The sequence below is a fragment of the Brachyistius frenatus genome, unplaced genomic scaffold (assembly GCF_029030835.1).
Source record: "Brachyistius frenatus isolate BFR_SWC_R1_liver_20210118 unplaced genomic scaffold, ASM2903083v1 Contig_48, whole genome shotgun sequence".
NCBI lineage: Eukaryota > Metazoa > Chordata > Actinopteri > Embiotocidae > Brachyistius > Brachyistius frenatus.
Window position 1 is genome coordinate 1,248,659 of NW_027210647.1, and position 72,089 is coordinate 1,320,747.

Below are 72,089 nucleotides of genomic sequence, written 5' to 3' on the forward strand. Positions count from 1 at the left end.
TAGTGGAGGACATTCACCGGTACGATGAGGGATCAGATTAAAGAAAAGACAAGGCTTGGAGTAAAGAGAAACACTAGTTAACAATAGGAAGGTCATCTAACCTCAGAGCACACTTAAATGTTCAGGGCCTTCCTTCCATCAAATGTATGAAAAAAGACAGGCTTTTCAGACTTCAAAAATGTATAGGAACAGCAGCTGGAAAATCACCTCGTCGTCATACACTGAGCGCCTCTGCTGTTTCTTTAAGTAGACATATGGACCAACCAAAGCACAGGATTATCACAGGGATCTAGAGAAGGAATTTCCAGTTTCAATCAAACCCGTGTGCCAACCCTATTGTCCAAACCTTAACCAAAATATTTGCCGTTGTCCTTTACTCGTGACTGATCCTTCGTCTTATGCATGATGGAATGGATGCTGTATTGCAAACCCAGTGCAAATTGGAGCCGGACAATAAACAGATCATCAAAGATGATCCCGCTGCCCCAGACAGTCGGCTTTGCCCTGCGATGCCGAGTTCAAAGGACGACGATCGGTGGGCAAATGAGTGCTGTTGCTCGGCGCACAGTCAACCGAAACAACAACAAAGATAAGGCTGATGGAAAATAAATAAATAAGGAGAGAGGAGAGGGGGAAAAAAAATATGGCAGGAGGAGGGTGGGGAGGCGGGGGTGGGGGGTAGACACAGCACAGAGATGAAATGGAGACCTGCCACTGCGCTCAAGGACACCGCATGCCACCATGTAATTAGAAATGTACACAGATGATTTGGATGCAGCGATATGATTAGGCAAAGCAGTCCCCAGTCTTAGGCCTAATCAGCTCACTTCTGAGAGATACTCCACGACTGCTGGTGTGTGTGTGTGTGTGTGTGTGTGTGTGTGTGTGTGTGTGTGTGTGTGTGTGTGTGTGTGTGTGTGTGTGTGTGTGTGTGTGTGTGTGTGTGTGTGTGTGTGTGTTTTGTGTGTGTGTTGTGTGTGTGTGTATGTAGCAAGTAGAGGGGGTGTTACCCACTACTGCTATCCCCTCTCTTGGAGGCTACACGAGAGAAACTTGCAAACAGGCATTCAAAGTTAGCAGAGATGGGGCAAATGTAGAAGGAAAGACATTTAATGTGAATATGCAAAGATAGAAGGGGGCTGTAACTGGACACAGTGTACCTCATGCTGCTGAGCCAGAGTCAAAGACTTGCGATAATAGAGACGTAGCAAATGATAGGACCAGTATATAATTGTATAGCAGAAGAAACAGACCTTTATAATGAAGGATATGGAAGAATGAAAGGAAATATAGTCAGAATTAGGAGGTGAGTAGGAGCCCATTATTTCTGAGACAAGTATAGTTATAATAATAATACAAATAATATACTTGAGTGAAAGTAGGATTCAAAACTTTGATCAAAGAAAAGGTTTCTGACTTCTACACAGAGACCAACTTTAAACTAGTCAATTGTGAACAACATATTTTGAGGTCAGCATAAGGACTATTGAACAAAACCACCTTGCACCCCGACACATATGTGACCCGGAGCTGAAGGCAGGGATACGCACAAAAGAGGCAATGGTGTAAAAAGAGCCGAGTAATGAGCAAAGGCCAATTAAAAAGAGCTGCCCCCTCCACCTCCCTTTCTCCTCCTTGCTCTGTCTGTCATTCTGTCTCTCCTCCTTCAGTGGCTTGTTATTGATCACCTTTAACCTCGTTCCTCAGTGGTGTCAAAACTACCATTTAGGCTCATCCCCAGGGCTAAGCGTGTGTCGATTGCACCCTGCCCCATAAATCATTATTGGGAGGAGGACTTCGGGAGGTTTGGCCTGCCTCGAAGTGCAGAGGGAAGGCCTGACTTTTCACAGACGCATTTCGGCAGAGCCCAACCCCAATGCCCCCAGGGGTCAAAGGTCATCGATGGTCCCATGGATTAGCACCCAGACACCCCCGGTTCTCTCCAGCCAGGCCACCTCTTTTCCCCCATGGGCCTAGCGATGGCACCCTTTTGATTTTTAAATAAGACAAAAGGTCAGTGATCGTCCTGCCCTGCCGTCGCACTGATCGCCTCCACTGTACGTGACACTTCTTCTTTATTCATGATGGATCCTAATTTCTGTATTATTGCCGCAAACTGAATGACTGATGAGCAAAGTTTTAGGCGTAGGTGAGATGTAAAGGGAAGTTCACAGAATGATATGGTCGAGAGAGTTTGTCAGTGGCGTGAATGACTGGCACTGTGGGCTACGGGGGACTATTGTTGTTAGCGTCTATCTCCTCGGCTATCTCTGTTGGCCTCACGCAAACTCCCCTTTACCTCCTCCTGGGCTGGAGGCGCCTCATCGCCTCAGTACACGGCTGCATATCAGCCAGATGCTGCGTCCACCCGCAGCACTCTTCTTCGTCTCTTCACTCCTTCCTTCTTACCCCCTCACTGCTCCCTCAGCTTCCCCCCACCCCTCACCCCTCACCACCACCACCCTCCACGCCCCCAACCCCCCCATGTAAAGAGGCAAATAAACAATTCTGTCCACTCGTCTCTGTCTTTTTCCTTCTAATCTCCCTCTCTCTGGCTGCCTGTCCACCTGCTGCTCTGCCTGCAGTGGTCACACCAGGCAAAGTTACCTTCCGTGGTCGCAGTCGAGGGGCCCGGGGGTGAGGAGATGATGGGAAGAGGTGACAGGTCCTTTGTTGGGGTATATACTCAGGACCCCGGGGTAGGCAGGCAGAGTGAGGAGTAGGGGAATCTATCACTCACCTCAAATCTAGACTTTTTAAAATCCCACCGGATGGTCATTTTGTCTCCTTTTTCCGTTAATGGCGGATTATAACCGAGTACATTTACTCAAAAATACTTTATTTTTAATTAATTTGATTTGTTTTCCACCAGTTATTTGAACCACTGTAGTGGTAAATTTGCAGAAAACCTATGAACTTACTGTATATGTAAAGTTATGTATTAAACCACCAAACAAATACAAAATACCAAACGCAAATATGAAATTCTATTACCTCCAGATGAGCTAAACTGCTACTTACCTGTTAATGCAGTATTATTATAACCTACTTTCTACATGTAATATAATTAAATGACCAGGACCCTTCTCCATAATGAGCCCTTTTACTTTTTATATTTAAAGTACACCACAGTACTTCTGTATTCCCTTTGTGTAAGTAACATGTTGCATGCAGGGACTTGTATTGGACTATTTTACCTGGTGGTATGGCTGACTTTACTTTTTTAAAGCATCTGAATACTTTTTCTTTATTGCTAGCACAAAGTACTGATCTTTGTTGTAAAGCTTCCATCCTCACGCCATTTAAAATATGATTATATTTATTATGTTTTTGGCAGCCTGAATCACACACACTCACGTCAATCAGTTTGCGTTGTTAGCTTGAACATACAGATAAAAGGGATCCATTGATGTTGAGTGGGGGTGGTGGTGGTGAAGCGGAGCACAGGGTATGGATTTGATACCCATTGTTGGTAGAGGGGTTCCCATGTGCCTCTCCACCCACTCCACCCCACCCACCTCTCCCCTGCGTGATGGCCCTGCCAGGGGGTTGAGGCGTGGGACAGGACACTGCCACCGAGGGGATTAATTGGTGTGGCACCTCTTTGGTGCACATGGTCAAAGCAATTAAATAGTGGCCCTAGGCCTTCAGTTTGCTATTATTAAACCAGTGACAAAGCAGCAAATTGGGCCTTTTTCTCCTTGTGCCCGTGTGAGCGCGTATGTCAATGAGATGAAACAAATTCTGCATGTGTCTGCAGAAGTCATGTTACGAGGTGTGAATAAAAGACTGCAGGTATGGCCGCATCACAGCTAAAAGAAAGGTGAATGAGTCAGTGAAGATTTTGAAACTATTATCTTTAAAAAAAAATTGTGCTCTGTGCAAACATTTGTGTGTATGTGTTATTTGTTTCTGCACTGGACATATGAATACACTATGTGCCGAGTGTAAGCAGGGTCTGGTGGCTTTCTTATGTCTCCCACTGACTCTCCCACTCCCTGCAGCCGTCAATTAGTGAGCCCGGCTGTGCGAAGGCCTTATGCTCTTTCACATGAGCCTTTGTTGCCTCTCTCTCCCTCTCCCTCTCTCTCTCTCTGTCTCCCCCGTGTTTGAAGATTGAGAAAAGACACAAGGCAGGTTACTGTAGCTTCTCTCCAGGGTGTTGCTTGCTGACTGTCCCTCTGTGAGGCTGCCTGGGCCTGAAGACCACAGAGTCCACAGAGACTTCAAACTTAGGTGGGTAACACGTGCCTGGTCATAGAGAGCCAACCTCTGTCAGAAAGGAAAAGGCAGATACACCATCACCTCTACCAATACAGAAAACTCAACCATCCCAAACATGTGCAATATACTATATACTATACTATTGTAAGTCGCTTTGGATAAAAGCATCAGCTAAATGAAATGTAATGTAATGTAATGTAATATACAGCATACATGTGTTTTATGCACACACAATATACAGTACATAGAATGATGAAGAAGGGAAAAAGGTGGAGGAAGAGAAGACATAAAAGAAATCCAGTGACTAAGAAGAAGGTAAGGAGGCAGATTATGAGACGGGTGGGATGAAAAGTCGGCCGAGAAGCATTAAGAGAAAGTAAAAGAACAGATAAAGAATTAGGAATGATTTTAGAATGAAAAACAAATCAGATGGGGTGCAGGTTTGAAGAGAGTAAAAAAAATTTAAAAAAAGCAAAGGAGACAGAAAAAGTGTAGAACAAAGTATCTGAATGAAAAGCATCATCACATTTTTATGTTTTATCTCTTTTATTTTTGCCTTTTACTCAGTTTCATTTATGCTGCTCCAGCTAAACAGGTGTTCTCCCAGTGCTAAGCTCATATCAGACAGTCTGAAAATAACGCTGTAAGCAGTAAGGGATCCTTTTTGTTCCTGCGGTTGTCCCTAAAGCACAGTCTGCAGATTCATCTACGTAAACAATTGATGTTATATATAAAAGCCTTTGAAAGTATATAAAGTATTTGATATCAGCTGTAACAAAATAACCGCCTTTATTCTCAGTTACCAGTTTTGTTTTTCATGAACAGATATATTAAGGATTTAGTATTATAAAACCCAAATAAATCCAGAAAAAAAACCTTCCCGAACAAATTTGAAGTTGTTTTAATCTCTTAGTTGTCAATGTCAAAACTGCTGAAGAGCAATTCTAGGTGCTTTATTGAATAACTGGCAGATCCATTGATAAATTCAAGTGGTTTAGCTAATAGTGGTTGTTCTATTAAATACAAGAACCACTGAATAAGCTTTTTTTTTTTTTGTATAGTGCCAGAAATCGTCGTCTAACAAAGCCAGCCATGTTAACGCCCAACCACCCAGCAGCCGAGGCGCTCAGCCCAGATCACCAGATACTGGGCTGGAGAGAGGCGTGAAGAAGGAGGCCAGACTGCTAACCATCCATCACATCCATCTGACCCGCCCCGCAGTGTTGAAAAGACCACGGTTATCACTCACCCCTGACACCGCCATCGACGTTTGCCTTCAGAAGCGCACGCATGTACACACAAAGACACTGCCGCGGCACACACACAGACAGTCAGCATCTTCGCAGTCAGTCCAAAATGTCCCGTCACCCCTTGTCCTTCCCTCCATTGAACTCTCATCACCATCCATCAACCCTCACCATTCACAAAAATGCCAACGTGCTCAACAGATAGCTCCAACCCAATAAGATCATGACAAATGTCAGGTAACTCCCAGCAGGGGCCAATCACATTAGTCTGCACTCTCAACAAGGAAGCAGTTATTTCCTGTCCTGGAGAACAGTTATACAAAGCCGGTGTCAGCTTCGATATGGACCGGTGGGGGCCGTTGTGCTGAACTGAGTCGGAGCTGGGCGTTACAATAGCTCGTATTGTCCCGCTGCCTCCCAGCTTTATTACATATGTATGTGTTGATTGCTGCAAAACAACAATGCTGGTGCATGGCATTAAGCAGTAACAATAACAGTGATGCTTGGCGCTCCTACTCAGCGTTGGATGTTTATCCAACAAACCTCTGTGTTAACGCCTAGTACCCAATGGTGTGAAATACCAGCAGAAGAGCCAGCTCGGGGATATCATGAATGGGAAGTTTACAGGATGCTTTGACTTAGCCGGATATATTTTAATCGTTTTAACTCTACAACCTAGAAACTATTACAGATCAGGCATGATTGACTGTATTTATTGTTGTTTATCCTGTGAAATGATACACATTATAGACAAAATAACATCGTTTTGAATGTATCCTGACTGCTCTGTATTGAGTCTGAACACTAAGCTTGGTATAAGAACACAGTTAGATCCATATTGTGTAGATGTGTGAAATTGATACAGAGCCCGTGGCACAATGGACACGCATGAGAGAGACCCCTAGGCTCAAAGGTCACCTGGCCCACCCACGTCACCGTGGTGTAACGAGGCTGCGTGGAATGCTGGGGGGGTCGTTCGGGTCGAAAACCTTGGGTTTGTCACCCGCCCAACCCTCTGAGCATCGTGACACACCCGAGCGGGCCAAGCTATGTGCCACCCCCGCCGGCACCCTGTTGTATCAGAGCCCTCCCCACCCTTGGGTCCCATTCACACAAAACCACACATGGGCGTTCGCAGACAACAGCCATCTCTGATGCCCTTCTGATTCTCTCCGCTGGCATTTAGCTGCAGAAGTTCTGTGTGTGTGTGTGTGTGTGTGTGTGTGTGTGTGTGTGTGTGTGTGTGTGTGTGTGTGTGTGTGTGTGTGTGTGTGTGTGTGTGTGTGTGTGTGTGTGTGTGTGCGCGTGTGTATACGTATGTCAGTGTATGCGTGCTCCTGTTTGCTTCATTGGGGCACTGTGCAGCAGGGAAGAGGGGCTGAGGTGACAAGAGTGGTGGTGCAGATGTCCCCACAGCTAGTGGAGCCTCATGAATGGCAACTGTTGTGATGGTGACGGGGAAACGCGTTGGAGGCCTGGCCTACGCACTCCAGTCATCTGAATGGCTGGAATTCAACATGGTCGAAAAGACAAGCTCATGCGTGCAGATTGGAAACAAAGTGGCCTCTTCATTACTTTTTTCTATGTCTCCCCGTCACTGTCACTTCTTCTTTTGACTTTTACTCATTCCTTCTCTGAAAATGTAGTTGTAATTTTCATTGTGTTGATAGTATCATTGTGACACACAAGGACGCACATACACACATAAATATACTACATGTACTGTAGAGTGTGACTAAAGATATAAAAGCAAATTGATGAATTTTTAATAACACATCAAATACAGCCAGTAATTCTTAAAGGATCCGGCACAGTCTGTTGAATCAAAGGAACAAAGATGGATAGGAAGTCACAGTGTAATTGATTTGAAGTGGAAATGTTATGATTGATCTATTGATTAGCTGTCTGGTGCTTTTGGCCCTTTTAAATAGCAGACATACGGCTTTACTCGGGGGACCATGAAGCCGGGGCCTCCGAGGAACACATACACACCACGGGTTCATCTATTTACCATGTGACTATCAGCACTATGAGACAAAGGAGAGACAAGATGAGTCCGCCGCTTCGAGCTCAGTCCTATTAAACATCTGTTCACCCAAGCTAAGAAACTGATGCTTGGTCAAACACATTTTGTAACTGAAAGGCTGTTTACATCTTTGAATTTACTGTCACATATTGGCATTTTTCAGTTCAAATGATGTGACTGATTATCACTTGACAAAAGACAGAAGGTGAATGTGTGAAAGCACATATGCAAAGTAGAGAAAACGTCATAAATGTATCATTAAAAAAAAAAAAGGCTTTCATATTAGTTTATTAGCTTATTAAATGGCCGTTATCAGTTGTCATCGGGACTGTAGATTCCTCCTCCACCTCCTCGTTGGCTCATTAAGTCGTTATCAACAACATACTGTATATGAGAAACTGCGGCAAGAGTACCAGACCTTCGTTGTCATGGTAACAGTAAGAAACACCTGGTTAACAACGGTCAACAAGGCATATGTTACATACAAGTAAAAGTTAAAGCAATTGTGCGGGATTTTACATTTTTGTAAACATCCGTTACATTCAAGCGTTTTCCAAACGAGTTCACACAATGCTGATTGAAGTCTTTCTATAGGTGAAAGTAAATCTCTCTGTATTTCACAGAGTTTTTAAATCTGATGTCCGGTGAGACATTCCTGTGCTGCCTCGATGAATGCACGCTGGGCATATGCGCGCCGGAAACCACCGCCGAGCCAGCTAACTACTCGGTTCAGCCGTACGCTAACTTAAATGAGGATAAAAAAAATAATGAAATCACACGCCTTTGCTTGACTTTCCAAATGTTGTCAGATCGAATGGATCAAATTCTGATTGTTAAAACAATCATTTGGCAGAGGGGGGTCGTGAAGCTCAGAACAATTTCTCCGCCGTTTTACCGCCACAACAGTAGTGAAGGTTTAAGCTGCGTGGAGCCTAAGATATATGTGAACAGTGTTTTTGTAATTACTAAGTCAACTTGTGTACAGAAGTTTGAATAAGTCAGCGTTGACTTTTTGTTTTCACACGGGACACAAACAGCAGTCTCGTTGTTGGAAAACCTGTGTTTGAACCATCCGACCACCTCGACTTCCTTCCACCCTGCGTGGACTTTCTGTCTTTACATTCTGAAAAGACACTTTTGGGAGTGATGACAAGTAACACCGGCTAATTAATGGCCTGATAACAGTCGAATCTAGCGGACAAAAAATATATATATATATGCACATAAACAATTTTTGCTAGTATTTACATGAACATAGATTTTGAGCATTTTCAGTAAGAAATGACCAGTTATGTCTTGTATTATATATTGGATGTTCCAGTCGAGGTACACACAGCTCTCTCATGTTACTTGTAAAGTGGAAAGCTAGACTACAGTGCAGCCCTTTATCTTGACTAACAAACAAGATAAATCACTGACCCTCCTCCCCATACACAGAGGTGAGACAGTCAGTAAAAGTCAGACAAGCGGGACCAAGAAAAGGATTCTTGTTTGAAGCAGGAAAGGGTTATTGTTCGCTAGATGCCGGGGCGTGGGCATCCAGGCAGAGATTAGCTACAGGGAAACATTATCTCTCCGAGCCCATTTACAAGACCCAGTCTGGCCAGGCCTGGCGTAGTTTGGCCAACTAGGTACTTTATGTTCTGAGTGGCTCTTGTCTCCCACAAGAACAAAGTACGGGCTTGTTGGAGAAACTCTGAGGGGTGAGTCCCTGCTCTCCTCCTCCCACCTCCTCTCCTCCCTGCTTCCCCTCCTCTCCTCCCCTCTGGCCCACGGACCAACTGCGAGGCTGCTAGAGTTCAAGCCCGGCCACGTGTTGGCCATTACACTCCCACAATGACCTTGTTGAGCTCAACATTTAGAGTCCCATAAAAACATTATTGTCCGACTCCTGGGATCATTTGTCCACTACCACAAAGGCTCAGAGAAAACCAAAATGTTAACCCCTCCACGGTTTTATGAAGGGACATTTTTTAGATTCTGCCCCTTCTCTTCTGTGCCCATCCGCCCTCTTGGTACCACATTGCTCCCACATTGACGTACTTCCCAGTGGTGCCCACAGGGTACTCCTACACCAGAACAAGCACATATGAAGAGGGCTGCATGGTCAAAATACTGTCCCACAAAATAGACATTTTGTTGTACTCCGAAAGAGCAAAAGCAACAGTCGTATCCATTCTCCTCTGGATACATCACCATTTCTGCTCTTTTCCTGACTCAGTTTATTGACTTTTGACCACAAATGTTTCTGTTTGTCAGATCCATCTGTCCATCCACCTAGACTTCTCTTTTCAGATGCATAACTATGGACCCATAACAGCTAAAAGTCCCTAATGGGCATTTAGTCTCTAAATATGTCCATTTCACATTGGCTGGGTGCATGTACCTGCTGAGTGAATGGGCAAGGTCGTGCCAGCCTATTAGCCATATTAAAAACCAACCCATTATGGTAATTGGGGAAGGTCTAATGCATGTACAGGTTGCTTTGCGCCCATGTATTAGCTCTGATAGATGACTCAGTGATTAGCATTGAAAGGTACATTGTAGTACAGCGCTGCTGCTTGCCCCCGTGCTTAGCATCCCTTGACCCCGTCTCTTAAAATGGTGACCTCTACCGTGGACATTCAGGGCAGTTATGCATGCCCCTGACCAAATGTTTGGTGCTGGGAATCAGAGGGACTGCTCTGAACAAGGACGTTCGTTATTCACTTTGACGATTGGAAAGACATGTAACTTTTCTTTTTAAAAATAATATTTTAGATTTCCATTTGGAAGAGATGGTTGTGGTTTGAAATGGTAAAAGGCACATGGTGAATAATCCTCATTACCTTGCCTCACCTAAATTGATTTAAGATGCCCATGTAATTATAGAGATTGTACACTCTGGACTCAACACATTCACACATTCAAAAGAACAATACATACTTACGGATGATTTTTAAAACACAAATATCTAAGCTCTGCAACTACTAAGTAAATTGTATTGATCAACAACACTCGTTTTTATAGTAGTGAGATTGTAAATATCTCACAATTAAAAAAGCAGTCAAAGACTTGGATGGAGGATGTGTGAGGGAATAGCCTGCTATCACGCCAAAGCGTGTAATACACCTGTCAAGCCACCAGAGGATCCTGTTTCAGTGTCACGTTTTGCCTCACCTCGGCACCTCGCATGTCTGACCGCAAGAAGCTCGTGTGATACAGTGCAAAGTGTGATAAACTCTGCATAAGGAGGAGGTCGGGTGTGATCGGTTGGAACGAACCCAGGACTCTCACCTGGGAGACTGATATTCGAGTCCGTGGGAAAGCAAATGTCAATGTGGATTTCTATTATTTATTCAATTTATGTTACATAAGTTAAATAACTTATGTTATGTTACTTACGAAAATTATTTATTTCAACCCAAATGTAATCTTTTCCTAAACGTAACCACGTGTTTTTTTTTGTGTGCATAAATCTAAGGAACCGTGCTTTTAGCAAAATGTGTTGCTAATCTGGTATCCTCTTGTGGACTGACAGATATATTACATGCATTGGCTCGATACCAGGTTAGAAGGAAGCAGAAAAAAACCTACAGTCATTTTGACGGCGGCGTTAATACTGCGCTACAAGTTTTTAATTTAGAAACCCATAAGGGAAATGCTTTGCCTTGAGTATCCAAATCACATTTCATTAAATTGTACCATCTGCCCTGAACCACCGGCACCCACCCCGGTCCTTGCCTTCCTCCCAATCCAGAGCTCCCATCGCCTGCTCTGTGAGCGGCCCTGACTGGGTCTCTCGGGGAAGGGAGCACATTCTCCTTTCATCCCCTCTTAGAGGACAAACATCAGTCCCATCTTGCTGGCCATCCATATTCATGAGCCGCTTATAAATATCTGATAGCAGCCTTGCTACAGCTGTTTAGCTGGAAGAGTAACGTAAAGAGTCTTGCGCGCACACACACACACACACACACACACACACACACACACACACACACACACACACACACACACACACACACACACAAGAATCCCTTTTTTTCTGGGGTGTGCATTAATGTGCACACACACACACACACACACACACACACACACAAAAATCCCTTTTTTCTGGGGTGTGCATTAATGTGCACACACACACACACACACACACACACACACACACACACACACACACACACACACACACACACACACACACACACACACACACGTGCCTAAACATGCACTGTGTTGTTCTGTTCGATATACACATACGTACACTGTTCGGAGGCCAGATCTCAGGCTCATCTCCTGGTGGTTCTACCTGCCTGGCCCCCTGATAGCATCGGCTCATTGCAGGGCTATCGCTCTCTCTTGTTCTCTCTCTCTCCGGGCTTTAATTAAAGCGTAAGTGTGACTACAGAATGAGAGAGGAATCCTTAAGTGCCGTATTTACCTTCCCTCTGACAGGGCTCACGCTTATCAGTACGGCTGGAATGTTGAAGCCAAGAGACGGGGACTTCTCAAAGGTCTGAGTAATCGCTAGGGTTCCTCTCCCTCAACACGTATACACTTTCTCAATCTGAGCATCACCTACCTTGTGATGTCTCTCTGCCTGTTTGATGCATATGGAATACAAATGCTTCACACTGGTACTCGTCTATCGAGGAAATCAAAATTAATGAAACAGAATAAGTACAAAGAGTTGAGGTAATTCAGCATTTGTAGCACCTTGTTAAGAGAAGGAAACAAACAACGTTTTTACTGTTGCTGGAACATTTCACTTCCTGTGTGCGCGAGGAATTTCCCCCGGTAAGATGAAACCGAATGGCAACAGAAAAAAAGTATGAAAATGATATAGAATCCTAAATGTTGCATTTGCTAAGAAATTGTCCAGACTGCATGTGGTGCGAGAAAGGAAAGCGCTGGGATCATATGCTGTGAGGATGGCCAGGCAGCACAGTGACCTTAAAGGCTGGAATATTGTAGCAAAGTAACCGATCACTGTGAAACATGAATTGTTACGTAATCATTTTGCTACTAAGATCAAACTAGTAATCGTACAAAGTAGCGTACTTCAGGTTTAGGCAACAAAAGCAACGGGGTTAGGTTTAGGACAAGGTGGTTTAAAAGTAACATCCTTTTAGTACTTAAAAGAGATTATTGCTTTCTCACAAACTTGAACACCAACCTGCAATAGGGCATACATTTGTAGAGCTGCCTATTTTGTAATGCACAAATATATCTGCATTACAATAAGTCTTGCCCACTAAATTCCCAATTAAACCTTTCATTTAAAAAAAAAAGAGTTTGACATTTTAGCAAATATGCTTATGCTCTTTCTTGTCGACAGTTTGAGGGGGAAATTAGGACTCTCACATCTGTTTGGTAAATATGAAACCAGAAGCGAGAGACAGATAGCTCAGCATAGAGACCAGCAACAAGACATATTGTCCGTCCCTGTCCAAGGTTGTGGTTTTATGTGCTGGACAATTTCTTTGCCAGGAGCAGACACTTCCTGAAGTCAGTGACCCTGCGGAATAAGATACTTTTGTATGGGATGAACAAGTCAAATATAATTAGAGCTTTAAAGATGGTGTTTGTTTTTTTATTCCTTTGGACAGAGCAAAGTTTGCCGTTTCCTCTCGTTTCCAACGTTGAATTTAAGCAAAGTTAACTATGACTCTCTGCCGGAAAACAAATATGCATATTTCACCAAAATGTCAAACTATTCTTTTCAAATCTCACAAATTTCATTTTCTCTCTTTCCTCATTCAAAGTTTGTTTGATGAAAAAAAACCTCCTCACGTTTTTCCATATATGAAGAGGTACCTTACAGCCATTAACAATGCAGAATCCTCGGGATCTTTTTTTCCCCCCGAGGCTCCAGATTAGAGCTGTGATATGAACACCTCCCTATCAGTGTCTGCTAGTGGTTTCCTAATCACATCCCTGCAACTGATACTGAGGCAGAAACACTGACTGTGAGAGGGAGGGTGAGCAAGAAGGAGAGAAAGAGAGCGAGAGAGAGAGCGAGAGAGAGGGGCAGCCAACGGCGCAATCTTGGAAATCAAATGCCACATGCTCAATACCGCACAGATACAGAGACAATATTCAAAGGTGACTTTGCAATCAGTGGACAATACTGGCACAAGTTTACTGCACTTGTAGGGAGGCGGACGCCCCAAACTGCACTTCTGTGGAACTTTTCTGGTGTTTCTGTTCTTTGCTTGTGATTCTTCTTTTTTTTCTTTTTTTCTTTTTTTTAAATTTACTGATACCTAACCGCTTCCTCTCGCTCCTCTTCTCCTCCAACTCATTAGAAACATTAGAATTGCTGATGCCGGCAAGAAAACACATTTTGCTTCGGTCTGAAGAATATCTTTGTTCTGTTTCCAATACAAATAGAAGGAGATTTAAATATTGCTCCTCCGGAGTGTGCCTGTGTGGCTCTGCGAGAGAGAGAGAGAGAGAGAGAGAGAGAGAGAGAGAGAGAGAGAGAGGGAGAGGGAGGTAGAGAGTCTGTGCATCTGAAGTTGAGCCACGATTGGTTGTGCATACGAAAGGATGAGATATTTTGTGAGCTTGTATGTCTGTGTGCGACTGTATGTGTGTTCCCAGAGGGTATTTCTGTTTCATGTGGGGAGTAGAGTTAAAGTGAACAATAGGCGGTGGTGCACTGCATCCTATGCAGCATGATACTACAGAACATCCACAAAAGGAAGACTACAGCTTTGTAGATTAATATGGAGCCCTGCTTGGTCAAATAAATGTCAGAATTTTTTTTTTTTTTTTTTTTTGCGCCACAAAGGTCACATAACTCAGAAAAACTTGAGAAAGAGTAAAGAGTACAGTATGTCGTAATTAGACTTACAGATAGTAAACAGAAGTAAATAGAAGCTGGACAAATGGAAACAGAAAGGGGAGGGCATGCTGAAGGTAGGTAGCTTCCCTCATTAGCCATGCAGAGCATCTTGGCTCCCCTCCCACACCTCCCGGCTCATCATCGCCTGGGCCCTGGCTGCCAGCGCACCCCCACCTCCATGAACCATCCCTCTCTGCCTCATCCCTCCATCCCTCCCCTCCCCTCCCAGCCCCTATAATCACACCCGCAATCACAGCCCCTAATTAGGTTAATTAATTTGTATCAGCCCTTGTAGGGACTTGGCTGATGAGGCAGCCATAATAGCGTCAGCACACCCTCCTTGCAAAAAAAAAAAAAAAAAAAAAAAAAAAAGAGAGGGGGAGGGGGAGGTAGGTGGGGGATCTGATGCAAGCCTGTCTGTGGAGAGACAGTACTATAAACCATGGGGTCACATTTACATCCCCACCCCCAAACCTCTCTCGCAGCTACATCTCTTCTCCCCTCTAACCCCAATACATCCCTCCCCCCTGCTCCTCTTATTCAACAGGGGTGACACTGACACCTAAATAGTGATATATAACCCATCATGTCACAATGCGGTGTCGTGTCCACTGGAATGAAAACATGTATAATAGTAATTGAGTCCGCATCATCCCACTAACACACTCCCATGCATACGGAGGTGTGGTGTTTTGCTTGTTTGTTTACACTTTGGCAGTCTGTTGTCGGCGTTCCAAAAGTGGGGAGGAAAAGAAAACCCAAAAAGTGTACGACATGATAATGATTCTCTTGGCGGTTTGTCTCTGTAGTCGTCAGAGACCGATCGAAGCATCACATTACAATCAGCGGCCCTCATCGCCCCTCATCAGGCCACTGACGAACAAACTCTGATTAACACCCCCCATCTGATTACTGCAATCACCCGGGCTAACCACGAACGTGCACTGTCCCCCACCGGCGCGCGCGCACACACACACACACACACACACACACACACACACACACACACACACACACACACACACACACACACAAAGTCGCTCTCCACGCTTTGTCACATAGTTACCATTAGAGGTAAGCAGGAGAAAAGCAACACAATAACGAATTTGAGAGACAAAGAAGTGCACGGCGAGAGAAGTGAACGATGGAGGAAGATGACGATACGGAGAATATTATAAAGAGGTTAAAGCAGCATTAACTAATACAGTGAATCCTTTTTAAGAACTTTTTAAGAGCCACAGTGTCAAGCTTAAGTGTAGTGTCGCGTGTGCTCCATTTAGAAACACACAAATACCCCCCCCCCACCCACCAAAAAAAAAAAATCATATACAGGAACTGGGCACGTTCAATTGTGATGCAAGCAGACACAAGCATACACACACGCAATCTCAGGCAGACAATGACACAAGGAGGCTGCGAGACAAGGACAGATCCGGTAGTTAAAGCGTAATGAACACGTCCCCAAGGCACGCGCCTGGCATTCCCCTGAATGATGGACTGACAGTAATACCGGGGCAGATGGGTGCGCTCCACGCCCCGTTCAACACCCCCCCCCAAACACACACACACACACACACACACACACACACACACACACACACACACACACACACACACACACACACACACACACACACACACACACACAGATATGTACACACCCTCCCCCTGGTCTATCCTGGCCCTCTCTCCTACAGAGAGATACCCCCTGTAGGTCTGATGTGGAGGTGGGGGCATAGCAGGGGTGTGTGTGTGTGTGTGTGTGTGTGTGTGTGTGTGTGTGTGTGTGTGTGTGTGTGTGTGTGTGTGTGTGTGCACCTAGAGGTGGGGTGCACAAGTATGAGGCCCCTGTCATGATTTAGGCTCCCATGCAAATTTAATCAATTCGAGTACCTCTCGCCAGCCAGGGCTCATTAGCGGCAATTTAAAAAGGAGGCTCTGTGATCCCCACCTCATTGCATGAGCCAGACATTCAACTCAAGCACACACGAGTACACACACACACACACACACACACACACACACACACACACACACACACACACACACACACACACACACACACACACGCGCACACACACACACACAAACATACGAAGATTCACAAAGATATCGAAATACTCACACAAACACACAGAAAACGGGGCACTGTCAAGGCTGTAAAGATTTTCCTTCAGACATCTTCCCCCTGGCATGGAGAACCCCTGCCTGTACGCCACCCCACCCCACCTACTCCCCTCCTTTTCCTCCCCCTCTCCTGTCCCTCCTCTTCTTTCCACTACTTCAAAAGCCCCATGACACCCAGCTTCAAGTTAAAGGAGAGAGGGATCCGCAGATATAAAGACTAGCTCTCATCCCTCCCCACCCCTCACATTCAGAGATACCCTCCCAACACTCAAACCCCAGGCTACCTCTCTCTTCTCCCCACCTCTCACTCTCCAGCTCTCCGTAATTGGGGGGATCGATTAGTACTGTCCTTAACCATCCTTAACCCCGGCTCAGTACTGGCTGTGGAGCAGGGGCAAAGCTGTGTTGGTGAATGAGGTGGGTGGAGGTGCAGTACTTGTGGGTTTTAAGGATCAAGTACCAGGGTAGAGGAGATGATAGTGTGATGTTTGTATCGTGCTTCAGCTAATAAGGTGAAAATATAACCATGAAAAAACCTTAGTTCATAAGAAGTAAGTTATTCTGTCTCAGTGATTTCTGCCAAAACCCCAATACAGCTGGTGCGACTGTATGTCGTGAAACATGACATGTAAAACTTTGTATAGCTACAAAACTGTTTTCAAACGGTTTCCCTGTTTTTCAGGTTAATCCACAAAACACAGAACAGTTTTCAACGAGATATTTCTGTAGTAGAGAACTGTACACAGTGTCTCCCAGGAAGAATTGCTATTTAATTTTCGAATAAAAATAATCAATAGAACAGCAGGAAATTTGATACATTTCTGTTGTTCAGGGATGTTGGCTGAAATCTCAAAACCTGAGCAAATTAAATTAAATACAAGCATACATCAATAACACTTGTCGTAAGTGAGAAAATATATATTTTTAAAAGTTGGATGAACTAAAAAAAAAAAAAAAAAGTCCCCGTTAAGGATTACTTCTTGATTCAAGAACCTCGTGCAATCCAAGCTTATTTAAGATATACTGAACGGTATTAAATCCAATTTTGGATTAAAGAAACCAATTACAAAATGTGCCACTTTTTTAAGGATTAGTTGTTTCCACGATATGTCTGATAACTACACAACAAATATCTGTTGTTTTGTACGCCCTCTTAACCAGGTTACAGTTTCACTCTCAGTTTCTTCACATCAGGGTCAATGTCATACCCTGCAGCTGTGGGACTACCACACACTACTCCACTTCCGACCCCCCATTCCAAAAGTGACTATTCGTTAACAAACCTCAAGGGTCATTAACTTTAGAGATGGGTGGGTGCGGGGCGGGGGTGCGGGGGGCAAGATGGCCTGTGCGAGTTTTCAAATGAATTACGAGGCTTTTGACAATAGAGGAATGCCTGTCTATATCTTTAAAATCAGAAGGTCACCCGCTGCCCACCCCTGAGCCCCGCCGCTGCATCCCGGCGTTAGAGTCCCGTTGCCGGGGGAATGAAAGGAGAGCTTGAGGAGGAACAGTGGCTCGTCTGTGCGCGGGTTGTGTAGTCAGATAGGGGTCCCGGAACTGCGCACACAGTGTTTTGACCCCCGGGCCCTCCTCCACGACCTCCACCCCCTCCACCCCCTCCGCTTATGGACAGTGGGCCCCAGGGTCCCCCGTACACGCACGTTCTCTGAGCAGTGTGACGCAGTACTGGAGGGCAGGGAGGGTGTGAGGAAGGCATGAGGAAGGAGAGAGGGAGAGCTGGATGAGGACGTCATTCACTCGTGTCGTGAATACGACACAATTCTGACATCAGTGATCATGCATTGAAATGCCACTGAAGTGCTTTGACGTGAAATCCGTCCGTGCTTTATATCCTGTATATCTTCACTTCACGTGCATGTGTATTGATGTATTTAAAAAGATCTAAATCAGCATCTCTATTGACTGAATAATTTGTATTGCTACGCTTTGTATTGAGTTTTAAATGAGAGCGACTAAACCAAGTGGACACCAACTATCACTCTTTCCTTGTTTTGGCCCAATCCCGAGCTGTTGGCTCACCTTTGCTCTGGTCAGCAGTGTTTGGGCCAAGCCCTCTGGTCCCTCTCACGCAGGCCCTCCACCTCTCACTGTGCCTGGTGACACATCCACCTGGCCCCCCTCCCTCCCCTCTTCCCCTCCAGAGTCTCCCAGGAGAGGCTGATGGATGGGCCCTGTTTATGAAGCTGCTGCCACCACAATGATCAATCAAGCCTGGGTCAGTGTGATCTGCAGCTGGGCGCCGGGCCTTCAGCCAGCCTGCACTTTGGTAGCCACATACACAAACATGGCCACAGAGAAAGATTAAAAAAAATAATAATAATTTTAAAAAAAAGAACAAGAAAGGGGCTAAAAATCTGACTGCTTGCTTTACCTGAAATATGGTGCCTCGTTAGGTTTCAGGGAGTCTGAAAATCGTGACTCAACCTACTTCAACTGTCCAGACAGGAAGTGGACAGCGAGGGCTGATTGCAGGAGGATCAGTAGAGTGAGAGCACACCGACGTACCAGAGCTAATCTCTGCTCCACGATTCTATTCAGACAAACTCATCAGCACCAACACACACTCTCTCCCGAGATATCTAATTAGCCCAACACCATAAACCCCGTGTGAGCTGCTTAGATGTGAGGAAGACATGGAAAATGACAGGCCTCTTTCTACAGAACTCATTTTGAGCTGTCACGGGAAGAGAGGTGCGGGTGTAAATAGTCAAATTAACAGAGGCTGAATCCCTTTTAGCTGCTTCCCTTTCTGGGTTGTGGTGGCTCGCTGTCACACTGTCATGACTTAATGGGACACCTGAATAGAATAGAGCAGTTGTTACCATTATTAGCAACACCAGTGCTTTTTTTGTATTATTATGTCAAGTCAAAATAACTCCTGTAAAAACATCCGTTCACTTTATTGTAAACTTGAGCTTAAGTATTCATTTGGCTATCAAATATGGATGTGACAAGTCTGAGGCAGCGTTGCATCAAAATAACTCCCTAAATGAGACCAAAATATAGAAACAGATATGGCTCTAACAATTTGTCTCTCCAGGGAGCAGTTCAACAGAGGTGTCGTTGCGTAAGCACAGACGCAGCTAATGAAATTAATAATGGGTAATTTTGATTAAAGTCAGCTAATGAGTGAGCGTTGACAATAGTGTTATTGTTATCAATGCTTATAACTGACACCCCAAATCGTAGTTCATTTTATTAGCTCCAGCTGTGTCTACATCCTGACATGACACATGACAAGGGTCTGTTGGAGGTGTGCTGCATCCTGAGACGAATGCTGCGTGAACAAAAAGTGTCCTTCAGAGGCTCTGAAGGCAAAGCTGAACTTGTGCCTACAGCATCCATGAGAGCCTAGCTGTGCTATTACACAAACAATATACCAGGTCAGTGGTGAAAATAGAGACGTGTAACTTCAGTTTTTTAAATAAAAGATCATAGCAGCTAATATTATGTACAACTACAGAGCGATTTTCATTGGTTTACATGTCAATTATCAGGAATTGAATGAAAATAATTGATTAATATGGCATGGACATTTGATATTTCCTGATTTTACAACAGAGCTGAAGAAAATCTGAATGCTGTATAAATTCACTGGAATGAGGAGTGTAACTAAAGTTGCATCTTCAAAATCAGATCAGAAGAACTTATTTTTTGGCTTCCTCTGAGGGAGCTTTGAAATCGAGCTCCACTGTCTTTTCTGACAGATGTGCATGAAATGTACTGCCAGCATGGCAGCTCACCTGTTGGTGAGGCACCAAAAGACATCTCATGTCAGTGAAAACTCATGCAAACTTAAATAACCACAATTTGACAGTTTAGTCTAAATGGTAGGTCATATAAGTGACTCCAGGGACCCATGTTAGTCTTCTCTCATCGCTCTATGTATGAAATATTTTCCAAGTGTCATAAAGAACACCAATGCCCCCTAGTGGTTGAACAAAAGCTAAATAAACGAGCCCACGCCACATCCTCGCTTCAAATTCAGCCTGTGACCTCTTTGCAAATCGCTCCCTCCTCCTGCTGGCGAAGAACTGCTCTTCCAAAAAGTTGTCAACCAAAGTTAGATTTAAGTCAAAGAATAAATTAATCAGTCGTTAATGTCCATGTTTTCCTGATATTTATTGGAAAGAAACTAAATGCTTTAGATACAGTAAATATGTACAAAACTGCATCGCTGAAACAATAATGAGGGAAAAACAATTCTTAACCTGCGTCTCTGCTGTGATCAAAGCTGAAGTAAAAGTCCAGTATTTTGCATGTATCACATCCTAACATCCTTCTCAGCTTTTCCTCTTGGTCTCAAACTTGTAGATAGCTGCAGCATTGGGCGTCTCCTTTTTCACCTTCACCTTCTTGGTCTTATCCTGGAACACGAGGAAAACATAAAACGCTGCAGTGAAGACAAGTCCTAACACGTTGACACATAACTGTGTGTTTAAGAACCCCTCCTCTTCCTCACCTGTAGGTCCTTGCGGGTCTGAATTTTCTGGCTGATGACAAACATTTTCTTTTCTCTGTCAATCCTCTGGGAAAGGATCCTATACTGGTGCTTCCTTTGCCTGGCCAGCTTCTACAGGCACAACATAAAAGATCATAAGTGGGTTGAACATCATAATAGCCGAAAACAGTTGTATTCTGTTCTATATTAATATTATTCTGTCAGTAAAGATTACAGATGTACGATGTTGTGACTAAAAATGTATATTATCTGCATTAATTACCACCACAGACCTTTATGATGTGAGGCTGAACAGCTCCCTGGATGCTCTTCATCTCCAGGGTTTCCAGAGTTGGTCTGTTGTACACTCTGTCCACCAGCTCCGGAGCTGTCCGGAGGTGGCTTGCCAGGTTAAACGTCTGCACTGAGGACACACAGGGGAAAACAAATTTAAAAAAAAATGTTTTAACTGCTCAGATAACCTCCAAACCCTGGAAGAACAAAAACAAAAAGGAAAGCGTCTTTGCACGTTCATTTTCCGAGCACTTCAACATTTATGTTTACCTTCCTCTTTGGAATCCACAAAAAAAGTGTGCTTGTTTTTTTGTTTGCTCTCTGCATCCAGAAGATGGAGCTCTCCTTTCAGCCTCTCAATTTTCTGAAAGCACATTACAAACATGGAGATTACAGGAACTGCCCTTGAACCGGTGGACACATCTACCACAGTTACATTTGACTCATTACTGCAGACACTTATTTCACTCCCCAGATCACAGGAGCGACAGACTGTAAATAAAATCCCTCATATCAATAGGCTGCAACACAGCTTGTTGTTCAAGACACTCATTTTTCTAAGAGACTTTAAAGCTTTACTAGCTTATATTTATAATATTATGTGCGATTCTTTAAATTAGTGTGGTGGTTTGTTTCACGAGAATGATTCTTATTGTTGTCGTGCTGTGCGTGATATGCAATTTGCTATTAGATCTCTTATGAAAGATATCTTGATCTCAGGAACACTTCCTCAATGGCTATTTGGAAAGGATTCATTTTACAGCGGGAAGTTCGGTAATGGACAAAACACTTTTCTAATTTCACAGGCACGTCAGCAATCACTGCCGTCCGACAGCTCTGGTGCCTCTTGGGAAACTAACAATGTCTGAATTGGCATCCTTGATATTTTGGCAAATACTGTGCGTTCCTCTGGGGAACTACTTTTACAATATGGAGGATGATCCGCACATAAATACAACTGAAAGTGATGCTGCCGGACTGAGGTCAGAGCCATGTTCATTTTTTTTTTCTTCAGCTTGTGATCTCTTGGCTTTTGGAGTCATGCTGTGTTGTTATGCTCTGGTTTGATAACTCACTGAGCATTTGCTGCACGTTAGAAACAATGCTTTTTTTTTTTTAGTGTGGTATAAACTGAGTAAATTGTCCTGAAAAGTAAACATAGCCAAACAGAACAAATAATGGTTCAGGATTACATTTCAGTATATGGGGGGGAGGGGGGGAATGTGTCGCCGTTTCACCACATTATACAAGCAGAAGTTTTGAATGAACTCGATGAAGCTTATTATGTAAATGTGTACACTCTATGCCATTTGATCAGACAGTGTGAGGATGCGAATTTCATTTGAATGGGGTGAGGTGAGTTTTGGCCAGGTCAAAGATTATTTTGTTCCAATTGTTTGCTCAATTTAATTGATTATGTCATCGCTGTCAAGTCAGATTTTGTAGTGTTGTGTGTTTTTTTTCTTCTTCCCAGCATGCACGATGTATTATGCTAAAATTAAACATACCTTAGCCTCTGCCACCCTTTTCATCTCCACGTATTTGATATCTTGCGTCCTCATCACTTTCTTCTGTTCCTCCGTCACCTCCGCCTCCTCCTGGCCTTTTTTCGTTACGTGAACTCCATCCTGTCATTACATCACAAAGCAAGACATATAAACAACATGCTCACGTAGGACCCGTAGATGTCTGTGTCTTTAAAGTGAGGAGACGCTTTTTGTTGCTCTGATGATGATGATGAAGTTGTTCTTGCCTTCAGTTGAGAGTTGACCATCTTGAAGTAAAACTCATCTGGATTCTTATCCAGAGCTTTCTTTCGCAGTGCAGCGAGGGTGTTTTGTTTCTTGTGATAGTCACTGAAATAAACAATATTACAAACTTAAACATGTATCCATCGAGCACGTTTGACATTAAGGGTTTTAATTACGAATAAAACGTGCGTTTTAAACAGTCTTCACTTACTCTGCTCGGAGTTTGTAGTCTTTCTTCTTCTCCAGCAAGCCCAGATGTTTTCTGAAAGCGGGCTGATCAAACAGAATAATACAATTAGGCCACATTCATTGTTTGTATTTACTAGTATGGTTTACAATCCGTGTTGGCTTGGTTGGCTGGGAGCAGCTAACGAGCTAACCAACAACACAGTGAAATGCTCACCTGAGATCTTTCGTGGTGGTTTTTCTGTCGGGATTTCAGCGCTTTCCTGAACGACGACATGGTTGGAAAAATGTCCCCGAGTGTAGCAACGTAAAAAAAAAACAAAAAATCAAAGTCAAAACAGATTTACGTCGAGATTTTAAAACATGCACAGACACTGAAACCTCTCTGCTTGTTTCAGGTCTGGTGCTTTCCTGGTTGGTTGGACACGTGGGTTCCTGCCGGTTTCAGACGTGTTTTTTTAATTTCCCTGCCGCCGATTCGCAACTCGACTCTCATTGAAAACACGAGGGTAACAGATAATGAGCCTAGTGGACAAGATTTTACCCAGATAAAATGTCCTCTATTTATTTGTTGTCATTCAAAAGGGAAAATTAAGCAATATGAGTCATGTTTTTAGTAAATTAAAACGCTTACGACTTTATGCTGCGTGCTGTAAACGTGCGTAAAACAACTAGGGGGCACTGTTGCATTAATGTTATTGTTGCAGTTTGTTTCCCAAATATACAGTATAGCAGTCTACCTGTACTTTACTTGAATAACTCTACCTCAGGCTACTTCATTCTTCTATTGAACAAACTGCAAAGGGAAAATATACTTACACATACAGAATATTTTGACAGTCAAAGCTTGTAGCCTACTACGTAGATTAACATTTTACAAACGAAACCTACAAAATATGAAGCATTTAAATAGACTGTACCATTCCACATTATATAAAGAAGTTAAAATATTCTTTTAATGTGTTTATGCATTTGTAATATTTTTCTAATACTGGCATATATCATTATTTAACATTCACAGTGGCTTTTACACTGATTATTATAAACATACACAAGCTTTCTGATAATAGTCCACATCTTTTGCCTAATTTGTACTCTGAAGACAATATATTCACATGTAATGAAGTATTTTATTGTTGCATTGTTACTTTTGTTTAAGAATCTTTTCCACCACTGGTATTATATTAATGACTCATTTAGAAATAAGCACATGGACAGAACTACAACAACATTTGAACAATTTAATCACCCAATTTCCCTTAAATTAGTACTTACCTAATTTCATGTCTTTTAAGTTCAAAGCCATGTTCTCTAAGCATTCAGTACTACAAAAGTTGCATGATAAGGCTGAGAAAAGGAAATTGGATTAATCACATTTATACAACTCGAAGAATGAAGTAATTGGTGTCTGCCATTCTCAAGATGCATTCAAGCCCGGTTTGGCACAAGGAAGGACTGAAACAAGTGAGGGTCACCATAGCACTGCTGACTTAATGTGTTTTGGCTGCACTGTTCATACTCCAAATTATTTTGGTCAGTATAATGAGGGCTCACATTCATGAGAAAGCACAGTTAACACTAATTGGTAACAAGTTTATGTTTTTCCAACATGGACATTTACTGCATGTTTCTGTTGGATTTCCAAACCCCTATTTTTGATTTATGTCCAGACCAATAGACATAAAAGAGATTATGTAGGAGCTCTGTAGTATGTCTTAAAAAATTTACAAGCTCTCAAACAGGAAACTAACAACAACCATGTAATTTATACTCAAACATTTAACTGTGTGTATCCTACAGGTATAGACTTAGATTTTAGCTCACATGCAGAGAAATTAAATATACACATGAAGAGCTCCTGTACTGTACTGTTGTTTCTCTCCAATTTGAGTGAACAAAAGTGCTGCAAGGACCCCGCAGATGAGGGTCACCACTCTTCCCTGGGAGAAAAGACTATCTACTTCCTGACATAATATTTTGGCGAGAGGAGAGACAACGACAAAGCCGCCACGGCACCAGTTCCCTAATCTCACTCAGACTCCCAACTCTCTGTGGATGTGGGAAGAAGCCAGTATAAGACAGTGATATTCCACTAAACAGACATTTTCACCAATGGAAGCTCGCTGTCCCCCCACCGACCACAAGGAATTTGTTTTATATGTGTGAGATTTGCCCGGCATGCAGAATGTTTTGTGGGTGATGAGACCTATGAATGGGATCAGTGTTTCCACATTATGTCACAGGCTTGTTTATCAGTCTGATGGCTAATGACCCCGATTCCTGTGAAGGTTCCAGCCCAGGGCCTGACTGATCCACTCACCCACTAACATGTGTTTAACAGGCAAACACAGACGGCAGCCTGGATTTACGGGTTAAATGTCTGCGTTCTGACTTACTGGGCTCCGTGCTGTTTAATTCATGTGAGTATTTATCATTACAAGTGAAATGCCTGGTGAGCCTCGGCAGGGGTAAATACTACTTTGGAAATCAGGGGCTTGTAACAAGCTAATGCAAGAACAGGAGCACAAGAGCTTGTGGGTTTGTTCAGGGTCAGCAATGGAGGAATGCCCTTGCGGGACAGATGCAGAGCCAATCAGTTTTCTAATATGACCCTGTAAAAATAACACTGCTGACATATTGTAAGACTGTTGCTCTTGGGCTGAGCTCAGGACTTTGGTATGTCTCCCCTGACCGTGGTTGGTCCTCATCTGCAGTGAGCCGCCAGGCCAGCCCAGTCGAAAAATGCATGAGCTAGAAGTTCTTCCTGTGAGATTATATAGCTGCAACTCCTAAAATTCATGCAACATTGGAGAGATTCAGAAGTCAGTGTGTTGAATAAGTCGTCGTTCACACTGGTGGAAAGTATTGTTCTAAAGTTTTGAGCTATCTATGTGCTTTACTTATTTCATTTTTCTGTTTCGCTTTTGACTTGCGATCTCGCAAGTCTAGTTTGGCCCCTTGTTACATTTCAAATGTGTACGTGTTGTTAGCTGCTTCTACCAAGTGTTTCCCCCTCTAAACCTCTCAGATGGCTTCCTTTGAACAACCAAGCAATTAAAATGATATAAGATTTTACAAAAAAAAGAAAAGATTAGGGAAAAGTAAAAAAAAAAAGTAAAAAAACTTAAATAATAATTTGTGTAGCATCAATCCTCAAAAAATTTATAATAAACACTGGACTAAACTAACTGCTGCTTCCTTCAAATGGGGTTGTATTTTCTGTGTTACCAAGAGGAGTCCATCTGAACATCTCCCTCTTGTGATATTCAAGATATTGGACATCCAAATTTCCTGAAGCCTCAGAGTTCATAAACTAGGCTAAAGTGTTTGATGACGTTTCTAGAAATGGCAGAGGACCTAAAAGTTCAGTTTTTGTTGGATGGTAAGGTATTATGTATCTTTATAATTTAATAATATGTCCGGTGAAAATGTTGATGCTCCCAACGGCCTCATCTTCTCGCTCTGTCATTACGCCTTTGCATTTCCTGCATTAGGCTACGTTACCCACCTGCGAGCTTACTAAATTGTTAGCCTCTGTGGCTTCTAGACGCTGCCCATAGTGCCGTTTCCCAGCAGTGGCGTTATCATGACTTAATCACTTGAATGCCGAGCACACAACTTCCCTCGTCGTAACCACAAGCTAACATGTGCCATTTAAAAGTAGCATAGATATCAAGTAGTAGTACCGCTCTATGTATTGACGCATTAGTATTATGTATCTAATAATGTAATAATAATGTAATATGTTAACATAACACACAAAAGGGCCATTCAATTTTGAGTGCTTCTCCTTGCAACATAGTATTGTTACACTTCTTCTTAATGCCCGGTCCCTTGTAAAATATAGGTGCACTCCTGGGTGGGATTCTCATCATATCCCTCAGCCACAAACTCTTGTAAAACTAAACTGTCTACAATTAAGTGCCAATATGGTGCTTATTTTCTCCACTTTAATTTTGACTGTGTATATTGTGCCACGACTGGTTTAAAACTCAAAGCAATCACAGCAGTGAAGTGGAGAGAAGTGGATGGGCTTTTAGGTGACGCACAGTGTACTTGAAGTGCTCTGTTTTAAAAACTATTATCACAGATATCATCAAAAGCTTCTTTTAGCTGATGGTATTTTGGCACGTTGATTTGAGTTTCTCTTTGAGAGCCAACACATGATGCCACATGCCCCAGCATCTAAAGCTACAAATACATCGTGACTACATACCATCTTCGATCATGTGAGGTTTTGTGCAGCACATAATGTTTTTGTTACATTGTAGCACTGTGCCACAATTTCCACTTGCTATTATGTATGTGATTAAATCAGACACATACTGTTACAAGCCATACTTACTTATTACTTAAGTGGGACATTTAACAATGTAATTGCCTCATTAGTCTGGTGTTCAGGGTCATGATGCTCATTAGAGGTAATTTCACTCAGGTGTTACCAAAGCACAAATCCTGGAAAAGGGTTTTAAGTTTACAATGTAGTACTAATTTTAATTTCATTTAGCAGAGCATGACTGTCACTTGAGACGTTATGATCACCCATCACGTGCTGCTTCAAAAGATAAACTTGTTTTAAATTGCGCTGCCTTTTTTAAGTTACATTTTTATAAACCTTTACAGATCAACAATCTTTTAGTTTCCATTTTTACACTTTTACATTCATTTCAGTAGGGACTCAAATAACCCCGATTAACCTTTTGACTTGTGAGATATGTTGCATTGAAAGGTAAGAAAAACTTCTCTGAACTTTTTTACGAAGAAAGAACCAGTGAAGGAGTCATCAGGCCATCAGGTCATCAGGCCATTTCTACCACAATGACAGGCATATGACAGGCATATATCCTCTAATTTGTTGAAGCATGACAGGGCCACGCCTCAAAGTGTAAAATTAGAATTTATAATTAGGTGGTTGTGGGGAATCATTGAGGGGTCAGACCAGAACAGATCACACTCTTTCAGTTGTCACAGGACCATGAAAAACAAGAGTCACATGGTTGGACAGTTATTTAGGCTACCGTATTTATTGAGATATTTTTATGTGAGATTTGTCATCATCTTTTGCATTTCCAAAAACAAACATAAAAACATATACCATTTTAATCAAATCAAAGTAGCAGATTTACATCATAATGTTTAATGGTTTTAATTTCAGCACGCCCAGTTTAATTTACATGATTTACACTCAGATGCTGAACAATGTAAAACTTAAAGCACAAAAATAAAAAATTGAATCCAACAATAGTGATGTATTACAATAAACTGTTAGTTTAGTAAGAGGTTGGGGAAATAATGCAATTATGACGGGATGTAGTGTCACCGGGTTTCCAACCAGATCGAGTCAGATCCCCTCCTCGCTCCCTCCCAACTCGCCCACATATGGACACTTCCATCTCCAAGCCGCTCGGAACTAACAAGATGGCACCGAACAAATTACGAACTTGAGGCAACGGCCATTCACAAACCAATGGGTGACGTCACTGCCGGTTGCCACTTGGTCATATAAGTTGGTCACAAGTTATTTTTGGTCAAAAAGGGGTAATTATTTCTATTTGTCAGATAGAGAGGAGAGTGGGGATTTTCTCATGTCACTCAAGCAAGCAAATAAGTGTGTTTCCCAAATTGTTGAACCATTGCTTTTAATAGCCAATTGGATCCCACTTTACCTTCCTCTAACAGACAGCTGTGAATGGACACTTTTTTCTTGTGAAGAAGTCATTCAGTCATTCAGGATGCTCCAGCCAAAGTGCTAATCAGATGGTTGAACAATATCTGAAACCCCCTCATCCCACAAATTTGCACTTTTCCAAAACCGTCAATCTGACATTCACATGCCCTCTTCACGCCACAACTTATCTATTTCCATAGAGTGAGAGAAACGCCATGGTTTAAAATTCTCTTTCCAGCTCTGATTATATTGTTTGTGCAGCTATTTCAAATTTGCGCAAATGAGTGTAACATTATGAAAGCCTTCCAGGAGAAACCGTCTTAAACAATGTACTCTGCAGTTATTACATCTCGTTTTTCCCTGCGCGATATCATGCTTTTCACATGGACATTGATTGGGGCCATCCTAAAATAGAAACATAAAATAGTGCACTAACCTTTAAAATGCATATAAACCGTTGGTATTTCACAAAAAATAAAGAGAGAACATTGAACTGTGTAAAGATTGGACTGGCACCATCAACTGAAATACATGTTGATTTTTTTTTAATTTGTTTTATTGTGTTGATTTTTTAAAGAATGTTCTGTTCATGCAATAAATATTTTAGATTTATGTATTAAGTTTATTATGAATGTTTTCTAACTGCATTCTGCACAGTAACTGGGAACCTGGTATAGTTTGTTTCAAGCTTAAACCCACCTTATGTATATATATATGATAGACAAATTGGTCTTGAAGACGGTTTTAATTTTATCCATGAACTCAATTATTAGTGAAACACTGAGTTCTTGTGATTTCCTTGTATAGAAAACCCCAACACATTTTCCCATGAAAGAGTACAGCCTTTATAAAAGCTCATAACATTTGTTATTGAAGAAGATAAGGCTGAAAACACCAGGCTCAGACAGTGCCTGGTGACTGTTACGCTGGATATCACTCCTTAATGTCATGAGAAGCAGAGGAACAATGCTATCTATCATAGAGGGTGGTGCATCTGTCAACACCATTATGTTTTAATACCCTGGGCACTTACTGATTAACAGCAGTGACTCAAATGATCAGATGTAAGGATCCGTCCAAGTATGACAAAACGGTAGACAGCTGCATCCTGGGAAAACGTCACTCCTACTTGTTGAGTCATGACAAAAATGAAACAGCAGGACTGGAGAAAGGATCAGCGCTGTAAAATAGGGAAGTGTGATTTGACAGTTGGGTCGGTCTTTATCCTGTTTGGACATACAAACAAAGGTCACTTAAAAGAGCAAGTGATATTGTAGTAAAGTTGACATGTCTGATTTTATGGCAGGGATGTTTGCTGCAGTTCCCGTTCACCAATTTATTACAAAATACTTATATGTACTAAATGTGTCACCTAAAATAATGAACTTCTCAGAAACAGAATTTAGACTAAAGTACATATACTTAAACTCTTCATTGGAATTAAAGTCATTGTGATCCATGATCAATTTCAACCACTATTTAAATTCATTGTGTACTAATTTTTCCACAAAACAATTGCAGATATTTTCAATTTATCTGTCAAACTTTTGGGTTTTTATCTTGTAGGTGTTTGATTTATTGATTAATTGGCTTACTGATTGACAAAATTCATTAAACAGAAGCTCACCCAGTGGCCAACACTTATGAAAGGCAGCCTTGGTCTATCAGGCACATATAAACCATTAAAACTGACTGAAAGTAAACGGCACCAGAGACAAAGGGCCCTGCTGGAATCTAGCCTGCACTGCCCGGACTTCTCTCTGGTCTCGTTTGAAGTCGCTGGAGGGAGAGAGGGAGGGAGGAATGTTTTTTTGGGGGGGCGGGATCTTGTGACTCACCAGCAACTTCCTCAGTAGTAGGACAAAAGTAGCCGGCAAGCTGCATCCCTCTTCGCCGCGGAGGTTTGACTACAGTCAGAAGAAACCCCCCAAAAGTTTAGCAGCTGGCGGGCGACGGTGCTGATCCGACGTAGGAGCGATCTGTGATCTGATCCCGGTCCTGGTCTGAGCGAGTATCTGCCGGCAGAGAGAGGGAGGTGGGTTCCCACTAACAAGTTGCAAAGGTGCCTCCAGACTTCAGACATTACTCCTGGTAGGACTCAACTTTAATTTTACATACTTACCTCGACTTTTTTTTTTTTTTTTTTTTAATTTTTTTTGACGTTTGCAGTGTTAACCTAATAGAAAACAATTAATGCAGTTTTGAGTTAAGAAATGACTTGGAAAAGTGTTTTATTTAATGGGAAAGTACCTTGTTATTTAAATGCATCATAATGGCTCAGGTATTCAGCTGATCACATAATCAAAGAAATCACATTTATGAAAGCTGTCAACTTCAAATAACTTCAACTATGCATCTACAATGAATAAAGCATGGTGTGTCTTTAGGCAAAAGTTGACAAAAAACAATAATTTCCTTGAGGTTTTATTATTACTTTAATGATCACTATTAGTGGTTGAACTGGTAGTGCTACGTTTAGTTGCACATTAATCATGATCTGTAATGAGTTAACACCTTATCATATTTTTACATTTTTACATTACATTTCATTGCATTTCATTTAGCTGACGCTTTTATCCAAAGCGATTTACAATAAGTGCATTCAACCATGAGGGTACAAACCCAGAACAACAAGAATCAAGAAAGTACAATTTTCTTCAAAAAAGCCAAACTACAAAGTGCTATAAGTAAGTGCCATTTTAAGCGCTACTAAAGTGCTACCTATTCAAGGTATAGTCAGAAGAGGCGTGTTTTTAGTTTATTATATTTACTTTTAATGCTTTAGCTGTCTAGTAATCATTATGAGTGTAAAGATTAAAGCAGGCATTATGATCATGTAATCATCCTGTAGTAAAACTTAACACCTTAGTCAAACACTCTACCTGGGGATGAATCTGCAAAGTAAAACCCTGACACAAAGGAAGGGGTCTGAACATTTTCTGTCTGCGTTTTTCTGCTGTCTTTGTTTTTGACTTTTTCTTTTCTCTCTGTCACGGCAATCACAGTCTTTCTGTAATATAATGCACAAAGCAAAAAAACTAAACAAATAAACATCCCCTGAGGGAAGGAACAGACTGTATTAGCTTGTGTGACCCACTGAACTGTGTGGAGGAAGGATTAAGGAACAACTGTTGTGTCGCAGAAGCTCCCAACTGAGCAATGTGTGAAGGCCTCAGAGAGTAAAGTCCTTTGGGCTAAACTTGTCTTTTCTGCAAAAGGAAGTAGTGGGACTTGGCAGCGTGCGTCTGGGAAGGGTGTGTCTGGGTTTGTTTTGGGCATACATCATCACATCACACCGCATAGTAGTAATGTCATCCCGGTGACGGCTGTTTGGCGTTTCACCTGTTGCGTCATGTGGGTGCAGCGGGCATTATTGGAAAGTGTTCGGGCTTGTTAAAGGGGAAAATTTTAAGAAGTTAGAGATACTATTTTTTAAAACTCATTCCTGCATTTCAGTACTGCCATGTTTTGTCTTGGCTGTAGTCGAGGACTTTCAGGGACGTGACACCTGACTCAGTATTTAGATGCACAAATAGACTAAAGATGAAAACTTTTAGATTATGAGGTATTTTGCTGAAAACAGCTCCCTGCTGCGGCTGGAAACGGAGTTGATGAGAGCGTAGTCTGGCTCACTGGATGTACAATGGGAGTATAAACCTTTCATTGGCCGACTATTTCATTCAATATTCCCCTCCCCTTCCACTATCTGCGTCTCCTAGTTTTAAAAATCGCCTTCACTACAGGAAACATCCGCAACAACCTCAAAGCTAGCAATTTAGACGCAGAGAATGCCAAGTTTTGATGAAGATTTGGATCATTCAATACAGCAGCCCTGCTTGGTTCTTCTTGGCCTTGGTTTTTGGACTTAGCCGTTTTAATGCCAGGGCTCGCCTCCACACGTGCAAATGTTCCTCCAAAACAAGTTCCCCGCAACACTATTTTGCAAGGGCACTTGCATCATGGCCTCCCAAGACGATTGGAATTGGTTTGAAGAAATACAAACAAGCCCAAAAACCTTTCCCCCCCCCTTTGTATCAGAATGATACATTGGTGAAGCCACAATATTTTCCAGAGCTGGCACATTACAATAAAATTAAGTTTGAGTATGCGATGTTGAGTGCAGAGAGACTCAACCAACATATTGACACTATGTGCTGGACCAAAACAACGAGATAAAATGTGCTGAAACACTCTGAAGGAAGCTGAAGGGACGTCTGTGGATGGGTGATATCTCTCTGCGGGCATCAGTATGAGCAACACCTTTTATGGGAAATGTAGTCACTTTATCCAAAAGTAAAATTAAATATTTCATTTTATTTGCTTTAGAATGGTTGTCTTGAAAATGTAATGATTAAAGTTAGCACACTCAGCAGTTTCTCAAACTCACTCTATGACTTAGCAATTGCTGAAATCTTGAATAATGTATAGTTAAACTTGAAGAGAACAAGTCGTCAAATGATGACAGCACAGTTCACCCCAGCACCTCTCTCTTCTGTCTGTTACTACAGAATTTACACTGTGAAGGGTTTTGTTCTGTGAGGAATCATGCTGTGCTCTCACCACTCTCCGGCTATTTTTACACAATCTCTTTGTCACAGTAAAAAGCAGCAATAATGCCCAGGCAGCCAAAAGCCAGTCATTCTGTCCCATTTAGCATCTGGGAAGTTTGCCTTGACAGAGCCCACAGGCTGTCTAATGTGTTTGTTTGCTTTTTTCCTCTTCCTCTCTCCCTCTCTCTGTTTCATTGACCATGGTCACATTCTTCAGAGGTCTCCGTGTTTTCCGAAGGTTAGCCCCACGTGGTGGTTGGACCCCGGCCAGCTCTAAACTGCAGTGGGACTGCAGCTAAATGACTCGGGCTGGTTGTGGCTGGTTTTGTGTTGGCACCGTTTGAAACCGGTCCAACGATAATGATGGAGAAATCGGCAGTCAAGTGTTTGCAGGTGGTTTGGGAGCAGAATTTAGTACTTCTGTTTTGATGTTAGGCAGCTGTCTGTCCCTCTTTGGAGTTTCAGATCATTACGGCTTGGATTTTTCTGATTACTTTATGCCACAGCATCTCTGAGGCTAGATTCAATCAGCAGCATTTCACACTGGTCAGATTTGATAAGTTTGACTTTTACATGTTTTTTCACAGATTGTGAGACATATGTTGACAAATTGTTGAAAATATCCGTGTATTTTTTTGAGTTGTGTGTCCTTTTTGTGCTCTTTGGGTTCAGTTTTTGTTGTTGTTGTGACAGTTGAAACACCCCAGTACAGCTATCAGGGTGCATACCTTGTTTTCAGACTCTCATTCATGTCCTTCCAACCACAATTCAAAAAACGCAACCCGATCCAGCTTTTAGCTGTTTCAACCTATTAAAAAGAATATCACATCTGTGTTACATGTGAGACCAAATATGGCAAATTGAAACCCTTTCTGCTTTCGTGTTAACAGAACCTGTCTGGCACCCAACTCTCATGTATCTCTGCGAACTGTATCAGTGAGGAAACACTCATATGCTTTTGACTACAAATGTTTTGAATATATGATTTAGATATCTACATATAAATGTTTATATTTCTGTTTGAGTTTGAACATGTGTCTTTCTCCTTGGTAGTCAGTTCCCTCCTCAGTAGATGTGGGGGCACGTGGCTGGCAGCAAGAGTGTGTCTGCATTCCCTGAAAGGGGGGAAGTGACCTCAGGCTTCCTGTGTGGGGTTGGCCAGGTGCTGTGGTGTTATTGTGAGGGTCGCAGGACTTCCTCCATGGATGCTTTGTTGGTAAACGTCTGAAACTCGATCCCATGAGCCACGGCCCCTGTGGGAGGTAATGTGCTCCCCTCACGATCCTGTCATCTTGCCTCACTCCCTTTTCATTCTCTGAGCTCTCTGCCACAATATTCTATCCATGTGAGTTTTAATGTAAAGAGAACATAAACTTTATATAGGCAGCGAAGGAGTGCGAAAAGTAACTGAGTCTGCTAATGGGGTAATTAAGTTCCTCTCGGGATACAATTACAGGTCTGTAACCAGCACTTACCTGCTACTCTCAAAAGAAATGCTGTTTTCAGAGGAAATACCAAATTGTAAGCAGAGAATTGCAGATGCCTCGTAACTACCCGCTTACTACTCTAATACAAATTAATAATATGCTAAGTAAGAATGGGTCTATGTTTTGGCTCACTCCATCTTTCACCTGGTCTACTCCTTTCTTCCCCCCATCTGTCTGTTATATTTATTACACATTGAATTAATGGAACCTGTTGCTACCTTATCAGGATTTCCTCCTCGCAGTCTCACATGAAACAGATGTTGTTTGGGTGCAGGAAACCTGTCGATTCACTGCTGCATCATCACGTTCAGTCTTGTGCTGAAGAAGCATGTGAGTCAGTTGTGACTCTCTCCCTGCACCCTTGCCAAAAGGGAGGAGGTTATGGGCCATCCAAGAGATACCAGTGTGCCAGGTATAAATTCACAAGGACTTGATCAATGGAATGCTTTGTAAATGTGCAATGGTTACTCATTTCTCCTAGATATAGCTGCATGTATTTCGCTGGAACTCCTATGCTGTGGGTGGACTGAATCTTTGCCAAAGCGTGTAAATCTTTCTAGAATTGCGTAATGCCACAGTTTGCTCAACACATCAGCACCCATGAAAGATGTTATCCTGGGAAAACGGAACATTTCTCCCAAGGGAATAAAAGTTGCAAGTCACATCAAGCAGTCGGGAGAAGGGTGGACAGAGAATTTAAAGCCTGTGGACAAATTACAGTGGTTTTTATACAACTGCGAATGTAATGTGTATTATAAATTCATATGACTAATGGGTATGTTGGGCTGTGGCTAAATCATAGGATAACCTATGGTTAATGGAGACACTTGAGGAGAAGAATGTGGAGTGAGGAGAATTTCTCCAGAACAGGAGGTAATAAGATGTTATTCCACCCTGATACGTCTCTGCTCAGAGAGAGCCAAGGCTTACACTTCATACTGTAACACCACATATGATATCTGGGATAAGAGATCTCCCTCTGGATAATATCGCTATTGAGGGACTCTCTGGTCCACTGACCTGCAATTATCATGGCTTCTGTCACAAGTAGATCACTCTTAAATTGCTGTATGCTCTACTTATTGTAGACTTTGTGAAGAATTGAATACCCAAATGTTTGAGGCTGACGGACACCCCTACCCACTGTGGTGTCTCTGGCTTGTAATAAAACGTAGCTGCTGTGAGTACGTCTGCAATAATCTAATAGCTGCCATCAGCTTTCATTGAACTGACAAAGTGGTTTTGTTTCTGTGGAAGCAACGATGTCGTCATCCTTCCCTTTGGATGTTCTTCCACACTGCCTTAATTAGACAATAATTTGAGAGCCTTTGGCAAGCAGTCCTCACCGAGCAGTGCTACAGAGCAGGCAAGGCAACATTGCCCGAGGCTCAAAATGCCACCTTTCCAAACACTGCAACCCAGAGAGCGGGTTGTTAACGAAGTATTTCACCACAACAACATGCTACAGTACTCTGTTCTCATAGCAGATGTCTCGCAGAGGTAATTAAACCTTCGGTCTGTGTTTGTGCACTGTTTGTTCCACCATGCCACTACTGTATCTCCACCTTTAACCCCCTGCTGCTCAGCGCAGTTGTGTCTTTATATGGCTCGTAACTCAGTTTTGCTGCACTGCCAACTGCCTGGGTGTTGATTGCTTCCCAAATGCTTTACAGGGTTGTCTTCCACATCTGCAAAGAATGAGCCCCGACTGTGACATCACAACAGACGAAATGCAGTCATGAGAGTTTTGGGTGTTTGTCGAGGTGTTGGTATTTAGCATGTGCACATTTTTATTTACCTGCACACGTTCTCTTGTGTTGCACAACTGTCTCCCAGAAATGAACGGCAAGGACCCGACTTGTTGGACTGCATGAAAAGCTGTAACTTGTTCATAGGAGAAGTGTGTTATCTTGTCTCTGATAAATACAATACTGTTTATTTGGAGTGCAGCTGTGTGTGTGTGAGAGAGAGAGAGAGAGAGAGAGAGAGAGAGAGAGAGAGAGAGAGAAAGAGAGAGAGAGAGCAATCCCCTCTCTGAAAGTAAACACAGTAAAAATGCCTGCTCTGTGTGATCGAACTAGCAAGTGATCAAGAATGTGACTCCTTACCCAGTACGTCTTGCACCATCTCTCTCCATCATCGTTCTTGTGCGCCTTTTGCACGTATTTACAGGAATACGCACATGAACGCTTTGTCTCACTCTCTCACCTTCGTCTCTACGGTTCTGTGAAAGAGACAATAGTTTGTACAGAGGAGGCAGGCTGAGACAAGCCAGGCTTGCTTCATACACCGAGGTGTGGATTTATGTAACTCACGAGATTGAACTCTATGTGCCAGTGGTGCCCTTTCAAAATACATAGAATGCACTTGGCACTGCTTTGGCACTAATTTATAAAGCTGTCAAAGTTGCATTGGATAGGAGTCGGAAGTGAGCAGGATGTTTCTTGGCCTCCTTTGCCTCTCTGTCTTCTCTCACCTTCATGGGAAGCTGACTGGCCTTCATGCTGCGCCTTGGAGGAGCCTTAAATGGCAGAAAGTGTCCTCGGTGTAGCTATAAAAGGACGTCAGCTCCTCGATGAGAAGATGATGGTGATGTACGACGAGCGCGAGTAACAGAAAGCTAAGGAGGGATTTTGTGGCTTCTTCATATGAGAGGATGAGATGCAGAGGAGCGGACCAAGCTCACTATTATTGCCTGCAGGCGCATCTGTCAGCAGGCTGTCACAGAAAGGTGTAATCGAAGACAAATCCAACTCCCGACTGTGTATAGTTTACTCTGTGTACCACCAGTCCATCTTAGAAAAGTTTCTGTTAATGCGCAGACATTTCAACAACTATTTACCCTTATTATAGCAAATGTACACAAAAGAAGGAACGTGTTGTGACTCCCCTGATGCTTCTGGCGTCATTTTTCATTCACCTTTCGTAATTAAAGTCCCTGAAAGTGGTTTAGTGAGATCATTCCAATGAAGTACAGCTTTGTTTGACAGTGTGTCCACAACCAGCAGATCGTATTGAGCTCGGGATGTGTGTGTAGTCATTGGACATAACTCTGTTTAGAGGGAGATAATTAACATTTAACACAGTTACTAAATCATTCACAGAGATCAAGCATTAGGGGATTCTGTTAGTGTTGTTTTACTCTCACTGGTATTTAATATAGTCACGTGGAGTTCAAATGCCCTCAAGATACAGAAATACAATCAGGACTGTTGCCAGAGCAATTTATCTTTTGGTCTTTTACAAAGCTTAAAAAGTCTGCACATGCAGGACTGAGCATACTTCATGTGTTACTTCTTTCTTTTCCCCATGTATTTCGAGTAGATCTATACATTTAGGACACATGAGGGAAACCCATATGTGTCCCCAAAGTTACACGTGGAAACCTCTATTCTAGGGAAATTATGAATTCCTAAATTATAATAAATTCCAAAAACATTAAAGAATTTTGTCATATTTTGCATACATTTTCAGATATATTTATTTTTTATTAAATACTTCATAAAGAAAATGCAGTCTCATAGTGTGACCATTTTCATCTTCAACTGCCACCACAGCTCAAAAAAGTTACCAACACACATATGCATAATGACAATACACAATACTTAACACAATACCCTTTATTAAATATGAAAAGAACCTCAGGCTGTGGCTATATTGTGATTCTGTCTCTCTGCCCCAGATGGAAAAACATAGATGGACAAACACACAAGAGCTGCTGTTGCAGAGCTCGTGGTACAGCAAGACATACACAGATGGCAAAGTGAAGCAGAAGAATAGTGACCTGGTGTGCTTTTGTAGCAGTTTAATTTAATCTGACTGGGGAAAATTACAGATGTCTGGACCTCATTGTCGTCAGCCTTAAAGAAATATATTTCTGTGTCTGTAGAAATGCCTTTCCTCCTGCCAATCTAAACCTATTATCTTCTGGAACATCACTAAAGAAACAATAGACATTCAGCTGTTAAGAGTCCTCAGTCAGGTGTGGGTTTCACTTCTTGCAGATAACCATAGTGTGCTGTGTGTAGGGTTATCTGAGTTATCGTGTAGTTCTCTGCCGTTATACCTAGAAATAAAACTGTCTCTGTGATGATGGAGAAATTATGTGACAGATAGAGAACCCCATTACAACTGGCAGCTTGATCTACTGTGTATGTCTCAGGCAGTTAGCCAAACCACCTACACAGATGGCGCTCGGTCGTATTAGCAGCACCAAAGTGCAAATGTAGCACATCTTTGCCAACAATCTACATGCAGATGCTATATAAATGGACATACACTGTTAAATGCTGACCCAGTGAGCAGCACAAGCAGTACAAAGACGTGGCATGCTGCTGGTATGTCATCAAAAAATGATTCTCGATAGGTCAGAATATCTTTTCATTGTACAACATATTAGGGATAATGAGAGAATTAAAAATGTCATACATTTTAATGCCAAACATGAGCAAAACTAGGATGCAAGATGCTTGTAAACACCAGCGGGTCATACATTTTCCCAACCCTCTGATCGCCGCTCAGAACTGTACGTCCTGTTTACACCAATCCCCTCAAGAGTCTGGCAAACATCACTCAGTTGTTTTCTTCTTTAGTCCTCCTAAAGTCCACCATACGTTTGTAATTCTGTCAGTGCTTTAATGGGCCTAAACATTCCGCTTCAAACAGAACCACATCCAATGTTGGCAATGGAAATTAGATCAATGGGTAAAATGCGGGCCAGACGGTGAGCAAAGCACAGCAGAGGGCCAATGACACAAGCACCATGACTTAACAGTGGAAGCATTCAACCCCCTTAAAAAAAAAAAAACATCCCTCATCCCATCGCAAGCTTTTGCAACACTGGTGAGTGGAAACTATTTAAGGTTTAATGATTGCTGATAAAGAATGGAGGTACATGAGGAGTCATGCACGATGATGATCGTTGGTCACACCGGGTCTTAAACTGTGTGCCATGTAGCCTTTACCCTTCATCTACTTGTACGACTGCATCCTGCTGGTCCAATCATCAGGGCGGAGCCATAAATCCTGTTAATTAACACCATGCGTGACACACATTTACACTTCACTTGATTGATGAAGAGGTCGTACAGCCCTGACGAGAACCTCGTGGCTTCGGCTATAGCTTCTCACTTTGTTTGTGTCTGTGCTGTGTTCAGCGCTGGTCCCAAATCCCTCTAAGGCAAGAATTCTCCATATAGGAAAGAGGAGCAGGATAAAAGCAGAACGAGGTCGGGTGAGAGTTGTGGTTAATAGATAGAAAGAGATAGACAGGTCTGCTCGGGAAGCAACATAATTCAGCCACGCTATCAGTGTTTACCAAAGCACCTGTTTTCACGCTGTTTCTCCATTTAACAACTGCAGCTGGCACTTTGCATTTTATCACTGATAATGAATTAGGTGGGGAAGATGAATAGTGTTTTGCATGGCTGCATGATAAAGAGATCCCAGTGTGTGACACAGCGAGATAAGGACCTGACGGATTGCAGCGCTCTTCTGGCAAAGTCAAGAAACTAGCTATAGGATTTCTGAACTTGTAGCTTTTCTCCACTTAAATGAACCTCAGATAAATCCAATGAAATCCATTGTCCATCAAAGTGAGTACTGCTTTTTGATACCCGTTCTAATCAGTTTCAGGTGAGTACATGTTTACATCTACCACTGTCGCTCCACCGCTGCCTGGTTTTTCTGCTAAGATTGATTTAACAAGACATGCTCACTGCTTGGTTGCTACGCAATTCAATTCCCCCACCTAAACTATGCTTGTGATTGTATGCAAAAGCTCAAAACACAAATGACAAGTAAGAACTAGTAAAGCACAAAGGCACAAGGTCTGAACCTATGCTGAATGGCGGGAGAGAAAAAGGAGAAGAGGGTAGGAAGGTGAGGGACTGGGGGACGTGAGGAGCCGAGGGTGGAGGCAGTCCTGGCTGCATGGCAGCATGATTTATGGACACCTTTGAAGTGAGCTCATTGCAGCCACTCGGTCTGCCTGCTGCATTTCAGAGCCCAGACATTCTCCTGGCAATATGGCGAGGGGGATAAATGACCTTTTAGGTCACAAACCTCCACCAGTGTACCGCTCACATAATACACTTCCTGATTTTATAGCAGTTCATCAGTGCGTGTTTGGTTTCCAACAAGCAAAAATGTGCTGCCAGGACATCCGATGGACATGTGACTCGCTCCTCCGTAACCCAACTGAAGGTCAAAGCAAACAGGGAGGCCGACAAAGAGGAAAAGGAGGTTGTCTCTGTCTGGATCGGGAAAATTGGGTCACGAGAGATATGTTCCTACACGGTTCTTTTTTGCATCAGTATGCAGAATTATCGAGGGAAATTTATTGTATCTCCAGTGGAGTCTGACTGGAAACGGATTTTTATCGTCCTTTGCAGTTTATTTCTCTTTCTCCGGTCGTCTCACCAGTGATGACATCACTGTTTGAATAAGTAGGGCGTCCATCTTTTGGTTTGCGAGTGAAGGGATGAGGACTGCAGAGGGTGATTTGGCAGTAGTCAGTTCATCAGAGTGGTTTGAATTCATAATCTTCTCAATGTGTTTGGATTACTATTACCAAGATCTTCCTACTTTGTTTGAAACTCATTTCCTAAATACATCAGATTGTTTGATCTTATCAGCAGAAAAGCCGGGGATCATGAATATGAGAGGTAATTACACTCAACAGGAAGTCCCCACAAAGAGACTTAAACAAACTGCGGGTGTGTGTATGCAGCTGCTCGCTGTGTGTGCTCTCCGTGCACAAGTCTCTCATTGTCCCCCAGTTTGGCTGTTTATTTTTTGTTTGATTCCTCTATCTACCCTCAGCTTTGTGTGTTCGTGTGTGTGTGTGTGTGTGTGTGTGTGTGTGTGTGTGTGTGTGTGTGTGTGTGTGTGTGTGTGTGTGTGTGTGTGTGTGTGTGTGTGTGTGTGTGCATGCATAACACTGTAGGTGTGTGATTACTTGTGCGAGTGGCTGCAGGTGTGTCTGTGTCTCAGAGACTTTGTCCCAGTGCAGGGACTGTGTCGGTGTATGTAGACATAATACGCCTGTTCTTCATTGTGACCGCGTGTTTGCAAATGTGTGCGACCGTCTCTGAGAAGTCCCAGAGATGTCTCTGTTTGGGGTAACAGGAAGAAGCACAGTGTGTGTGCACACTGTCTTGGACTTCTCATTGTTATCAGCCCCATGCTGGAGAAAAGGGGTCATTGCCCAGTAGGAAATGAACCTGCATTTGGTTTTCAGGCCAAACTTCCAGAGTAAAGGAAGAAGACATTTATGTTTTTATGACAGGAAAATGGTGCACAGGGATTTTTCAGAGGTCAACCCACATTATCACGTCTATTTTTAGACCGTTGGTTTTATGCTGTCGGATTTTACAGTGTGCATTTAACTGCACTGTATTATTGAACTGTCAGATTTATTTTAGTTTGTCCTGCTTTTCTACATCTGCCTTACAGACTCTGCTGTTAGTCAGGAAGTCTAAAATCCCCATGAATGATCAAAGTTTTGGATGTATTCATGTGAAATCTGAATTCCCTAATGGATTTCAATATTTTTTTTATGGCATAACACATTAATTTTCACATTGCCACAGCATCCCCAATAAAACGCTGGGTTGTGCCCTCAGTCAGCGCTGCGCCGAGCGAAACGAGAGCTACACGTCACTGCCAGGACGTTTATGGTCCTGGGGATTGAGGGCACTGTTTACAGGTCGTCATGGAGATGTGTCTGAGAAGGGGGAAAAAATGGCTACATATACTGGAAATTACTTCCAAGATTTTCATCCCAGCCAATTCACATTTGGCAGGTCCACCTTAAATTTTTTAGGCCAACGTAATGCTTTTTTAAATATGAACCCGTCTACTCAGGGTCACAGAGTCAAAGAGGGAGAGAGGTGAGTATTTTGGTCTGCTGCGGTCGAGGAAGATAATTTATGCAGCTGTTGTGAAGGATGTAGATTGTTTCTTACCGCTTATAATGGATAATACCCGTGATAGCCCCCTGCACGCTGATTGGAAACAACCACCTGCTTATAACAACATGCTGAATATTCATGTCCGGGGACGTTGGGTTGCAAGTTAAAAAGATTTTTTAAAAAGCCTTCTTGTCCGGGCATTAACCTCAGGGTCAGGTGCCATCGCTGCAGCCACGAGCCGCGAGTCTGAATGAGTTATAAATAATTGCTTGCAGTTGTGGGTGTGTACTGCACAGTTGCGTGTGGCATATGCTAAGATTGCTGAGTGTGCGGCCCATGAAACCTTAACCCAGTGCCTTGATGAACTGGCCAGTTGTGCTGACTCAGGGGACCACCTGGGAACGACCAGGAGCCTGTAGGAGCCATTTTGTGTCGTTTGGTTCGCAGTAACCATTACTGCTTGATTACTGTGTGTGAGTAATAGCCACAAAGATCGTGTGTAAACAGCTGCGGTCAGGACATATCATGGTGTTTCGCTATTGTCATGATGCTTATTGCTATTGATAAACTCCATCAGCATATTTTTAATTATAAAAAACTGTTAAAAATTAGTTAATTTGGTCGTAGGAATTTGGAAAAGGGTTTATCCAGGATGAATTGACTGTGCATTTAAAGTACAAAAGTAAACAGCTAAGCTGAAGAGGCAGAACATTTTCTTTTTTATGCTATCTTCCTCTAGTGAAAGACTCTTTCTCACTCTTTTTTTTCTTTTTTCTTAAATGGGTATATATGGCACTCCAGGGCAGTTTGAGGGTTAACACTAGGTTAGAATTAGGTTTTGGTTGGGGTGAGGCTTTTATTTATGATGGTTAAGGGTGAGGACCTTGTATCAATAAGTGTGCTCACAAAGTATAAATGTGTGTGTGTGTGTGTATACATCTGTGTCTAACCGTAAAATGAAAGTGAATGTTTCCCATTTTCTATTTACAGAGCACCAAAGTAAAGGCAGTATTTGGGCTTCTATTAAGGCCAAAAGCTGAACAACACACTGCTATCAAAGTTCAACAATAAAGACATACAGTAGCCATAGCAAAAAGGCGAGAATAAGAGACATGACAAGTTTTCGATCAAAAGCACCAACAATAAAGCCAAAGCAAAGTCTTCAGTGATCAGATTTCATGGTACAAACGTCATAGCAATGCATAGGAGTGTCTTTAAAATCCATATTAAGACCTGTGTAAAGAAAAGGCTCCGACGGTTTAAAGGAGTTGATTTTATTTAAAGGAAAAGTTCAGAAGTATTTTTTCATTGGAGTGACTTGAGAAATATCTGCTGAGTCTGTCTGGCCATTTAAACAAAGGACAGCAAAAGATACAGACAAAATTACAGTATATTTTAGTTTTGCCACTGAAGATATTGCATCAGAAGGGCTCTCTCCGTCCCCCCTCTGAAGGTTGGTCTTGTGAAAACAACATCGTCTCCTGGGGTTTGCAAACCAGTAACTGAATCACCCAGCTTGCGAGTGGAAGTACCCTGACCTCACCACTCATTCTGCTCAGATCTGAATGGAGCTGTGTTACACATGCTAAAGATATGCATTAAGAAGGGCGCTTTAAAAAGGAAAAACATTTATTTAAACAACATGCAGGTGCGCAATCTGCAGAAAACAAAGCAGGTGTTAAAACTGAGACTAAACTGTGAAGGCGTCAGATTTCAAAGAGATTCCCCTGTGCTGTGGATCACAAGGTTGAGAATGACAGGGAGGATGGAGGAAGATAGAAGGACAGTGACTAAAAGATAGCCATGTTTGGGCACATATCTGCCATGGGAAATGTTGGAGTAACAGGGTTCCTGTGATTAACGTGTGTGTTTGTTCAAAGAGAAATAGTATACTGAATCCTCACATACAGCTACACAGAGGCCTTAGAACAACCCTGTTCAACTTATTTATTCTAAAACCAGCAGCCACCTCGAAGCACTGAGAGCCCCAGACAATGTTAACTTTGATCTTTCAGCAATCTTCCTTGGTTATCCTTTTACTACATACAATATGCTTATCTCTCTGATGGTACACTTTGTTTCTGCAGCCTTCAGCTTTTAATTCATTTGTTGAATATTGGCTGTTTATCACGCATTATTTTTTAACCCCATTGCTCCTGCCTTCCTCACCTTCCTCTCCTCTCACCACACTCTTCACTAACTCCAAAGTGTATCAACTAACTTTTTTCCTGCTAGCTTTCAAGATTTGCTTTACTCCTTTCTCACTCTCGCTCCAGTTTTTCTACTGCCATCTAAACATTTACCGGCAAATACCAGCGCAGAGAAAAGAGGGAGAAAAAAAAAAAGACAACCTTTCTTGCATTCTCGAGGCAGTGACTCTCCAAAACCTCCACTGGCACACAGGAGTTAACTGCATAGTTTCCCCAATGCAAACCAGATGTGAAGCACGAACGTATGGCAGCATTTTTTTTTTTTTCCTTCAAAGGAAGACAAATGTAGGCCAAAAATGTAGTCTTTTTTGCCATCCGCGCTCAGTGACATAAAAATAAATTTTGATTCCTTTCGGCTCCAAACTTTCCCTCACGGTGGTTGGGACGGTACTGTATGATTTAAAGTAATTGCAATGTTATTGTTTGGGGTTGGTGGAGTATTGTGGAACATTGGGATTGAGACAGGCTTCTGGAAGGGGAGAGATGACATCTGACCATTGCATTTCATCTGCTGCAGTCTTCTTCAGAAAGTTTTGTCATCCATGTGCACGTAGAGTCCTCCTCGCTCGCACGTACGCGTCTCAATTTACCAAGCGGCTGTCAGATTATGACAAATATTTGGTTTAAGTAGAGCTAAATGACCATCGGTGCAATCCGTGCTGTGCTTGTTTATCTTTTGTACACAATTAAATCACTGCATCAAAATCCTTTTAATAAATGACTCCCAAGGGTTTGAAGTTTAGTTCTTTCAAGCCAACTGATGTTCACTTGTAGCTTTCCTCTAATGCTGCAGTGTGCACCTCACAGAATGAAGGCTAATATTAAAAGACATCAAGTCGTATCCCCTCACTTGCATGGTCATTAAAAGTTGCCAAGAAGGGACAAATTACAAAGGGCCACGGTGACATTTTCTGCTGCAAGTAGTCATTTCCCTCCTTTATGTTTATGATCTTGGCTTTGATTTGAGCCCTCTGTCACCTCCCACTCCACACCAGGCGGTGTTTAAACGCTCAGGGACAATAACAGGTTAGCGTTCCAGTGTCTGGTCCTGCAGCCTGTACTCTATTGTCAAGTCTGACCCAGGCTCTCCCACAGAAGAGCAGTCTCAGGTGCCGCTGCACCAACCCCATCGTGCTCCCCTCCGCCCGGCCAGAACTTATACATTAGTGTTGTTCAAAGAAACTCAGGAGATGAAACTTTTGTCAGCGTGTCTTTCTGACCGTACGCTCCTCTAGTGTACTGAGACTGTGGGTGGTTTTTTTCTTATGCAAGACAGAGGATAAATGCCAACATGCATTGTAGAGCCACTGGTTATTTACCAATAGCATCTCAACAGTGGCCGACCCCATCATATAAACTGGTGACCGCAGATTGCTCAAAGACTTAAATGTTATGAGGATGATTACAGTCTTGGTTTTTTGGCATAGAATCAGCATGACATCTACAATAAACAGGCTGATGTTTAACTAAGCTGGCCGTGTACTGTGGTAGGTATTTTTTTTACTTTCAAGTGGAAGCAAAATTCTTGCTTAACATCAGAATAAAAACAATAAAAAAAAGTTTAATTCCAGCAGCAGCACTTGTAAGCTTGTTTAAATAAGCACATCTGTCTATGAATGGGACGGCAGCATTATCTCTCCTTCATGAGCAATTTCCTCCTCTTTCTGTGATAAGATTAGTTGCCTCATTGTGTCCTTTCAATTGCTGGACATAATTTATCTGATGCCGCGAAAGTCAACAAGAACAGTGCACTAAACATTTATAACAAATATATTTCAGCATCCAACTCAGCTGTTGTTTCATTGCGACCTGAATGGTTCTGACCACTTTCAATGTTTGCTTATGAAAACAATTAGTCATGGTGATGTGATTTAGTTTGCAGTGACTCGTCTCAGATAATATGTGGATCTGGAGACTTATCTTAAAGGGCCGGAACTCAGTTGCCAATCAAAGACAAACAAAAATGTAATCCCTCTGACGTTATCGTAAACTTCTGAACTATTAAAAAAAGTCAACGTTGTGCAAGTCATGGCTGCATTAATCACCAAATGGAAATTCTTCTGTAATCACGAGGCACTGGAATAAATAAGATCAGACAACTTCTCCATCAGGCTCCTTTCATGTGGCCACTGGCCTGAGGGACAAATGAACTTTTCTAAAGCATGTTTCTGATGTTGCATTTTATTTTTGAGATGCTCGGCCAGGACGTAAAATGATATACTTACTTGTCCCATGCTGTACTTTTTCCCCTTCCCAAAGCCAGCCAATGAGCTTTACTGTGTCTGGAAGATGTCCAGGCACCAGAGAGGATGCGTTGTGATGGTCTGTGTTTAACCAAAGGCAGTTGTTTCACTTTTCCTCTAATTTGATTTAAGACTTGTCGCAGGTTTAAGATCCCGCCCCAGCATGCATTTTCCTCTAAATGTTACCTTCTTTGCTTATTTTCGTTCTCTTTTTGTGTGTGTTAGATTTGTATGCCATACCGTCATCACGATCTCTGGGACCCGTATAAAAGGAAACAGCCGTGTACTTGTAGGCGATCTGCACAGCAACACACTCCTTCCTGTGGTGTGTGAGTCCATTTGCTGCCAAAAGATCCAGACAGCTAAAGGTGATCAAGTGGCTTTTTGCAGCTGCTACTTTGTAAAGTAAATCAGACCTTACTATGCACTGTAAAATCCACACTTCTTGAAGTATCCACTTGGATATAAAAGCACACGATGGACTTATAAACACAGACCTAACAAATGCAGCAGTTGTACTGAAGTGCTTTCTTCTCAACTATAATGTATTGCGCACCTCATACCACAGCATCACCACGACTTATGTATCATTTCCTGCTTGGTAATAAACAAATCCGTTTTTACAATCAGCTGCCAATGCATCATTGACGAAGACTGTTTTATGTTTTTTATGTTTGAGATATGACAGTCCCACATTAACTGTGCAATATCATAGCCACTAAAATGTGTGTTTTATTTTATTGTTGATTTCGTAAAATAGAAATAACAGTTGTTTTCCGATATCAATATGCAGTCACCAGCTGACCAAAAAAAAAAAAAAAAAAGACTTTTTACAAATCACAACTGTGACTTTCCATGAAGATTTTTTTTTACATTATGAACTAAATTGGGCTTCTTTTTATTGTAGTACTATACTTTATATTACAAAACTTAAAATATGCCAAAAGCATTGAAAAACCATCATTGTTTTCACTTTATCATATGTATTTGTTTTCAGTTTTCTTTTTGGATCAAAATTATTTACTCTAACTTGTGCTCTTGCTGAATTCAGTATAACAATAACAAATACAAATTGTATGCGTTAATCACCATTAGAGGTTAAATTGAGAAGTAGAAATGTTTCGCTGAACTGAATTAGTAAATATTCAGTGTATAACTGACTTAATTAGATATGAAGTCCGATAACTGAGAGCAGAAGTATTTCATTGTCACAGGAATAATCTTTTTTGGTAGTCAGAAATGTGTGTCCATGTGACACAGCAGTTTGTAGTAGTATCGTGCCGTATCTACTTGCTGTGGTCAGGCTGATCAGTTATCTGTTGGTGTAACACCTTAGTCTTAGTAAAACAGATATTTTACTAGCATATTCTTCTAACGGACAGCAGAGGAGGGGAGCGAGCTGGCAGATTTGTTCCCAGCAGGCTGTGCGGATTGTTCATTTGGAATGAACTGGAGCGTAAGCAAAGTTTGGGCTGGGGGATTAACGGGCCTGCCTGTGGGACCGGACCCGGCAGGGTATCCGCTGGCCCTTCAGTAACCAACCATGACTATGTTGCCCAGCAACAGCATACAGTTTGCTGGCTTGCATCGGCCTGTTGCTCTTTGGTGTCTCACAGTTGGCCCTGAACTTGACCCCCTTATGCCAATCAGGCACGGTTGTGATGACTAGTCGAACGTAGCCTCGGCATTCCTCTGCTATCTTATAGCCAATAGTACGTAAAGGAGCCAAAAAGCCTTTTTGCAGCCCCAAGAACAAGCAGGGTCCATCACACCTCGCAAGAGTTCTATGGAATGAATAATATACTGAGGGTGTTGTTTTTTTATTAGACCTCTGTGCTGTAGCTAAAAATCTTGTTTCCCCTCAAGGAAAAGCCCCGTGTCTTTGGGTTCATGTTCCTTATGAGATATCACTGTTCAAAGTTTTGGTCTGTGGTTGGTGCAATCATAGAATTAAAAAGGGATTCATCCTCCGCAAAGTAAAAATTCGGGTTTTTTTGTTTTGTTTTTTTACATCAGCACATTCGATTTTGACGTTTTGTCCTGATGGTGGTGCTAGAAGCTCAGGGCAAAGGGTTCTCCGAAACATTAAAAGCTATCCTCTAAACAGCATGGACGCCCACTGAAAAGTCGTGTAAATATTGCCATCCATTTTGGGAATACTTTGCAACGCTGTTCTTAACCTTTTTATCAATGGGTTACAAAACAAGATTGGGTCATTTCTGCAGAGTCATTCAAACTGACAAATATACTGTCGCTGCAATAAATATACTTTTTGTTTCTCTCTGAATTGAACCCCCTCCCACCCACCCCCACCCCACCCCCGTTATAGACAAAAGAATTCACTGTTGCCTATAAACAAAAATCCCTATTTTGTGCAACAATACTATAATTGAACTCAACAATATATCTGGACCATTGTCCTGTGTGGATACAGAGCTGACTTCCTAGAAAAGCCCACATGTTTCCCAGGGGGCTGAACTCAGTCACAGCTCTGGTATTTGGCAATATTATTACCCCAGAGTGGGGTTCTTAGTCACTGGGCACTAGACTTGAAGGATATGGACCTCTGCCGGGAAGCTCGCATATACAGTTGTAGATACACAACCCTGTGAGAAGTTGAACCAGCCTCCGGAGTCCACTGTGACCCAGATCTGTCTTCTCTTCTCTTCTCTTCTCTTCTCTTCTCTTCTCTTCTCTTCTCTTCTCTTCTCTTCTCTTCTCTTCTCTTCTCTTCTCTTCTCTTCTCTTCTCTTCTCTTCTCTTCTCTTCTCCTCTCCTCTCCTCTCCTCTCCTCTCCTCTCCTCTCCTCTCCTGTGTTGTGGCTTTTGGGTCAGCAATTTCTACATAAAGTCACGTCTTAGTCCATCATGCACTGACGTCATGCCTCTTTTTGTGAGAGTATGTGCCATCAGAAGTTAATTTTCTGGCCCTGAATTGGTTCCTCGAACACTGATATTTAAGGTGAATCTCTGAAAAGCAAATGCTACAAGACCCAGAACTTTAAACAACTTTTTTCTTCTGATTTCTGGAGTACAAATTTGTCTATTAAAATTTGGAATCTTTGCATTTGATTGTGATGTTCCCATCTTCGCTTCACTGAATCCTCTGTTACTTAATCCTAACCTGAATGCTAGCAAACTAGTTCCTGCTCAAACCCACCTCTCTCCAAAGACCATGAAACACTTGTAGAGAGGTCACGTCATCCATCTCAGGTACGAGGATGTGGGTTATTTAAACATCTGTTTGAATATTTGTCAAGATGTCAGATGAGGTTTCGTGACCTACTTCTCCAGTCTTTTTGGTACTTTGATATGTGGATGATACAGAACATATGAATTTAGGCAGGCCAATAAAAAAAGCTGCCTGATTTGCTTTGGAAATCAAATCTGACATGAGACATCATGGGACCGGCTTTCTGGCTTTGAGTCATTCTTCATCTCATTCCCTTACCTGGCAGACCTTCCCTTCCTGGTTTGAGGTCCTAGTGCTCCTTTTCAGCTCCATACTTTGTGCATCTTCTTTTGATGTTATGGTTATGTGGGCTGATGGCAACGTCACTTGAATTTTCTGACGAGTGGTGGGTTAAATGTACAGAAATTGATGTTAAAATACTGACTTGGAAGTTCAGCCCCTTGCTGTACATTTCACAGGCCAACCACAGCTGCTTATTCTGAAGCTTTGCCATAACCTCCAGATGGATACTATAATGTGAGACATCAGATATTTAAGATGTATCCATTCCATTTAGTCATTAAATAGACCTGGCAGTTTTGTGATGTGAGCCAATGTATACAAATGGCCACTGGTCTGTTAAGCATTTACACTTTATAACTGATGTTTTAAGTTCATTGAAGGGGGTGAAAGTGCCTCTCCAGTTTGGGGAAGCAGTGTTATGCTGGCAGAAAGCCTGTCACTGGGTTACATATGAGGACTGTGAGCAGGTGATATATATGATCTCGACTTTCTCACCCCGACTCATTAAGAGCTTTTGTCTCGCAGATGAAATCTGAGCGTCTGGGACTAACGTTTTCTTTGATGATGGATCCTGTGGGATTTGGCTTATATCAGTCTTTGTGCCTTTTTTCTGTGTCACTCTCCGTTTATGTATGGGAGTGTGTATGCTTTGTGTGTATTGTGCTTGTGCGTTTGCATTGGTGGAGGTTTTTGCACATGGCTGTAAGACAGGGAGCCTAGGGCCAGTGTGAAGTTTGATTGATTATCATATCAGTGATGATTATTGTTACAGGGTGGTGGGAGTGAATAGCCAGCACTGCACCCTGCCAGAGGGTTGGTTCACTTATCACTGGGCTTTTCTCCAACCATGCTGTAAATGTGTTGGCAACCTGATATTGTTGCCACAATGCTCTGACAATATTATTGTCACTTTGCTGTGTGCTCAATCATGATCAAGGAGCCTGTTGCACAGCAGACACCATGTTCTCAGACAGTATACATCCTGTATTTGTATATGTGCATACTGTAGGTGCATCTTTACTCTGAAAGCAAGCCACTTGTTCAGGAGTCATGTTGTCTGGATCTGTTAGTGGCTCATGCTTTAATCACAACTAGATTCTGTGTAAGATATGCTGCTTCATTACCACTTAGTCACTACATAGCTTGTATTAGTGCTTTAATCTTTAGTTCACAGATTCGGAGCAGTTGACAGCGACAGAAGGGTGTTTTTATTACTTAATGCAAGAAAGCAAGTGACAGCTCCCTCTTTCCTCCCCTCCCTCCGCATCCACCACACTTTCATCACACTGCAATAAAAGTTAATAGGCATTTTGTACTGCCTCTCTCTCTCTCACTCATTTTTCTGTCTCTCTCTTTTTCCACTTGCTCCCACTTGCACTGTTTTGTTTAAGCTCAGCTCCATCGCTTGTACAAGCCGAAGTATTTACAACATAAATATTGGCAGTGAAAGTCTTTACTGATGGCCAAATGCTGTGATGGAAAAGGTGACTTAATCATTCTTCAAGACTCTACCTCCTTTTCTTCTACTCCCTATTGTCCTCTTTTGTTTTGTTTTGTCCTCATGTCTTATCCTAAGTTTGCTTTGTTGGCATTTTTTTAAACATTATAAAAATGAGTGTCTTCTTTCTGTTACAGACATACAGAAAATCACAATGGCTGACCAGTTCGACTGTGACAACTGCAAGGAGTCCCTGTACGGCCGCAAGTACATCCAGTCAGATGACAGTCCCTACTGCATCCCCTGTTACGACAGCTTGTTCTCCAATACATGTGATGAGTGCAAAGAACTGATTGGCCATGACGCAAGGGTAAGGCATCCATTTTGACATGACCAGACATGTAATCAGCTTTGTGCTGCACAACAACAGTAACAAGTGGATTACATTTACAATTGCAATTGAAAAAATGATTCTTTAGTTTTGATCAAAAGAAAAAAAAACATATTTTAAACATTTTCAAACTGGAATGAATCCCACTTGTGATGTAACTCTTTCCACAATCTGCACCACCTATTAACATTTTAAACAAAGATAAACCACATCAAAGAACTACTCTAATTAGCCCTAAACCATTTCTACAATGTTTTGACATGGCTTTGGATAGCTAAAACAGAAGTTATGTCACATTAATGATGCATAATTCATCGTAAATGAGGCGTGTTCTATATATTTTGTGTGGCAAGACAACGTAAAGGCTAATTTAACATGCAATTATGCAGGCAATTTCCACAAAGTCCACATAAGCCAACAGACTAATTTAGTCTTACATTGTAAAAATGCAGCATGAGGGAACGTCTCCCTTCTTCCCCACAATCAAGTTAAAATGTAATCTTCTCCTAATGGAAAACACGAACATGAAGTGGACCATTTAAGACCAAGATATGCTCCTTAGTGGAGTCCACAGAATGGGGCATGCTATGGTGCTTGGTGGTTTGCTTCACTAAGTAGGCCAATGAGTTTTCAACACCCTCACGAGTGGTGGACAATAAATAAAGCCAGCGTTGCCCTGCAGACGATCAATTCACTCCCATCCTTGTAAGACGTTTCAAAACAGAAGCATGTGCCACATACTCGTTACTGCTTATGCTGACATTTCAAGTGTCAGTTTGACCCAAATCAGTCGTCTTGTAAACATTAACCTTTGTTGATGTTTCGTCTTGCTGTCGCCCCCTTAATTGCCTAATTTAGATGATTGCACTTCTGAAACTTTAAATCATAAGAAGAGAAATGTTCCTGAGGAAACACTTAATGTGACTATATTTCTGTGATTTATTTATAACTGTATGAAATGACCTCCAGTATTCTTGTTGTTCTCCTTTTGTTCTGCTGCCAGGAGCTCTTCTATGAAGACCGGCATTACCACGAGCACTGCTTCCGCTGTTTCCGCTGCGATCGCTCATTGGCAGATGAGCCCTTCACCAGCCAGGATGACGCGCTGCTCTGCAATGACTGCTACTGTAACGAATTCTCCTCCAAGTGTGTAGCTTGCGACAAGGTTGTCATGCCAGGTAAATTTGGAAACGGGTGCTGGTTGTGGGGCAGAGGAAATTTGAACTTTGACGTTGAGATAGTTCCTGTTCCATTTGTGTTCTGAATAACTCTTTGTACCAATTTCTTTCTTTCTTTCTAGAATATTGTTAAAGTGGCGTTGAGAGAAGTACAGCTCTGGTTAGACTGTCGCTGTCAGGAGTGAGCTAAAATATCTTAAAAATAACGTATTTGACAATGCCACATACATTATGGTACTTCACTGGTATGGTAAGCCTCGCTGTCCTTCATTTTATTTTCCATGTAGTCTACCAATTAAAATTCAAAAACAGGCCAAACACTGGGAAGTGATGACACGACAAACTCCAGGAAGCACGGACAGATGAGAAGTGCAAAGTGAGAGCTCAAGCAGACACAGAAAGGGAAGAGGTTTAAGGACAAAGACGAGGGTGAGAAAAGGAGGCGAAGGTCCACAATTGAGCAGCAGCCAGGGGTGAATGTGACAGAGTAATTGCCAGTCTGCTTGACTTGTTGTCTATAAGCCAGATCCCTAGGGCTGGCAGGGTGCCAGTGAACAGATGATAACAAAAGATAAGCAAGTCAGTTATTCCAGCGCCCTTCATATCTATATTTATCATAGTTACCTCTAACAAGAGAACTTAAAGTTATATCCTTTGTCATCATTTAAAAACACACTCAAAAACACGCACACTTTTCATTGTTCATTATCTGCATGTGAGGCTTAGTCGTTTTTGTTGGTGACATGAGGAGAAAAGTAACTCCACACCAAAGCCATGTAAACAGATTCCTCAGATGCGTTCTTGGTGAACAAGATTGTTCTGATGAAGCTACTGAAAAGCTCCCACTGCCAGAGATGGTCAATGTTGTATTTGTTGTGCGGCCGCAGACAATGGTCCTCTTCACTCTGTTCACCCCGCTGGAAAATCCTTTGACTCAGACAGCAGCTCTGTTGTTGTCGTCACTGTCCACTGCGATTAAGCATTTTGCTTGAGCTTTGTTTTTCAGTTTGAGCCATTTATTTGTCAAGAAAAATAAATATATATAGAAAATCCATTGATAGAAATCTAAAATCAATATGTGGTGTAATATAACATTCATAATTATGTTTTGATAAGTGTATAATTATCTGAAACTAAGAATCATTATGTTTTTAAGACCTTAGAAGCGCCCCTTCATATCTACAGAGGGAGCTTGTCCTCTTCCACTGAGCATGACATGTTTCTACAGTAGCTCAGAAGGGACAAACCAAACCCTGCATATAGAGATGGTCTTTATTATTTTTCCCTAGTTTTGTGGCCACCGTAGATTCTCTTTCACGTTTACAGGGGGAGGGTGAAGGAAGGCATGTTAAGTTGGTTGCTCCTTCAAATAGAGTTGATGAATTCAATTAAGTGCTTGGTACGCATACAAAAACTTGTATTTGTGTAAATGCTATTTTCATATTTTGCTCTTTGTTGGCATCACAATGTATGTTTTTAAATCACTTTAAACTTATTGAAATGCTTGTGAAAATACAGAATTTTATATTGCATCTTGTTCATTTTTGATGTATTTGTAAAATACACATGTCTAACAGCTAATATTGTCCTTCTGAAGCCACAGTTATTCCTGTGAGTTTATAATCTGAAACGTTTTCTCAGGGGAGTTTTGTGTTTAAGACTAGAAAACACTGCAGCGTACAGCCTGAAGCAGTGAAACGTTAGCAATCTGCAGAAAGTAGAAACACAAAATGTCGGCCCCCCACAAACCACTGCATCACCATAGAATAAACCAACCAGTATAATAAAAAACTCAACAGCCACGGGATATAAGATGGATTGGCTGGAAATGCAAAGGGGAAAATGGCATTAGTCCTTTTCCTTTGAGTCCTGCTGCCAGTTTCCAGCAGTAGGAAATAAGTGTGGGGCCTGTAGTATTATTAATGATTTAATAAAATAAATCATAGAGAAACAAAATAAATTTGATATGCCTCCATGCAATTCAAGTGTTTAATTTCCTTGTCAAATAAAACCACCTAACGATACCAAAATGATCTCAAAGATTCCAATGAGACGTGTAAACGATGCTTATTCATCATCATTCTTTCCATTCCTTCTCTGACTCTTGTCTCCTGTCATGTCACTTTCCTTCTGCCACTGTAGGTACAAGAAAGCTGGAGTATGCAGGCTCCACATGGCATGAGGCCTGCTTCATCTGTCACAGCTGCGAACAACCGATCGGCTCCAAGTCCTTCATTCCTGACAAGGATGAGCACTACTGTGTGTCCTGCTACGAGGACAAGTTTGCTCCACGCTGCACACGCTGTAAAAACGTCAGTATTTCTGTCAAATTATTTGCCAGATTGTTCGCAAGATAATTAAGACAAAGAATATATTTTTAGGAAGAGAAACTTGGAAACAACCTGCAAACAAACTGGAGACATGAGTGGGATTACACATCTGCAGGAACGGAAAAGCATTACAGTTCAATTTAATTCAATTTTATTTATATAGCGCCAAATCACAAAACAGGTTATGTAATGGCACTTAACACATTAAAGTCCTTACAGCAGAACAATTCCACAATCCCCACATAAGGTAGGAGGGAAAAACTCCTCTTTAAGGGAGAAAAACCTCCGACAGAACCAGGCTCAGAGGTAGGCCTCGACCGGTTGGGGTGAGAGGAGAGCAGAGAGAGAAAAGGACCACATAGAGATACAAAACATGAACTGGTGGTGGGGCTGACAGTCACAGAGCAGAGACATGCAGCTCCGTGGCCAGGGACATTCTATTCTTGATTTAACAGGAAGCCAATGAAGAGAAGCTTAAAACAGGAGAAATATGACCTCTCTTGATAAACCTTGTCGGTACTCTTGCTGCAGCATTTTGGATCAACTGCAGGGTTTTTAATGAGTAATTTAGACATCATAACAATAATGAATTACAATAATCCAGCCTGGAAGAAAAAAATACATGAATTAGCTTTCTGCATCACGCTGAGGAAGGATTGTCCTGATTTTATTAATATTACGTAGATGAAAGAAGCCAGTCCTGGAGACTGGCTTCATATGGTGGCTTAAGGACAAATCCTCATCGAAGAGGACTCCAAGGTTCTTCACAATGGTGCTGGAGGCCAGGACAATGTCATCGAGAGTAACTAACTGATTAGAGAAAGTGTCCAGAAGAACAAGAACAGAGACAAGTCTATTGGCTGAGGCTATTAGAAGATCATTTGTAACTTTCACCAGTGCTGTTTCTGTGCCTTGATGTACTCTAAAGCCTGACTGAAAATCTTCAGGAAGATTTAAGAAGTGATTTAGTCATATCTCCACATGACCTTTGACATTTATTTCAGATCCTGGCTAAAGGTGGCGTGACTTATCGGGATGAGCCGTGGCATAAGGAGTGTTTTGTGTGCACCAGCTGTAAGACGCAGCTGGCCGGTCAGCATTTCACGTCCCGGGAAGACAGCCCGTACTGCCTCAAGTGCTTTGGCAGCCTGTACGCCAAGAAGTGCGAGGCCTGCAGCAAACCGATCACAGGCAAGTTTACGTCATTATATTCAATACTATCATAGTGATTTTTGGAATTTGAGCTGCATTTGAACACCAAAGATACTATTAGCACTGTAAACAAGATTGACTCTAAGACTGTCAGTGATTTGGTATGCTACGTGTTACATTGCATGTTACATGGTTTTTTGATGTGATTTTTAGTGCAATTGACCAAATATTTAGGATTTGAAGCCCAGTTTTAATTGGCTATACATTTTTAATACTCCTATTATAACCAATGACGAGGCACTGGCAAAAGAACTGAAGTTATCTCAGGGCGCTGCAACATGGCTACCGACTGCTTGGAGTGAGTGTGTGACGGGTTGGTAAAAATGCAGAGGATCCATTTCCCCATTGGGATCAATAAAGTATTTAAAAATTAAAAAAAAACGGGGTAAAAAATAATTTTACATCCAGTTATTGTTTTGAAATGTATATGATTTGCAACTTTAGTCATGTTGAAATGAAATTTAGACATCTAAAGGTTGATATACTTTTTAATTGACTTCTCATTCTTTTGTCCCAGGTTTTGGAGGAGGAAAGTACATCTCATTTGAAGATCGTCAGTGGCATCAGCCATGTTTCACCTGCTCACAGTGCTCTGCTTCACTTGTGGGTGCTGGCTTTTTCCCTGATGGTGACAGGATCCTGTGCCGCGACTGCCACAACAACCTATAGAGCAGTCATTTCCTCACCCTCCCAACCCGACCTACTCTTTGTTATAGCTTTGCAAGAACCCCAAGTCATTACCAAGGAAGGTAACACAGGCGAACAAATGCTGCCTCAGGTCATTTTTATATAAAGACATCAGTTCCTTGATGTCTCTGTCTGTATCAGATTTTCATCCAGGAGCTTGTGTGAAAAATCCTGTTTTGATACTGTTTGCATGAACCACCATAAAGATTTTTTTTTTCTTGAACCAAAAAAGTTATCGATTCTGTTTATGGAGTGCCTTAAAACAACAGTACTCATATGTTATGTACTGTTGAAGCAGAGGAACACAAAATGCTTGTCACTTTGCTAAAAAATATTCAAAAATTTTATATAAATAAAATATACTTCAGGTAGAAGTCTGACTCTGAAGAGAAGACACAGAACACTGATTCAACAGAGTATATAAACCTTACAGTCTGTATTTTTTAAAGTATGGTGGAGTTACTGTTTTAATGCTCTTATAACTGCAGTTTTATGCATTTTGAATGTTGCTTTTCCTCACGTGTCAATTATCTTTCTATAACGTTTGTCTTGCTTTATGCATCTTGAACAAGTTACTGTATATAATGACATAGAAGGAGACACTTTTGTAAAAAGTGGCCAAAGTTAGACCAATTTTAATAAATACAAATGTTAAAGTTAAAATGAAAACGGAAAAAAACCCTGCTGATTATAATTTCAGTGAGGAATTTGACCATTGTTGGTAGTCAGTACATTTCATTTGCACTTTGGGTAAGATATTCTTTTGCTACCATGTTATGTGCACATAAAAACACAGCTCAAAGACATGGCACAAGACACACAGACCACTTTTTTGTCATGTATCTGCTTATGTTGAAAATCTTGCAATGACACTTATTTTGCATAAAGTTTCTTCTAATTTGTCTTTTACAATTTTTGTAATTTTTTATCACCAATGCGTAAAGAGCCAGCATTTATAACCCAAAAGAAGCTGAAATCAACTACGTTACAGTTGTGTATTGCAGGATTATGCATGTTTTCATCTGCCATGATTTGCCTCAATAAGGATTTTGTTAACGCTTTTCGTGGTTTGTTTTTCATTGTTAGTTTGTATCTTGTATGTGAAAAGTTATATAAAAAAAAAAAGTACTTAAATTCATGATTTCAGCTATGATGCTGGTGAGTCAGAGTTGGCAAATATCCATATTAAGATGGAAAATGGGCCATCGAGATGATAACCATATGAATTTACTGTAAATCAGATGACAGGTGATAAGGCCAAATGCTAATTCATATGGCTGAATGGTTATTTTTCATTTTTAAAGCCTTGTTAAATAAATGTACACTGTCTGATATTTGCTGAGCAGTTTTTATATTCTGTTTGTCTTTATGGTTTTAGTGAAATATTCATTACTGGTTTAAGAGCTCATAGCTTTCTATGGACTTGTGTTTACTGTCTCAGGCAGAGAAATCCCTCTGGTGTGTTTAAAATGTCTTTCTAGGAAAGATCAGTGTGTGGGCGTGTGCGTGTGCATGTGTGGGCGCATGTGTGTGTGTAAATCCGGGAGGGGGGGGGGCATGAAAGTGGGTGAGAAACTGTAAGAGAGAGTGAGCATGCATGTGTAATAAAAGTGAGTAAAACGTGTATGTGTCTATAGTTTCAGGATATTTTTTAAATGGGAAAAAAGTAGAGTGAGTGCATATTTGTACAGATGTGTGCATGTGCTTCAATGGGTACACAGTACATACACTTCTGTTTATGCTGAGTCGACTGTTTCATAGCCTTGATGAAGCACGTATACACAGACCACGAGATACACTCTCCTGTTGGCATTGGTGAAATGTCCTCCTCCCTGCCTGGGTTTCAGATTTTTTCACCAAAAAAGGAAATGGAAAACTCGTAGCTGCGTGGGGGAGGGCGGGTGCACTGGTGGTCGAAATAGGAGAGAAAAGACTGTGGGAGACAGAGAGGAGAGAGAAAGAGAGGGAGGATGTTCACATCTGGAGTTGCTCCACGGCACTTTCACCGGGGTTCAGTTCCACACACGGCCCCCTTCGGATTTATTAGAAGGAGGAGACAGGCTAGCAGGAAGGGTCAGAGGCAGACAGTTAACTGTGTCATATGGTACACACACTCTACATGTAGGTCAGTCATTTACAGTTGTTACAAGTGAGAGAAGAGAAACGAAAAACTGATTATATAAACAGCCTCATTCTGTCTTTGGTTTTCAGAAACAATATGTTTTATTCCTTTTTTTTTTTTTTATCACCATCTTTGTTGTCTCTATCACCCGGAAGTTCAACTTCCAACAGAAGTTCTTGGAAAAACAGGACAAGTTTGAGAAAGTCTGGCATTTTGTTTGGGGTGAAGTGTGCAGACAGCAGTAAAGCTGGGCGCGGTGTCACGTCAACGACTGTAGTTCACCCGTCAGTCCACTGGAGGATACTGTGTCATTGTTGCATTTTGTCTTGCTAAGACGTGAAAAGTACACACATGCATGACCAGGGTTGAAAAAGGAGGTCATGTGATAAAGCATGAAGAGTAATAAAGAGAGGTGATTGGTTGGAACAAGCCCAGTACCTTTATCTCAATGTCCAGTGTTCAGGTTTGTGAGAAAGCAGAAATCAATGTGGATTTTCTTCTGAGCAATGCAAGTAAGTTACGCACATAAAGTTTATTTATGTTAATTATGTTTTAAGGGCTTTGTGCTTCGAGAAGACAAACACATTCATGCGTCCAGTGCAAAATCTTTTGTAGTGAATACATATTATAGTGAATACTAGATTATAAACAGACACTTCACCACACATTGTATCACCAAGCTATCAAAAATGACAGATCATAGAAAATCCAGCGTGGCACGAACCGTTGCTGCTGAATTGCACATGTTGCTACTTGTAAGGTCCATAAAAGATATCAGGAGATGAGAGAGGCTGATAAAATATGTTACTACAGGCTCATATCCCAAAGGCACTTATCACGGTTTGAGAAAAAGTATTCTCAGAGTCCAAAGTAAATGTGCAGCAGAAGTATTATTTGTATTTAATCTGCAAAGTGCAGTCAGTTTAACAATCATAGCCCTTTAACGTGTTAGATTTAAAATTAGGAGTATGAATTAATGACTGTATAGATCTATCCATGGCAATTTTTTTCCATGGCTATTTCAGTTTCTTATTCAGATCTACTGTTTTACATAGCTAATCATATTTGTGTTAATCTCAAAGGCTTTAATATTTACATGTTTGGATTAAATTAAATTAAATTTTTCTGGACTCCAGTTTGTTCTTCCTTGAATTAAGGCTTCATTTTCAGTCATCCTTTGCTCTGACACTGTTACAGAGATAATTACTGTAACCGTTGTCTTTCAAAATTGTGAAGTACATTTTTTTTTAGGATGAAAATGTGTTTGTAATTGCTTATGTATGTTGACCACTTGTGATAGTTTGGCAACTCTGAGACCTACGAATCAGAGTAAAGACTTAAAAGAAACTCGATAAGCAAGTGAATGAAATAATGGAGTGAATGACAATCCTCCTGATTTTCATTTGTCAAATATCAAGGCAGACATAATCAGAGAAACATGATCAAGCTTGACCCAGCTACAGTGAATGTTGCAGCAATTTGAGGTCATGTCATGTAAAATGTCTAGACGAGCACACCGCAGCATGAGTCAGTTGTACAATGCTACTGTTCGTACTGCAGCACGTTGTACTCCGTGTTGCCAATACACTTCATCAGTCTTATTTGTCAGGATGAGGGGACGGGCGATAATTTGACGAGCCTTGCTTTTCTTGTTGTATCTTTAAACACTGAAAATATTTGTTCATATCTGACTCATTTATTTGCAGAAGAGTCCCTCTGACTCTTGTCTGGCTGCATTGGCAACTGACACACCTGGTGGAAACAACAATTGTGTCAAGTGTGTCTCACCGGTTGATTACCGATTGGGAATATACAGTATATATACTGTGGTGTGTGCTTTACTGTTCTCGCCACTTGAAGGAATTTAGTAGAAACAAAACAGTGATCAGAATGTTGTTGTTTTTTCTGTTTTGTTTTTTAATTTTTTTTAATTTTTTTTTAAGACAACTGTTATTTCAATGTTGTGCAAATTCATGAGGCGTTTGAGCAAATTAAGGAATTCCTCCAACTCGTCAAACTGTGATGTCACATTAGAACTGTTGAAATTTGGATTCCTCAGAAACAATTAATATTTAATATCAGTTAAAATTTGATTGTTGTTCTCAAAACAAACTAAAATCCAAATATCATTGATGTAGTAACATCTTCAGACATCACATAACAACACGAATCCTGGTCCTAATCATACTTCAGGCCAACCTTGAGTAAAGTTGATATTGGATAAACAGGTCTTTCTGCTGATATTGTAAAGGCAACACTGTAGTGACTCCAGCAAGAAATGTATGAGTCCCTCTAACTTCCCATAAAATCGGGACCTATTCAAACTCTGCATCTGCCACAGATTCATAGATCCTCTTTATCAATCCAATTGCTGAGTGTAACAGGAAGTGTGCAAGTCTACAGCTTAATTATCATCGGTGACACAACAAAGGTTCCAGGTGAGGAGGGCAAGGTCTTTCTTTTCACTCCAGACCCGTCACTGGGTTTCTGTTGTGTGTGTGTGTGTGTGTGTGTGTGTGTGTGTGTGTGTGTGTGTGTGTGTGTGTGTGTGTGTGTGTGTGTGTGTGTGTGTGTGTGTGTGTATAACATTTATTGTTATCAAAAAAAAGGTGATGTTCTAACGTGTTAGAACACATTAGAACATCACCTTTTTTTGATTCACACATAGATTAGAACGAGGAAGAACCAAGAATTTACAGAAGAAGCAATGGAGGCAGTAGCTAACTAAAAAGTATTTTGTTTATCAAGCAGCACTCTGTGTTAGTTTACACTATTTTTTGTTTTCCATATGCAGTTTGGGAGAAAAAAAAAAAAGTAGTACTTTTTGACAGGAAACTGACTTTGAATATTTTCCACAGTGAAACGTGAAAACTGCCACAGCTGTCAGAAGAGAGCATAAAACCTGGGCCATACCTCTCCAGAGTTTCTCCATCCTCTCCGCTGGCCTGTGTATTATTCAGTTTAGTGTCTGGTGTCCACTTGACAAAGTGCACTGGTCCACCGCAGTCACGTCTGTAGTATGTAACCTCAGCAGACGTGGGTTAACCCCAAATGTCTGAGAGATTATGCTCGCATTGGTAATTCAGCATACCTCAGTGACGACTTAACTGCATGTTTGCTACTGGAAGATGGGGTGACACAGAGTCAGGATGAAATTAAGTTACAAATCATGACAGTGTGCAGTTGAACTAAAATACTTAAAATGTTCCTATTTGATAAGATATTTTATAAAAGAGTTGCAAACACGATTTACGCAGACCGATAAGTCACTGAAGCCCACTTTTTACTTGCCTCTTTTCAGAGGGAACACATCGTTGTTAAAAATGTTATCACCTTCAAAAAGCTTGTTAAAGTTTATGGTTGAATTATTTTAAGGTACACTGCCATAAGGTTTGGTGCTAACATTCACATCCCACTAAAGATGCATTCTGATGACTTTGTTAATCCCTTAACTTTTCCTTTAGCACCATCATCAGGTCAAAATTAAAAAATATATAACTGGCAAATGTTCGCATGCTAATGCATTAGACGATGGACAAGGCAACTTTGTACCTTCTTAACATGAACATATTGCCATTTTATTTGTGAGTAGCATGTTGCCAAAGAACAAGTAACAGTGATATTTCCCCATTGGTTAACTTCCAGCAGACACTTATTGATCTCCTACTTACAGTATTTTTCTAAATTCATCCTCTTCCTTTGGCTGAAGTACCTCAACAATACGTAAGGCTACACAGCAGCTGTGGTGGCTCACAGTGAGGGTCTGTAATGTTGTGGATGGAGTAAAAAAACAACAACAACAACAATAACATCCATCTGTGTCCCAAGCTAACACTCACAGAGCTGGTGCTTGTTGGTGAGGTTTGGAGTCGGCCTGTGGCTTGGCCCAGGCCTTCGTCCTTTCCACTCACTTCCATCTGAGGTTAAGGAGTTGTGCTTGCTTATGGGAAGCTCCTTATACTGTCATGTAATGAGTGCTCTCAGCAGGAAAACAAGGCCTTGTTTTTCCAGAGTTCAGGGTCCGTTAAAATCTTCCCTGTCCTCAGGGTGACTGAAGACAACTCCAACTTTGGATGGCATTCTAGTTTAATATTCTTATACAGCAGATGTGACGCTTCAGTTCTTGTAACTGACCACATAAATGCATTTCAATTAAAATACAAAAAACATTGCGGCTACTAGAAATGTTTGTGTTTAAAAAAAAAAAAATCCACTCATACTGTTAAACGTCCGGTAAATGTTGTCTATACTGTCAACCTATATTCAGTGTACTTGCGTCTCACACCCACGCTGCAACACTCACACATTGGGTGCAAAATGTGTTTGTACACACAGTTTATTTGTTCTACGGCTGTTTACTCCCTCCACATACATTTTACACTTTTAAGGGTTTGATGTGGCTTTGGAGTTCAAACAGTGAATTAATGTGGGAGCGTAGGAATGTGATAAATTCTCATAAAGCAATTTAGATTTGAATATCCTCCAGACACGAGAATATTACGAACATCTTTTGTCTGACTGCGGTTTGGAGCTTTGTACCTCTGTTTGGTCTGGCGAAAAACATAAAAAATATAATGCCTAAAATGTAATGTATGCTGTAAAAGCTTTTTTCTTTCTTCCTGGAGAGGAGAGCAATTTGTATCAGCAGATTATTAGATTAGCATACATCGTTTTTCTTACACTTTTGGACTACATTATCTACAACTATCTCTTGAAGATAGAATATATATTTGTTTAACCTATAATGTCATTCACAAATACTTAAGCAATATTAAGCAATGCTTTAGATTTTGTTTAGATTTGTTCAAAAACAAACGTTGGTCAGCACATAAGGAAGTTGTCAAGAAGTGACATACTGTACATAAAGACATAAGCCCTGGATAAAAATATATTTATACTTTTTGCCTGACTTTGAGGCTGAGTAGTGCAGGTGTCCAGATAGCAGTCCGGTTTGTCAGTGATGTAAGAAGGTAATGAGGTTTTTTTTGGACTGAAATGTGAAGGATAGAAAAACAACTGTGTCAAGTATCAACAGGATTCAAAGCAACAGTGGAGTGTGGATCACAGTTCAATGATTCTCCCAACGATTGTTTGGCAAGAATACACCAGTCAAAAGCAGATCAGCAGTGAGCGTAGTAAGGAAGACATTGAAAGATGTATCCAATGAGCCAAAGCTGTTGACAGGAAATGAGGGACCTCTTGATAACTTTTCTGCTTCAGTGGAATTGAAGGAGGATGAGTCTGAATCTGCAAGCTTAATAAAAAGAGAGGTGACTTAAGGGGCAAAGGGTAAAATTGAAATCTTCTGACCATGCATGCTTTTCTTTGATCAGTTTCAGCTTAACATTCATACAGATGCATCGTTTACCCTCTTGGAGCAGTCCAGCTTAACTACAGTCCTTTACTGCTGGCAGTCGGGCAGCACAGTTGGAACAGTTGTTTGGAGATGAGATGTTTGGAATGAAAGACGTTTGAGGAGTGGACTGACCATGACTGACTGCAATTCAAAATGTTAGAAAGATTAAGTATTGAAAAAAGCAGGAAAACTCTCCAGGTTTATGTGAACAGTGATCTGATTCCTGTCTTTCTAGAGAGATTCCAGTCTTTATTCTCAAATAAAAAGAGATCAAAACTTGTTTGAGAGTATGTTGCTAGTATGAAAGAGAAAAGCAACAGGGGATTTACATAGGCAGGCAAACTGAGATGATATGTAAGATTTCAAACAACCAGTTTGCCAATGTTTTGAATATTGTGAACTGAACAAATAGTGCAAAGTAAGTAAAAAAAAAAAAAATTCTTTAATTATTTTTCACCATTTTCATAAGCTGCAAATGCCTGCCCAAACAATCTCCCATAAAATTACAATAAAAGAATGAAAAGAACTTCTAGAGGAATGTGTAATGAAAGGTTGAGGAAAGAAAATGAAAGTCACACAACACCCATTAAAGGCAATTATCTCTGTGCACAGATAAAGAACATGTAGGCGTAAATATAGCTCTTTGTGACAGGTTTTTCTTTGTGACTATTTCTGTTTGACATACTGGGAAAAAAAGGGGGAATTTCGATTCTCTGTGAAATATAGACAGAGACCGATCATAACTTATAGGTCACAACATTACACATTTTCCTTTCGAACGTGGCACATCGAACGACTTTTATTGTTTTCTTTTGTCTCTTGACTTTATGTCCTTCTTTTCCCGTCTTAAAACTTTCCAAATTTCTTTGAGAATACTCTAGAAAACAATAAAGACTTTTATATGAATTATTTTCAAATATCACATTGTATATGACCTTTCACTGTGATCTCTTAATACAACAAACCTTGCATAAGTTTCAGATATTAAAGCCCTTTGTCTCCGTCACTAATATCTAATTTGTATAGGTTGACAGCCCCCTCTTGTGGTTATGTCTTTTTTTGCAACTATATACCAAGTGGACCAAAAGACTGAATCTGTTCGCTGAATGAAGCTATTGTGCACATACAAATTCAATTGTAAACATGAAATGTTTTCTTTAGTGCTGTTTCACAAATCTCGAAATGATCATGGTCAAGCAAATCTGCTCTTGCTGCTTGTATAGGATTTCAATTTGAAAAAAACCTATGAAAATATATGTTTTATTTATTTACAAACTAGCTAGGGCAAATTTGACAATCAATCATGGTTTCTCCTGCTGTAGGCCTGTAATGTTAGAATCTGTTCATGCCACACCAAAAGCCCTTCACGGGGAGGAACTTCATCACAAACGAAACAATGACTGCAAAGGCATTTAGACTCTTTTCATTTAGATGTATTGTCAAAATAGATGCTATTTAGTTGTGCTTAAAGAAGTATGTTGTAGGAAATAATATTACATTTTACAGGCAAGGAACACATTTAGAAACAATAATATGAAAAAGGTGTCTGAATACTGTATGTTTCATTATGTTAAAAACTCACTGACAGTTAGACTCTGTTTCTCATTTTCTATTTCTTTTAACATACATCAATAGAGAACCATAGACACCCTGAATGAACTCAACTGTATTAAAGACACTGCAGCTTCCTTTCTATGTAGTACTGATTAAATCCAAAAGGAGGCAGTACATATCAAGTATCTTGTCTAATATTCTGCACGAGTCCTCTAAACTCTTCCTCTCCTGTATCAAAAGTTTTGAACCTTTTTATCAGCCCAAGACATTTGTGGGTGGAATTAAATTAACTAAAGAGAAATTAAACCTTCTTTAAAGTGCTTGTCATTTATTATTGGAAATCATGTTTCTTGCTTCTTTCTGCAGTTAGTGATTTGCGGTCAGTAAAATGTCTGGGGCTGACACTAAACATGGAACCCTGAAATATGTCTCTGCAATACCTCTGTTCTGATTTACATATCAAATGACTTTTGTCTGTTAAATATTATCCAGTGCAGATTTTCTTTCTCCGAAAGACTAATGCCTTACCTAAATCACAAAATAGTTCTGTTATTTTGACTTAACAGACCTAACTTTATAGATATCTGTTGCTGATCAACCGTGCCAGGCTGTCAGTGTTGATGTACAGTTCTCTGGAACAGTTTGAATCAAAGTGGACATTTTTCTCTCTGTAGATTTCCAGAATCAACCTCTCAGATCTTGAGCCAAAGAGAGATGACGTTTGTGGAAATTATCATGGATCAGTGGGAATTCTGATGGGACATCTGCAAGGGCAAATCTTTGACGTGATGGAAACCACAAAAATGGGAGGGGAGAGTCGAGTAGATGCTGCTGGTTGTCACTGAGCACTCTAGTAGGGCCCATATCTCTTCTTCACCCGGCTAATGACAGACAAGGGCGTAATAATGGTATCAATATTGCGGGGGTTCAAATTACATTTCGTCCCACTGTCATTATACACAGCGGGGTATACATATATACATTATACATGCATACATATAGACATATATATCAAAAATGTCATGCTATAGTATGTCATCGTAAAAGTCCTAAAAATGTCATACTATATAGTATGTCATCCAAAATTTCCCAAAAAAGTCATAATACTGTATGTTGTCCAAAACGTCATAAGAATGTCATACTATAGTATGTCGTCTTAAATGTCATAGAAATGTCACGCTATAGTATGTCGTCAAAAATGTCATAAAAACGTCATATGATAGTATGTCGTCAAAAATATAATGAAATTGTCATAGTACAGTATATCTTAATAAAAGTCATAAAAATACCATACACATGTCATCCTAAAAGTCTTAAAAAGGTCATGACATGTCTAAAATGTCATGAAAATATAATAATACGGTCTTCTATTGACCATGGTCATCAGGATAAACTTTGCATCCTTTATTTTCTCCACTTTGGAAACCTACAAACCTAAAGTATCACTGATAAATATCACTGATAGATAGCAATATATCTGTATTGTGGATGTTAAGCTATATATCCATAGTCCCATATCGCTCTGTTCAAAGCCACCAAACTGAAGTCCAGTTAAAATTACTGTTTTTATTCATGGAGTTTAGTGGCTTCAAACAGAGCAATATTAAAGCTGTTTTCTGATCTAACAGAAAGGCCTAACATTGTCGGAATCCTTTCCATAACACTGATAGACACTTATAATTACATTTTGAACTTGTCAGTAGCAAAACAAGGCGTGTTCGCTAACTTATCTAAAAGCAACAGTACAGTGGCAACAGTTAGCTGAGATGTCAGTTATTATTGCTTCTTCTGCTAAGCTGTTACATGTTCAGGTGTCTGTTACTTAAGGTGTGAAAAAATACATGTCATCCAAATTGTGAAAAAAAAGTCATACTATAGAATGTCTTCCAAAATGTGGAAAAAAAAGTAATAGTATAGCATGTTGTCCGAAATATTTTAAAAAGTCAAACAATAGCATGTCGTCCAAAATATGAACAAAAGTCACAATATAGCATGTCGTCCGAAATATTTAAAAAAAAGTCATACTATAGGATGACCTCCAAAATATGAAAAAAAGTCATACTATAGCACGTCTTCCAAATTATGAAAAAAAAGTCACACTATAACATATCCAAAATATTACAAAAAAGTCTTACTATACGTCCAAAATATGAATAAAAAGTCATACTATAGCAAAATATGCTATTTGAGGTCATGATGCCAAGAGACTTTTTTGTACATCTTTGTGCGTTACACATGTCCACCGAGTTTCGTGCATGTAGGTGAAACTAGGTGCCGGGGCTGCAGTTTAAGGGGTGCTAGTGAGCCATTTGGCCACGCCCACTCGCGAAACCACTACAATATGGAAATGTTTCACCACGACTGATGCGGGTTCTATGTTTCATGAGTTTTTGAGTATGTTAAAGCCGCCAAAAAGGCGATTAAGCTTAAGGAATGATAATAATAAGGAAGAAGAATTCCTTGAAGAACAATAGGGCTTTCGGACCATCCGGTGCCCGGGCCCTAATAAACAGCAAATAACAAGAGACAGAAGCGTTGATGGTGTTCATAAAAGGAGAATATATTTAACACATTTTCTAGTCAATACTAGGTCAATGCTACATCCATCCATTATCTATACCCGCTTTATCTTGAACAGGGTCATTGGGGTTGAAATTCACCTTTTTTTTTGGTAAGTGTTCACTTTCTTCTTTTGTAACCACCTTACAATGTTCCACATATTGGTCAGATGATAACATCTGAGCCAACTCCATTCACTGATGAAGATCATGATATGCACACAAACTATAAACAGCATTAGAAAACAAAAACTAATTAGATTAAGTTGTTTTCTTGTAGTAATCTTTATGAGCATGATATAAAATTCTGATCTGGAGATTTGGTGTAGTGGTGGTTACCTTCTGTTTACACTTGGATCAGGAATTCTGTGTTTAAGTCAAGCGGACATAGACAGGGTTTTCCCTATTGATGTGATACACTCCCTGGGGCCTAGCTTAAAAGCCAAACTAAAGTAATGAAATCACTCAGTGTTGAGGATTCTGGCGTATCAAGGGCACCCATATACTCCAAAGATTTACCATTCATTTCTCTTGGAAAACATGGGAGTGGGGAACAAGAGAGCGAAAAAAGAGAGTGGGAGGTGAGGGAGAGCTCTGTCCAATGGAGCCAGGGTAAGAATTTATGGTCAGGAAGAGCGATGAATGTGTAATTTACGGTGCATACTCTCCCGTTCCCCCTGCCCTCCCCTTTGGTAATGAGAAACGGCTGTTTTGTTTTGGGGCCAATGCATGGTAGACCCCCTCCCTTCTGGCTATGACACACCATTAGTTTTTATTTCTGTCTCTGCCTTTACGACCCCTGCCCAGGCGCCAGCATTTGGCCAGTGATCGGGACCATCACACCATCTAAGCTCTTCCACCACCCAAGATGGCTTCCTGTAGCCTGAGCAAAACTTTACCGTAGCCACAGAGGGCTTTGAATTGGAGATGGATAGCAACATACTCCCAGCAGAATTTATTTTTTCTCATAATGCTGGCGCCTTATGATTCTACTTAATTTACAATATTGTCAAAATATTTCCATTTGACCAGGAATGACCTTCCTCGCCATGTATTTGCTTCGTTTGGAAAACAAATTTATGATTACTGTTTTTAATTTTGGCTATCGAATCTATTGGTTATGTAACTGTCCTTGCCAAAAGTGATCGCTCAGATCTGAAAACAAGGCAACATAGCGATAGTTTGACAGGGCAGAAACAGAGCGGAGCAGCAAGACAGCTTGGTAACACAGCAACAGTTTAACCAGATAACTGCCATTTTAATTGGGGGCAAAAACAAAAAGCAAACCCACCCATGATGTGGATTATAATTTCCTCATTGCAAAGGAATATGATTGCAGTAACGTACAAGAGATCAAAGTAAAACCACAAAGTTGGTAAATTGTTATGGAAGTTTAGGATTTGGTTTTCCTGTTCCTCCTGAATAAGCTGGAGATTTTTTTTTAAACCAGTCTGAGTTTGACTGATTGTGTTTCTTCTTTGCCAATGTTCCCAATGGGTAAAAGTAAGCATCCAAGTTCTAATAAACTATAGTCAGTTCATTATTAACATTGTTAGTTGAGTTATCATTAGAGTTAGTCCTTATTTGTAAAATATGTCATTAATATTAAAAGAGAAATATACAAGTATACACATGACTCTGCTATAGATTGTAAACAAGAAAATTGAAATAAAAAACAAAACAAAACAAAACGGAAGATAATTATATAGACAAAATTATTAAAACGCCATTTCAAAATCCAATTTGGTGGAAAATCAGTGCATGATTGAAATGTCATCAGCTTCATCTTAACTTTATTTAGGCTTTCACAGAATAAGCTATACATGTTGATACTAATACTTCTTACGTTTGATGATAAACACAGCTTGACATAGTCAGTAAAACGATCCATAGTATGAATGAATATTGTAGCATGTAACTTCTCCTGAAACCAATATCAAAACAAACAAACCCATGGAAAAGAAACGTTTCGCTGTATCTGCGATGTCATGAAGCCAGCTTTTGGAGTATACATCTGTAAAATGCTATGATTGTTTTGAAATACGAGCAGTAGGAAACATTATAGTTGTGCAAAATCTTCAGACCCTGTTGCAAACATACTGATTACTGAACGGCTGTTGATTTGATGGCTTATATAGTCATTAGTGTCTTTTATTTACTGCATATTTGATATAGCATTTCCTCCCGCTTGTGTTCCAGACCTTTTTCCTTCTATCTATGAGACCAGTATTAACACATGTGCAAACATCAACACATATGTACGATCAACTAAGCTCCGTCGACAAACAACTCGAGTCCATGCAGGAATACACGTATAAAGTACACAAACACCCGGACTTCAGGTGGAGACAAACAGACGCACACACATACACACGCACATGCAACCTTGTACCATGCAAATACTCGTTTCTGTGCAGAGATATTTTCTGATACAAACATTGACATTTAATTCAAAACAAACACTAAGCTATCGAATGGCAAAAAGTTCGTGTTAAGAGACCAGAGGAGGATGTGAGCAGTGATCCCAGTAATCCTCCTCTACATCTTTTCTTAGGCTTGCTTTGTA

General features: G+C 41.1%; 3 protein-coding genes across 6 annotated transcripts in view; 1 reads left to right on the forward strand and 2 right to left on the reverse strand.

The window, feature by feature from the left end:
- Positions 1 to 20,581: 20,581 nt before the first annotated feature.
- Positions 20,582 to 23,557, reverse strand: utp11 (UTP11 small subunit processome component). The gene is made up of 8 exons (XM_069703728.1): positions 23,370 to 23,557; positions 23,178 to 23,239; positions 22,969 to 23,071; positions 22,724 to 22,843; positions 21,486 to 21,579; positions 21,215 to 21,345; positions 20,943 to 21,053; positions 20,582 to 20,847 (listed from the first exon to the last, which is right to left on the reverse strand). The coding sequence occupies exons 1-8, from the start codon at positions 23,427 to 23,429 to the stop codon at positions 20,764 to 20,766; spliced, it is 765 nt and encodes a 254-aa protein (XP_069559829.1). The 5' UTR covers positions 23,430 to 23,557; the 3' UTR covers positions 20,582 to 20,763.
- Positions 23,558 to 30,726: 7,169 nt separating this feature from the next.
- fhl3a (four and a half LIM domains 3a) lies at positions 30,727 to 59,267 on the forward strand. 3 transcript variants are annotated; one of them, XM_069703807.1, is made up of 6 exons: positions 30,727 to 30,911; positions 52,333 to 52,505; positions 53,530 to 53,704; positions 55,847 to 56,016; positions 57,039 to 57,225; positions 57,764 to 59,267. In XM_069703807.1, exons 2-6 carry the CDS (start codon positions 52,350 to 52,352, stop codon positions 57,913 to 57,915), a joined length of 840 nt encoding a protein of 279 aa, XP_069559908.1. In that variant the 5' UTR covers positions 30,727 to 30,911; positions 52,333 to 52,349; the 3' UTR covers positions 57,916 to 59,267. The 3 variants fall into 3 exon arrangements, with proteins under 3 accessions (XP_069559908.1, XP_069559910.1, XP_069559907.1); XM_069703809.1 differs by having other exon boundaries at positions 30,727 to 30,855; XM_069703806.1 differs by lacking the exon at positions 30,727 to 30,911 and adding an exon at positions 52,110 to 52,181.
- Positions 59,268 to 69,567: 10,300 nt separating this feature from the next.
- rspo1 (R-spondin 1) overlaps positions 69,568 to 72,089 on the reverse strand; it is an 18,580-nt gene continuing 16,058 nt past the window's right edge. For both annotated transcript variants that reach the window (XM_069703810.1, XM_069703811.1), the window contains exon 6: positions 69,568 to 72,089. This exon is cut by the window's right edge and continues 902 nt beyond it. The gene's annotated coding sequence lies outside the window, so the exon portion shown is untranslated.

Bases quoted from the DNA above. Each gene is read 5' to 3' on its own strand.
- fhl3a (XM_069703806.1), top strand. From the start codon at position 52,157: ATGGCCAAATGCTGTGATGGAAAAG. The intron at 52,182-52,332 runs GTGACTTAATCA...TTTCTGTTACAG, and splicing joins CAAATGCTGTGATGGAAAAG to ACATACAGAAAATCACAATG. The intron at 56,017-57,038 runs GTCAGTATTTCT...CATTTATTTCAG, and splicing joins GCTGCACACGCTGTAAAAAC to ATCCTGGCTAAAGGTGGCGT.
- utp11 (XM_069703728.1), bottom strand. From the start codon at position 23,429: ATGTCGTCGTTCAGGAAAGCGCTGAAATCCCGACAGAAAAACCACCAC. The intron at 23,072-23,177 runs GTAAGTGAAGAC...TGTTTATTTCAG, and splicing joins GACTACAAACTCCGAGCAGA to TGACTATCACAAGAAACAAA. The intron at 21,346-21,485 runs GTAAACATAAAT...GTGTGTCCTCAG, and splicing joins TGTGGATTCCAAAGAGGAAG to TGCAGACGTTTAACCTGGCA.